Source organism: Cupressus sempervirens, chromosome 7 (assembly GCF_028749045.1).
Source record: "Cupressus sempervirens isolate cs-2001-9-10 chromosome 7, ASM2874904v1, whole genome shotgun sequence".
NCBI lineage: Eukaryota > Viridiplantae > Streptophyta > Pinopsida > Cupressales > Cupressaceae > Cupressus > Cupressus sempervirens.
Genome location: NC_143124.1, coordinates 3,390,642 through 3,462,730, shown reverse-complemented (window position 1 = coordinate 3,462,730; position 72,089 = coordinate 3,390,642). Strand labels below are relative to the sequence as shown.

The following is a 72,089-nucleotide window of genomic DNA, read 5'->3' as shown; positions in this document are numbered from 1 at the left end:
ACCAGCTACATCAAGATCCTATCCTTCCATCTCCCCTGCTCCATGCTTCCATCTTACCACCTATCCAAGCTATTCCACCATCTATAATCTACCCTCTTGGTTCACTTACATTCATCCACGGTGGCCCTCTCTCAGCAGAAGAATTAAGAACAATATCTCCCCATTGCAATACACCTAATAAATCACTTCTACCATTTTCTACAAGCAAAAAGTTTCCTCAGCTTGTTCAAATGCTCAATCGATGGCATTATCAAGGTCAAGGTTTAGGACCACAAGAGCAAGGAATCAGAGAGCCTATTATTGCACAAAAAAATCTAGGATTTCATGGTCTTGGATATGTATCCAAAGGCTCACCATCTAAAGGTGTTGGTACACCACACCCCCAAACCAAGCCTATCTCCAAGCCCATCATGCCAGCCTCCCATCACTCCTTCAAGAAATCTTATGTCATCCCCCCTCCACCATCTTTGTAACCCAAAACAACCTACCATATCCCCCCTTCATCAGCTAAATCCATTTTGGGTCCCTATGTCCCAAAATCTACCATCCTCCATCCTCCTATCAGCCATCATAAAAATCCTATTCCATCCATTTCTATGCAAGATCAACAAAGGCACATATCAGGGCACATCATCCATCATCATCCCCCTACATGCTCTTTCATAGCCTCTCCATCTCACAAAGTTTCTCCTAACCATCTTCCCAAAGCTTACCACAACAATGTGAATGCCAACTTCAAAATGCATAAAGCTAAAAATCCACATCCTAGGCAATCATATGTCTATTCTAAAAGACATACTCGAAAAATGCAAAATCCAATCAAAGAATGCAAAATAATGCAAAAGCCTATGAAAAAAAAATCCAAAACCATGTGGATCCCCAAGAAAAAAGTTGAAACCCAATGCATAATGGCATCCACCATTGCTAATCCCCCATCTAGTGACTCATATCCCAAATCTCCTAACTCCATCTTGGGTGCCTATATCCCCAAGCACGCTTCCACAAATCCTCCATCATGCCCGCATCTACCATCTATCCCCCATATGCTCTTTTCACACCCGTTCCAACATGTGCCAATGTTGCTCTTGCAAGCATCCCCATCTCATGCTCCTTTCCAGCATTTTCATCCCTCCATCGCTTACCATCAATCCCATCTAATCCGATCTACTGTATAAATCACACATCCGGTGTACCAACAACTAGCAACAAAATTGAACATTCCAACAGCCAGTGAAAAATCCCAAAAAAGCCAAAATAGCTGAAGAAAGCCAAAATCATTCCAGCTAAGTCCAAAGTCAAAAAGTCAAAAAAGAAAAGAAAAATAAAGCGTCCACTGGTGAAAACTTGGCAATTCAAGCGCCTTGGACAAGTACCATGATGAAAACTTGGCAAACAAGCGTCATGCGTAATCCCGCCATCCCCAACTTAGCCTATCACCCTCATGCTTTTGGTCATCTCTTGACATCCAACTCCATCTTCCAATCTATCCACCTAGCCTCCATCCTCCAGCTTCCATCTCACACCATCCACTAATCTTATGCAGCTTCAACCAATCATCTTAGCTATCATCCATCTCCCTAGCCCCTTCAGCTTTTTCCATCCTAGCTTCAATCCTATCACATCCATCATAAGACCTCCTTCCGCATGTTATCTTCTGATTGGGGGCACTATATTCCTTGGAGATCTTGTCTTGTCCATCCTCCCTTGTCATTGGTATCTAGCTCTAGGCTATCCTCATGCAAACCCAATGTCATCTCTTTATACCCATCATAATCCTAGCTATCTACCATCCTATACAACCATCTCATCCTGCTCCTCTAGCTATCCTTGGTCACAAAATCTCTCATCATCATTGGATGCATCTTGCCAAATCCATATCTTTTTCTATCACCCCGCCCTTAGCTTTCGCATCTTGCACAACATCGAACCATCCCGCTATCCTATCATCCTGAGCTTTTGCCTGCTTGTAACTATCATTGGTCTGTTAGCTTGTACCATATCTTGATTAGCCCGCTTGTAAATATCTTGGTCTGTCAGCTTGTACATCCTCTTTAGCTTAGTACCGTTGTATCTATCCAACTTTCGTGTTCGTTCCTCCTTGATTAGCATCTTGCACACATCGCACAACCCTTGGTTAGCTATTCCAATGCATCCTTTAGCTAGATTTCCTGTCACCAAAGTGTTATCTTTCTTAGTTCAGCTTGCCAGACGCATCACTCATCCAAATCCACCAGCTTAGGTGCTCTCCGATAGGTCCTTGCAGGATATAGCTTTCCTCATGTCTGATCTTGGTCCGTTAGTACCTCGTCCTACCCATCTCGTTGGCAAACGGTTCTCTTTTGGATTTTCACTTTCTTTTGATTTGGGATCTTCCCTTTTGGGTCTTGAAGTATCTTTTCCAAGCAATCTCCTTGTTCCCTCCTCAAGGTTGCCACGATCGTCCATATCATGGTATGCTGCGAATGGGGCAATTAGAGCGTAAGGTCTTGATCAGGTCTTTCGTTTGTTTTTCTTTTCTGCTTGTGGGTTCTCCAATGTCGTTTCCACGCTGCTTCCTCTAGGATTCATGTGTGATGTTGGGGCAATCCTTGCGTGTTTGTTTTGAGTTAGTTTGTCAATCCTCTGGACAGTTGGTGAACAGGCCTTGATGTTCTTGGTAACCTTGGCAATTAACCAATAGTCCTATAGCAAATCTAGTGCTCAACTACATAGTGGTACTTCTCTTTGAAGTATCCCCCCGCTCAAAAAGCTTCAATGGTTTTCCTTCATCTCCATTATCCCCCATCCATATCCAGCATCCGTCTCTCCTACCCCAGCTGATGCATCAGTATCTCTTTGAATCAATCATCACTCTTAGCTTTAGGGATCCACAATCCTAGTCTTAGGGATCCACCAATCCAAATCAACCCACCAAGCCTCATCTTTCGAGATCCACAATCCTAGTCCTAGGGATCTCCGAAACCCATCTTCCGCCAATCTAACTCTTTGAAATCCTGTTGCATCAGCTTTATAATCCCCTCATCCATCTCCCTATCCTGGATTCTTTTTTATAGCGCTCCGCTCCTTCATCCTCTGCAATCCCTGAGATCTTAAGCTTGCTTCCTCTTGTGCCTCTGATTCTCCCTTTATCATTCTCCCATAGTAAGAGTTTGAGCTAACTAAACCTCTTCTCTTAATCCAATTTGAGTCTCCTTGCTCATCCCAGATTCTTGTATTTTTCAAGAAGCCACCAAGCCTCGCTTTCTCTCCTCGCTACCTTCTTGAGGGGGCATCTCACAGTCCATTCTCTCCTCTTCTGCTCTAGCCTTGGGCATCTTATTTTCTTATCTTTGATGCCATGCCACTTGCGGCATCACATCAAAGAGGGGCAAAATGTAGACACCTAAAAAGCTTTAGAAAATAAAGTATTTTTATTTTCTGAAAAAGTTCTGATGACATCATCATTTATTAATTAATTAATTATTTAATTAATTAATTAATTTTTATGCCATTAAATCCCTTTATCTTAATTAAAAATATTTAATTAAGGAATCCCTCCCAAAAATGTTTAAATCTTATTTAAACATTATTTCCTTATTTATTAATTATTTAATTAATAAATTGACCAAAAATCCTAAAATAAATTAAAAAATTTATTTTTTTCCCAAAAGTTGGCCAATTTCCTTATGACCAATAACCTCTTCCAAAATCTTCTAATCCTTCTTTAATTTCGATTAAAGGCTAATCTCATCATTTCCTACCCCTAACCCCAACTCAAAATATTTAATTAAAATTAAATATTAATCCTCATGTTTATTAAATTTTTTTTAATAAATATCTCCTCAACCCAAACCCTTGAAATAAATAAAACTTTATTTATTTCCTAAAAATCTAATTTATCCTCACCCTAAGAAGTTCTAGACTCTTCTAGAAAGTCTTCATCCTCATGCTAGGAAATTCTAGACTATTCTAGAAAGTCTTTATCCTCATCCAAAATCTAGACTCTTCTAGAAGATGTCTTTAAACCTAATCCTAATCCCCTCCTAACCTTGTCACATTCCCTAAACATGGGTTACAACTTACTAACCCAAGCCAAAGTTAACAAATATCTCTTCCTTCACCCACCCTCATTAAATGCCATCCACTTGCCTATCCCTAAGCTAATCCTAAACCATCCTAATCCATCCTCTAATCATTTGCACAAGCCTAAGCAAGCTTAAAACCTTCCTAATCAAGTCCAAGTCGAATTTGCTCTCATCACCCTCAGAATATCTCAACCATAAAACTTTATGAAGTCCACTAGGTCATAAATGACTCTTACAAGCCCTTTTATTGCTCTTACAAGTCATTATGAGGGTCTTTATGAAGATTTTATCCCTTGAGCCTCCTTTGTTGACTCATCCTTCCCCTTTCCTCCATCCTCTCACCATGTGACATGTGTCACTCCTTGATTGGCTATAAAGAAGCACAATCCATGTGCTCTCCTCTCATACAATCTAAGCCCTCCATGAGCTTTTTCCCATCCTTGCATCTTAGCCCTCAATCCCTCAAGCCTCTTGCCTATAAATTGGATCCTTCCCCTTTGCAAAATAACACAATCCATGAAGTAAAGTTATAATGCTATTTTGAGAGCCAAATCCATACTAAAGCCATCTATCCACACCAAAAATCCACAATCATCCATTGAAGCCCTTTTTGAAGCATAAAGCTTGAGCATACATCCTATCTATTTAGACAAAGCTACTCAACAAGAGAGCTTCTTATTGAGAGAGCCCATTAATGGCTCATATTCTCAATTAAGAGCTCATATTAGTCTATCTTGAAGTTTATGAATTTTGTTTAGTTTGTAGAAGCTTTATTTATATTTGGTTTCTATTAGCATACTAACATTGCTCATATACACTTAGTTGTTGTGCTTATCTTATCTCCTGGTTCTTTCTAGACCCATTCTAGATGCATCTTGAGAGGCCTTTATATATAGGCACTCCTAGTGTGTTTGTACATATACATAGTGATGTATCAGGACATGCTTTGATATATTGATCATACTCTTTTTGGTCTACAGTTATTTTTCCCTAAGGAAAATTGTTACAGTTTACATTAAACCATCTTTCATGATAATAAATATAACCCTTAGTACTCATTGGTTCAGGTGATGCTCATAGAGGTGAACCACTAGAACTTCCTAGGAGGTCACCCATCCTAGTGACTTTCGAAGAATACTAGGATGGGTGACATCCTGCGAAGTCTTGGTGCTTCACCTCAATGAGCATCACCTAGATCCAATGAGTGCTATGTGTTCCATTTATTCTCATGAGCGATGGGTTCATGCGAACAACTACTCATGAAATATGGGTTAATGAGTTTGATTCAAAATCTACACAGTTGAATCCCGATAGCAATATCACAACTACTATATATTTACTAAATATTAAATACTTTGATTATTTATAATAGTTGAGTTCCAATCCAAGATGACTCATGACAACCATGTTCTTGCTCTACATCAATGGGCCATATTTCTATCACAAAAAATAAAGGGTTTTTCTTTAACACATTGGAGGAAGAGGAAAGTGACACTATAAAAACTCAGTAACCCAACCACTATTTTGTATTATAAGCCTATATTTATAACCTCTGGATTCCCTTCACATTTGTAGGGGTCTTGAAACTTGGTCCAAACTATTCATTTAGCCATGGAACTCATGTATTTACCCTGAAATCTTGCATGAAAACTAATTCAGTAAAATCATGTATGCTATTTTATTGAACACAATACACAACAATATCAAAATGTCTATTATTCATGATCAACTCATTGTTATTTGGTTGTCATGCATTACCATGTAGTGGTGTTAAAAATAGACTCTATATGGGATCTATAACCCAAAATATCCTAGAACATGGTACAAACACATGCATTACCTACACAAATAGGATTGGTTTTTTGTTTGACTCTTAAGAAATCACGAGACTCTCTATCCTTAGATTTGTCAAAAAAAATCCAGATACTTTAGGCTTTGCAAGATAAGAATAACAAAACCAACCATCCTCAAAATGAAATAGGAATTCACCTTTTCTAGTTTACAATTCTAGCGCAGGCTGGAGAGATGTTGCTAACGACTGTTGAATCAAGCTTTACATCTACGCATTGCATTTTATTGAAACTCTCAAAAACCTTTATGACAAATCTATTAATGCATTTCCCATGTGACCTCATCTTATTTAGACAAATCATAGTCAAAGGTAGGCTAGATGCTGGCCATAAATGACATAATTTGGCTTTCTAGGAAATTACATTTGCTTGAATGTCTAAAAAATGTAGGCTTAGGTTGGACACCACTTGTACCCTCAACAACACTATAATCACCTAGTTCACACAAACACACACACTCTCTCTCTCTCTCTCTCTCTCTCTCTCTCTCTCTCTCTCTCTCTCTCTCTCTCTCTCTCTCTCATGGTAACATAATAAATGACAATATTTGGAAGTATAATTTCATTTTCTACACTTCACATTCAAATAAGAGTAACACGAGTTTCAATGAACCACCAAAACATAATCCATAATAAAACTTTTTTCCAAATAAACTAACTAAAAATAGCTTTCATTTGTTTATGATATTGTCATCCATTCAACTCATGTGATGAGAAACTAGTTTGTAGAGTTGCACACAATTCAAATAGAATAATCATTAAAGAAAAGGCAACAAAAAAAAAACCCGTCTATGTCGATATCAAATGAAACATCTACCTAAACTTAAGTTGATGCTAACAAAAACTACCTTGCTTCTAACGGGACAGAGTGCTAATGATCAAGAGGAGAGACATGAATATACATAAAGAAGAGGGATGTGCAGAGGATAGGAGAGGGAGAAAAAGATAAAGGAGAATTGGAAGATATAAATATATAAATAAGAGAGATTGAGAGAAGGATAGATACAATGATAGAGATAGTGATATTTAAAGAGGCAGAGATGTATATATATATATATATATATATATATATATATATATATATATATTTGGATAGAGAGTAATAGAAATATAGCTAGAGTGAGGGAAAGATGAGGAAGAAATTATGAAGATGTGCACATTTGAAGGTACAACATAGATATATGCAAAGGGTAGGAATGGTGTACAACTTGAACCTATGTAGTAGTGGTGTCCAACCTGAACCTATGTTTTTGAGACTTTCAAGCAAATGTAATTCGCATGGAAAGCCAAATTCTATCATTTGTGGCCACCATCTAGCCTACCATTGACTCTAAATTGTCTAAATAAGATGTGGTATTATGGGAAATGTGTTAATAGATTTGTTAATAGAAATGTGACAATGGAAAGCAGTCGTTCATGCTTTGACATTGGAAAGCAGACTCCTGTGCTGATTAAATGTGTGGATGTCATATTGAAAGTGATATTCGACAGTAGCAGAGATGTGGCAAGAGAGGAGAGGTTGAAATTGCATACAACACTGTAAAAATTGTACAACATTACTCACTTGAACATCTCTTCCTTTCCTCTGAAGGCAGTGGCTATCCAGCCGCAAAATTCAATATGACATCCACACATTTAATCATCATAGGAGTCTACTTTCCATTGTTAGAGCATGAACGACTGCTTTCCACTATCACATTTCTATTGAAAAATCTATTAACACATTTCCCATGATACCACATCTTATTTAGACAATTCAGAGTCAATGGTAGGCTAGAGGTGGCCACAAATGACAAAATTTGGCTTTCCATGCCACATTTGATCACCTAGTTTTTTGTTTGACTCTTGAGAAATCACGAGACTCTCTATCCTTAGATTTGTCAACAAAATTCCATATACTTTAGGCTTTACAAGATAAGAATAACAAAACCAACCATCCTCAAAATGAAATAGGAATTTTCCTTTTCTAGTTTACAATTCTGGTGCGGGCTGGAGAGATGTTGCTAACAATTGTTGAATCAAGCTTTACATCTACACATTGCATTTTCTTGAAACTCTCAAAAACCTTTATGACAAATCTATTAACGCATTTCCCATGAGACCACATCTTATTTAGACAAATCATAGTCAAAGGTAGGTTAGATTTTGGCCATAAATGACATAATTTGGCTTTCCAGGGCAATTACATTTTCTTGAACGTCTAAAAAATGTAGACTCAGGTTGGACACTACTCGTACCCTCAACAACACTATAATCACCTGGTTCACACACACGTGCGCGCACACACACACACACACACACACACACACACACACACACACACACACACACACACACACACACACACACACACACATCATCATCATCATCATCATGGTAACATAATAAATGACAATATTTGGAAGTATAATCTCATTTTCTACACTTCATGTTCAAATAAAAGTAACACGAGTTTCAATGAACCACCAAAACATAATCCAAAATCAAACTTTCTGCCAAATAAACTAACTAAAAATAGCTTTCATTTGTTTATCATATTATCATCCATTCAACTCATGTGGTAAGAAACTAGTTTGTAGAGTTACACACAATTCAAATAGAACAATCATTAAAGAAAAGGGCAAAAAAAAAACTCTATGTCTATGTCGATATCAAATGAAACATCTACCTAAACTTAAGTTGATGCTAACAAAAACTAGCATGCTTCTAATGGGATAGAGTGCTAATGATCGGGAGGAGAGACATGAATATACATAAAGAAGAGGGATGTGAAGAGGATAGGAGAGGGAGAAAAAGATAAAGGAGAGATGGAAGATATAAATATATAAATAAGAGAGATTGAGAGAAGGATAGATACAAAGATAGAGATAGTGATATTTAAAGAGGCAAAGATGAAAATATATTTATGGATAGAGAGTAATAGAAATATAGCCAGAGTGAGGGAAAGATGAGAAAGAAATTATGAAGATGTGCACATTTGAAGGTACAACATAGATATATGCAAAGGTAAGGGAAAAATCCCATAAATAACATTTTTTAATTTAACATCTTTGATTGGCAAAAAATTATGGGAATACACACCATCCAACGGTCCAATCATTAGTACAAATAGTGACAAGAAGTACTAATGCAAAAAAGGTCAATGATGGTATGCCTTGGGGTATGGGGCATCTAGCCACAATGAATTTCTTGGCTGGATAGCCACTGCCTTCAGAGGAAAGGAAGAGATGTTCAAGTGAGTAATGTTGTACAATTTTTGCAACCTCTCCTCTCTTGTCACATCTCTTCTACTGTCGAATATCACTTTCAATATGACATCCACACATTTAATCAGCACAGAAGTCTGCTTTCCATTGTTAGAGCATGAACGATCACTTTCCATTTTCACATTTCTATTGACAAATCTATTAACACATTTCCCATGATACTACATCTTATTTAGAAAATTCAGAGTCAATGGTAGGCTAGATGGTGGCCAAAAATGATAGAATTTGGCTTTCCATGCCAATTACATTTGCTTGAAAGTCTCAAAAACATAGGTTCAGGTTGGACACCACTCCTACCCTCGGTAACACTATGATCACCTAGCTTACACCCACACATTTGACACCATTGTGGCAACATAATAAATGACAATATTTGGAATTATAATTTCATATCCAATCTCAACATATAAAGAAAGGACAATGTATGCTCAAATTTCATTTTCCACACTTAACATTCAAATAAAAGTAACACAAGTTTCAATGAACTGCCAAAACTTAATGCACAATCAAAATTTCTATTAAATAAATTTACTAAAAATAGCTTCCATTTTTTTTATCAAATGATCATCCATTCAACTCATGCGATAATAAACTGGTTTGTAGAGTTACACATAATGTTAGGATAAACCATGGACAGAAATAAAAACTACATGCAAATATAACCAATAACAGAAAATAATAGAACACACAGAAATGAACACAAGGCACCAAGATTTAACGTGGTTCACCCAATCCCTGGGCTACGTCCACCAAACAGCAAGTCCGATCTTATTACAATCCAGTGATTACAACCTGATTACAATCCGTAATCCCTTACAGCTCAATACCGCCGCAAGAACCAATTTCGTATCACCACATATCAAAAATACCCAACCCTAAGCCCTTTTTATACAAGTATTAAACCGCTCTAGGGTTATAACATGTCGGCCATAATATGTCGGCTACCATGTCGGCTACTTCCAAATTTATTTTTTTTTCGGGGCGATGCCCCGAACCCCACTATTTATGAAGTATGTACAGTACTTTCCTGATCAGTCACCACAATCTAACACATAATTCCAATGTAACAATCATTAAAGAAAATGAAACAAAAACAAAAAGCTTGTTTTTCTACGTTGATATCAAATGAAACATCTACCTTAACTTGAGTTGATGCTGACAAAAACTAGCATGCTTCTAATAGGGCAGAGAGTTGATGATCGAGAGGAGGAGAAACATGAATATACATAAAGAAGAGGGATGTGAAGAGGATAGGAGAGGGAGAAAAAGATAGAGAAAGGAGAGATGGAAGATATAAATGTACAACAAAGAGATCTTGAGAGAGGGATAGATACAAAGATAGAGATAGAAAGTGATATTTAAAGAGGTAGAGACAAACAAATATATATGGATAGAGAGCGATAGAAAAATAACAAGATTGAGGGAAAGATGAGGAAGAAATTATAAATATGTACATATTTGAAGGTACTACATAGATATATGCAAAGGTAAGGTCAAAATCCCAATTTCCACTTGGTTATATCTATATTTCAAATATTTGATAACTTGTTTGTTAAATTTTTCTAAAAAATTATTTAATATATAAATCTAATTTGAAAATTATAGAAAACTTAGAACTAAAGAAACATAAAACAACATCATTTGTTAATTTTTTTGAAAATTATAAAAAAATAGAACTAAAGATGCATAAACAATATCACTTGTTAAATAAGTTGTCAAAAATTCATTATTGATGTTCCACATCTATAGTTTACATACACATCGCATGCTAAGGTGCCATTGGTGAATACATAACCATCGCATACCTTGAAAATATTTGGCGCGATTTTCGTAACTCGGTGGTATAGATAGATAGATAGATAAAATTTTAACGTCCACAAGGCTAAAAATAGCCTATGGGACAGCAAGACAACTCAAGCAGACTTAAGTAGCAATGTTCGTTGTTTGTGCAGGATGATGATGAGTCCACCCAATTGCTCAATGTACTCTTCGTTGAATAGGTTATGCCAAGAACTGTCACATATAGTGTCCGCATATTTATCTCTACTACTCTTCTAGGCCTCACATTCTAAAATAAAGTGCTGTTCAGTTTCCACTTTCCCAAAATTGTAGAATCTGCAAATTCTCTCTTCCCAAGCCTCCAGTGGCCTCTTCCAACGTCCGGTCTCACAACAAAGTTGGTGAGAGTTGGTTCTCAGTTGAGCAATAAGAATTTTAGCCCTCCACGAAATGTTGGCTCCTATGTATGCTTTTTGGAGTTGATCACAAGTGGGGTTGAACTCATTTATATAATATAATTTCTTCCTTCCGATCTCACTTCCCCAATTTCTCTTGTAGAATTTCTCCATGACAAAGACCTTTATTTCTTTATTATTTGTGGGGCACATATTGAATTGAATATTCTATTTACTCATCCATTTGATGTTTTGTTGCATCCATGTCCTTTTTCGCTTACATAGTATGTCACTAAAGACAACTTTAGGCCATCTATCCTCTTCCATTTTTTTGATTCTTTTTAGATAGCTTAGAAGGCAAACCATAGCAAGTGCCTCAATAGGAGCAGCCCCCATTTCACTTAGCATGATATCATATGGAACATTGCTTTTGATTTTAAACTTGCTTGTGATCAAGCGCTTTTGGATTCCTTCGATTTGTTTCCATTGTGCTATAGTAGTGTTGTTGTTCCATAATTCACACCCATAAAGAACAACTGGCAGCACAAGAAGACCGAACAAAGTTTGAATAGTTTTCCAATCCCACAACTCTACTTCACGGCACCTATTCTGAAGAGCATAAAAAGCCTTCCACCCACCTAATATCCTTTTATACCTGCAGCTAGACCAACTTAGTTTTTTGTTGAAATCGATGCCAAGGTATTTATACTCCACAACTTCTTCAAGAACACTTCCATTGTAATAAAATTCATGTTGGTGTTCTTTTTTATTATCAGAGAAAATCATAACCTCAGTCTTGCTAATATTGACCTGCATCCCCACCATTCCGCAAAAGTGCTTAAGAGAAGATAGATGATCTTGCAAACCATAGGCAGATTTGGCAATTAAAATGAGATCGTCCGCATATAGGAGCAACTTTATAACAAATTCACCTAGCTGAATGCCTTCACCCTTTTGCATGTTTAACAACTCTTCCAGTTTGTCAATATATAAACCAAACAAAGTAGGAGATAAAGGGCAGCCCTGTTTGACCCCGATATCGCTCCTAAAACATTCTGAAATGCCATTTGGAGTTCTGATTTTAACTTTCACCTCTTCGTACATTCTATGAACAACAGCTCTGAGATGCATAGGAATCCCCAATTCTTCCATCCTAAACCAAAGCTTGTCTCTCGGGACGGTGTCAAAAGCCTTTTTAAAGTCGACAAAGCAACAAAATACCTCTTCCTTTTTCTCCCACTCTTTTTCAATAATGTGTCTCAAAGTGACACAGTGATCCACTGTCGAGTGCTTTGGCCTAAAACCAGCTTGCCCTTTAGTACGTTTATCATTTTCTTCTACCCATTTGCTGATCCTAGTTTCTATCATGCTGCCAAAAAAGTTTAGCAAAGAGGGGATTGATCATTATAGTCTTGTAGTTGGAGGGATTGTTAACATCACCACTCTTAAAAAGTGGTATTGCAAGGTTGATTGTCCAATCTTTCGGAAACCCTTCTTGGCAAATTTTGTTGAAAATTTCAGTGATGTGCAGTGCAAGAGTTTTCATACCCCACTTCAGATATTCTGCTTGGAGCGCAACAAGATCTCCACCTAACTTCTTAATCCCTGCCTCTATCTCTTGCACAGTGAAAAGATTTGTATCATCATTGACCAAAGGTGGCTGTCCCACTCCACCCTCTTGTTCATAAAGTTTCTTAGCATATTCAAACCATTGGGTGGCAGTAATATTATTATTTTCAATTTGTTTTCTCCTTGGTTGGAGTTCTTTCCAAAAACGTTTGGGGTTATTTCTGCCCAAGAAAATTAGCTCCTCTCTCCTTGTGAACATAAAATCAGTTTTTCTTCTTCTTTAGGATCTGTTTGTAGGCCTTAATGTCAAGGTTAGTTTTATATGAAAAAGGTTCGACAATGAGCAAGAGACGTTGAGGTGAGTTTTAAGTGTGAAACATTTTTCAATTTTGTACGTTTTTTGCAGTGTTGTACGCAATTTCATCTTCTCCTCTCTTGCTATCGAATATCGCTTTCAAAACGGCATCCACTTAGTGGGCACAGGAAACTGCTTTCCATTGTTAGAGCATGAACCTGAACTAATTTTCCTTGTTCAAAACCCTAAACTGCGTTCCTTGAAACCCTAAAATGAGCTTGTGATTATGTTCTGGATTCCTTAACATTTCAAGATGAAGAAAATATCCCAAAATGCAGGAACTAGGTTGGAAATTTCTTTTATAATCTATAGAACTTCGTTTTCTTACGTTTTTCATTATTTTTGGGGATAAGCCTTGTGTCTTGTAAGTGTATTTATATCATTTTTGTGGCATCAAAATTAACTTGATGTAATTGTTGGAGTAGAATGCTTGATAAGTTTATCTGGACGCTATTGTTTCATAGAATGGATGGAATTGGAAAGAGAACACCAGTCTTTGCAGAGGTATCTTCATAATGAACAACAATTTTCAGTCAGTTATATTATTTTTTTGGATATATGAACTATAATTATTATGTAGGATAGTTTCATTGTTACGGAAACTAAATTTTTTTACTGTTCTTAATTTTTTTAAATTATAATATTCTTTTCTTGGCTTCCCTACACGTGCCATAAGATCTGTTAATTGAACGCTAGAAAAACAGAGCAGTCTCCTTTATGAGAATGGTTAACCTACTGCATGAAATAATCAAATCATATGTGCAACATGTTTCTAGACCCACTCCTGACATCAAATTTAGGATGTATGAGAATGATCTTTTATTTTGTTTATACAATCAGAAAAATACTGTCCCAAGCATTTTGTTTCTGCGAACATGAACTAAAACAAGAGCAGTAAGAGAGCTGAAACAAAGTCGAAATGTACATGTCAATGTTAACAAATTCTATTTTTTTTTTGCTTCACCAGTACTCATTTCTTCCCTTGGTTAATTGTACTTTATATGTTGCCAAAATAATTGATTTGACTCAGTGGTATAGCATCAATGACTCCTCTGATCCAATCATTTCGTTAGTTGCAATTCTAGACTAGTTTGGACCTATTTTACCCGGAGGGGAAATGGATTTGCAGGGGTTTTGTTTTTTCACGCAATAGGAGATGTTATATATATATATATAGCGAGGTGCTGTCATGGCCTTTGAAGTGGAGAAAATTGCTACGAAGGACTCATCAAAGAAGCTGAAGGGATTAAGGTCAAGCCTGTAGACCATATTCTCTATTTTAATACAGAGTTTAGAAAACACAAGTTTATCTCCTGTTTATTTTAGACCTTTGCATATATTTAAATGTTGAAGTGTTATTTCATTTTCTGAAATGTAACAAAAGTATTTCTAGTACTTATTAATTTACAATTGGAAATCTCTACACAGACTTAAATATGAAAATTTGAAACTATCCGTGCAAACATACATATGTCTTGTGTGTTATAAGTTTCAGTAGTCTATAATCTACCATATGTTTCCATAGTCTAGAATTTAAGAAAATCTATTCTCAAGTTGATGCTACTGATGTTATTTTGTCTTTAAAAGTTTTTAAAAAAATACAAATATATTTTAAAAAATTCATGAAATAAAGCTACAGATGCCATAATCAGGGAATGGCTCTCCCCAATTGTCTTGTGGACGGTCAATAGTTTCTAAAATAGCCATTGTCCAATTCTGAGATTTTAGAACAATTTCTGAAACTTTTACTTCATTGGGAACGACTTGGAAACATTCCAACTGACTCCATGTCCCCCTATCCCCAAAATCGGGTCATTTCTTTGAAATGAGTGCATCTATGATGGAAACACATTTTCAAGTAACACTGGTTTGGACTAATTCTTCAAGTTGTTGGTGTGTTTGGTGTTACCATGTTTATTTCTCACACATCAAAGGTACATATGGCACTCTTTGTTTCTCTTAGTTGGATGTTTAAATGAACAGGAGATAAACTTGTATTTTCTGAACTGCGTATTAAAATACAGAGAATATGGTCTATGGGCTTCACCTTAATCCCTTCGACATCTTTGATGAGTACTTAATAGCAACTTTTTACCCTCCAAAGGCCATGTTCATACACATACACACATATACATACACTTGTCTCCTATTGTGGGAAAAAATTACCTTGCAAATCTATTTCCCCTCTGTCCATCCTGCAGAACTTTAGAAACATGTTTTAGTACACATATTTGTCATACACTGTCCTTGAGGAGTAATTTGATTGTGTAAGGACACAAATTTACATTTTTTTTCACAGACCAAACTTTGGATTTCTAGAGCATGACAGGTTCATTGGTTGATACTCTCAGAAGACATCCACATTTTAGAAATTAGAATAATTGATACTCTCTCATTAGTGCTGGCCTTTCAGGCAGACAATATTGTGTTCAAAGCATAGAAAACATGAATCAGGAAAGATTTGTAAATGCTGGAATTAACTTTGGAGTAACAAAATTTGTGATTTTCCTTCTACAAAATGTTATTCAAATTAAAATGTTGATAACTGCTTTTGATCCATGTCCCCAAATTCTGTAGATTTTTGTGAATGTAAGAGTGATTGTGTAGTGATTGTGAAATGTTACAAATTTCACCTACACACTTTTGGTTGGGTTTATGCAAGTGATTTTCATATTACTCTTTAGTTTTACTTAATAAGTCAATGTAACTGCTGAAGATGGGATAATATTTCGTGTTTCTTGTACAGAATTTGAAACTACTCTTTGCATAGATATTTAATTAGCTTGATAGAAGAAGGGAGGGCATTTATGGAATGAGGCAGGATATTGAATTAGCTTTATATGAAATTGACTGCTATTTAACAGAAAATATAATAACAAACGACAAATATAATATAATTAAACAGTTATTTTTTAATTTTCCTTCTTGATGGATTAGTGACTAGTGTGTATGAGGCGTAAGCCCAAGTGCTACATGTGTCTGATCGGGTCAAACCTACTCTGTTGATTATCAATTTCAAGGCCAGCCATATACAAATCTTATTTATGATAAAAAGGGAAGGACTGATAACAAGTCTGGTTGCATATAACAACCACATTTAATATTAACTGCCTCAATTCCCATGGGCTGATAATAAGTGTCACTCTTGAGTAAATTTGCTACACATTTGTGGTTAGTATCATAACATTAATGGAAAATGAACATTACAGAAGAATAAGTAAAGAGGAAACATTTATGTACAGTTGTATAAATATAATGGATGCTACAAACTTGTGATTGGTATATTAAAGAAAATGGCACACAAGTTATATTTTAAAATGCTGAACCTTAAAGTATAGTACTATCTTATATTACTATTACTTTTCTGAAAATGGTAATACAAATATTTATTGGATACTCTTAACAAGTGGAAACTAAACCTTCATTTCTAATCTATTTAAGAACCTTCACATTCAAAATCATTTTTAGATACTTTTTGTCAACAAATCAAGAACATGGCTTTGGTGTGTACAAGAAAACGTTTGTGCCTTACTGAGTTAATGGAGACGAAAGTAAACCTTTACCTCCAAAATATTTCTTATCTAGTTTTTGTCTCAAAATTGAAAGGAATTCATTTAGATTCCTTTACCTTATCTTTGCCTTCTTTTTCTTTACACTTCTCAATATACTAACTCTCACTGCAAGATTTTCATCACCTATTAATGTATTATTGATTCTTAGCAGCAATAGCTCTTTCTTTCTGAGGAGGCTGGTTTCCGGGTTGGCTATCAGACCATGTATGGAAGTTGTCACTACTATAGTTTTAGACTGGGTTGAATATTAAGGTTTGCCAGCTTATTCAAGTTATTGACTCAAGTATCTCTATGCTATTTTATTATTATATAATATTAGTATGTGTTATGTAAGGAAAATTATATTCCTTCCCAAGATTTAGTACATTTCATCTTTCTTGTATCTATTGTCCAACTAGGCTCGTCATGACTCTAATAATGAAATATATAAAATAACAATGCATACAGGATTTAGCTACTTTAACCTGATGACATGAAAACAACTATGCTTTTTTTGTGCACATTACATTTACTTGTATACATTGTTTCTCATAACACAAACTTGGTTTTCTACTATAGTTTCTCTTATACCTGTTGTGCTTGTATTAACAAATGCAACATTTTCTAATGTTTTCAAATCTATTCAAATGCTATTCTTTATTTTTTAGAGGTTCTGCCTTCAAAATATATAATTCACCAAGACTGTAATGTTGATTCATTCAAAGTGGATAATGCTAAGTACAAGACTTCCTTCTACAATGAAACATTTTTTTTTGAATAGTTCTCTCATACCAAAGACCTATAGGCATATCTGCATACCCTTGCACCTTCTTTCGGTGCAACTTCTAGTTATATTAATTGGCAAATACTACCACTACGCTGCATTTGGAAGGATATGAATTGATACAAGGTAATGCTACATGGCTTTCAGGCTTCTGGGGGATCGCTCTATATGATGTCTGTCCAAATTTATGCTTTTCAAGACATGTTATTGTTTCTTCTACTGCTTTTTGGAGCTCCCGTTAGAGAAATGAAAATTTGAAACACCATTTTTATAAGCTACAATCATACGAGTATAAGTCACTTGATAAATGAAACCATTATAAATGACAATTGTAGATAATGATATAAGCGACAAATTAATAACCATTTTTGTAATGACAATGTAATGTAATAAGCGACATTTTAGAGAAATGAAAGACATGTTGCAGTTTAGAGAAATGAATTTTTGAAATACCATTTTTATAAGCTACAAACATACGAGTATAAGTCACTTGATAAATGAAACTATTATAAACGACAATTGTAGATAATGATATAAGCGACAAATTAGACACCATTTCTATAAGTGACATTTTATAAGTGAGCGATTTTAGGGCTTGAAGGAGACAGATAATTCTACGAGGCATTTTACAAATCTTTTTGCACATATTGATTGTTGATGTAGGTATGCCATTTTTTATGAACTCAAACTCCATTCTTTCTATTATACTTGTAGAATTGGTACTCTAATGATGCTTTTCCAATTTTGCCAATCTTTATGCATTTTGTTATTATGCATTCACCGTTAATTAAGTTGTGTTTTTGTTTACCCATATTTCATGGCTTCAAGGTGCAATCTAATCATTCCTTGGTTTGTGTATTATTGTCTAAATTGTATTTTATTCAATTTAATCTAGATATTGATTTGTCTCCTATAGGCTAGGCTTCCGCATCCGATGTGGACAGATCCCGGATGTCTCCGGAAGCCCTGCGGATGCTGGCAAGAAGCCAACCATTGGCTTCCAGACGGATCCAAGAGCCTGTGGCTGGCTTCTTGCCAGCATCCACAGGGCTTTCAGACGCATCCGGGAGCATCTGTTGGCCCAGCGGCAACTAGATAGGATGATGCACTTGATAAAATGGATATACTGTTCAAGCTGAAACTCACACTTATTTATTAATCAGAAACTACAACCTCATTGGATGTATCTATTTAATGTGTGTGAAAGGAGGTCTTCCCATAATTTTCATAATACATTTCTATCACATCCTTCACATTGTAATTAGAAACATGGGCCATCCATTGGTCAACACAAGCCACAACCCAGATTGCATGTACGCATCCCACTCTATTGTCCATTCTTTGCATGATCTCCTACTGTTTGGAATCTTTGGATAATCTTGCCATTGATGGTATGAATAGCATCAAAAGTAAGCAAAACAAGATCTACTAATGACTTGATTTATCCTCCTTGCAACATTAAATCCAGAACTGTTTTCCCTACATATATTATATATTATATATATACGTTTTCTCCCGCATTTGCATCCAAAAAAAAAAATTGCCCACATCCCATATCCGTATTTGCATCTGAATCGATAACGTAGAATTTAATAATTTATTACAATGGATAGATTTGATAATGATTTAATTTGTATGATCTTTGTGCTCTGTAATATGAGCAAACTTTGGAGGATTCCAAAGCAAGTGAAGCAAATGGTCCTGGGCCCCTTGGTAGGACCAAGGGTAAGAATGGAGAGTAAGAAAGAATTACTAATTGAGAAGTGTTGGTAAACAAGTTTGTCACTTGAAAATGGCCCAACGGAGTGTATGTGGCAAACTGTTCACAATAGTTGGATAGGCCCTTGATATGCAACCTTCCTCTGCGTTTAGAGGGGCAACTCCCTCGTATGATATAATTTTGAAGTTTCTCAAATAAAAATGAAATTAAACTTTAAAAGATGAATAGAAAGCCATTGATGATGAATGCACCATCCGACTTCAAAGCTTTCCTGTACTAACTTAAACAGCTAATAACAACAATCAAGATCTACGCTTGAGAATTACCACTAGCACAATGTTGACCCAAAGATTCATAAACACCTGCACAATACCATGAAAATGCCCACTGCAAAGAGAATCAACATTTTTAGCAATTTGAAAGAAGAGAACTCAAATAACATTTTCCTTTATTTTCTTGTACCAAGAACCTAAGAGGAATTTTCGATTACAAAGATAAAATTTGTACACACTTTACATATACTATCTTCTGATCAAAATTTTATCACAGTGTTCCCTTTTTCTCAAGCCCCAAAAGGTCCCTTACAAAGCCAAGAATAATTCCTTATATAGACATGGAGGTTAAGAACTACCTTTTTGTGGTTAAGAAGTACTTCCCAAATACGTGATTTGGGTGAGGTTAATTAACCTCTACGAAATTAACCCAATATGACTTGAAACATAGACCTTACTCCTGTCCATCGAATAGTGAATATACATTCATCATGTCTCCAATTTGTGTCTATATCTACCAAATGCGATTTCCTTCTACGATAACATTTGTTAAGAGGTCGGTCCATGCATAGAAACACATATAATTACTTCAGTAGTGATTGTGGTCTTCCACATTATCATCTATTTCTTAAGGAATGCCAATTGGTTTTCATGGTGTGCTAAGACTTCTAAGAGACACTAAATATAGTGGAAATGTTTGGCAGCAAGACATAAGCTCTAGGGTCCTATGGTTTTATCTTCCAAATACAATCTGTAACATGCTTTCCTAGCTGAATATTACCATGGTTTCTGCAGGCACCAAGCAATGTCCACCAAGCCACAAAATCAGGTTCAAATGGCATGTGGTTAATAAGCTCTTCTGCCTTATCTAGATGCTCAGTACGTCCAAGTAGCCCAATCATACAGGTGTATTGCTCCATATGAGGTGCAATACCATGATTAATCATGTAAGTGAAGTAGAAGTGTCCTTCACTGACAAGGCCTTCACAACAGCAAGCAGATAGGACAACAATGAAGGTTATGTGATTGGGTACCACATTTGCCTGTTGCATTTGCTCAAAGAGTTGGATAGCTTCTTTGCCATAGCCATGGTGGGCATATCTAGAATGTGAGACAGAAATCGAGTAGTCAAGCTGTGGCTATGGAGTTGTTTCCCTTTCTCGAGAGTTGCAAGTGTTCCACATACACTAAGAACAATCAAAAAGGTGTATTCATGAGGTTTCGTCCCTACTGAAAGCATTTCGGGGAAGAGTTTCAGAGTTTTCTCAGCATTGCCATGTTGAGCATACTCTGCAATCATCATTGTCCACGACACAAAATTTCGCTCTAACATTCCATCAAACACTGTATGTCTACCCTTTATACTCCCACACTTGACATACATATCAACAAGGGTAGTTCCCACAGCAACGTTGGAATCAAATTGAGATTTTAGGGAGTGGCAGTGGAGTTGCGTACCTAGTTCCATGGCTTCAAGATTTGCACATAATCCCACAACTGTGGCCAAATTGGTTCAATCCCAATCTAGATCTTTTTTTTTTAATATACCCAAAGAGTTCTAGAGCTTCTTCATATAACCCTGCTCAGGCATATCTTGTAATAATAGAATTCCATGAAACTAAATTTTGGTTAACCATTTTGTCAAATAGATGTTGTGCATTTTTAAAGCTTCCACATTTTGAATGCAAATCAAGAAGTGCATTCTCCATAGCAACATCAATATCAATCTCCGTCTTCCTAATCTGATCCTGAATCTCTTTACCCCGTTCCAAATCTGTCAACCCCACACAAGCTTTTAAAATGCTGGTGAAAGTAAACTTATTGGGTGATACACCTTTGTTCAAAAGGCTGCAGAACTTTTTCATAACGTCCATTGTGAACATGTATGGTTGGGTCTGGTAGCTGTCCATTCATAGTTATTCTCTCATGCTTGTTTCCTAGTTTTGTAATAGTGGTACTTTTTATCAAGGCTCTAAATCTTCTCCATTGAGTGCTTTGGAAGTATCAAAGATGAGCAGGTTGGAATTAAGCTACAGGCTGCTTCGCATTCTCTTTTCAAGACTCTCAACTCCCCGGTGATTCCTTTATACATTATCTTGCTTTTAGAATTTTGAAGTCTCCATTGAATACCTTGAAGAAATATCTTCATTCTTTCATGACTAAGATCTATTTTCTATCATAGAGAGGCCTTTGAGATGACTCCTCATTCAAATCTTATATTCCAACATTCAGAAAAAATAGAAGAGGTTAATAACTGTTTTAGAAATACATGTTTTGCCTCTAACCTTAACCTTTTTGAATGAGAGGTTAAGGTTAAGGTTAATGGTTAAGAATACTTGTTTTGAAAATTTATCTTAACCTGTTTTTTTTTTGTTTAAAAGTGGAGAGGTTAAGATTTCAAATTGAAATATGTGTTTTGGACCCCAAACCTTAACCTTTTCAAAGGTTAATTGTTAAGGTTAATGGTTCGGAATACACATTTTGACCCTCGAACCTGAACCTTTTTAAAAGGTTAATGGTTAATAATTTGGATGAAAATACATATTTCAGTGTCTTTCATTAACCATTGATAATTTGAGACTTAGGAAACAAAATTTAAAAATTCGTAGTGCAGGACGGAGCTGGTGATTAGCCTGAGGATTTAAAATCATGAGACTACCAAGAATTGGGTAAGTATTCGAACACTTTAAAGATTGAATTTTTATGTCCTCTTGCACATTTTGATTGAAAACTTTGAAATTTGGGTATGATAAATACTAGGGCAACAACTGGTTTTAATTGGGGACAAGGACTAACAACGATGAAGCTTGAATCTAGAGAAACTAGAACAATGCCTTATTCATTGGGCTATAGAGTCACCAGGAACCACTTTGCAAAAGGGGGAGCAAACACCAAAAACAAGAGAGCTAAAAGGAAGACTAGGCGCAACAAAACAACACAACAAAAACTCCTATCTAGACTATATACAAGGTAGGTTTCCCTACCTCTAGTAACTCAAGGTATAATCATGCAAATCCATTCATTGGTTGGGGAAAATAAATACCATGGCGTGCTAACATATGGCAACTTTTAGGTCCTTGTGGACTCAAGTATAAGTTCGCTCTTTGAATTCTGTTGTGAGGTTTTCACACCATTGCCGCAAATTTTGGGGACCCCCTTTTTTTCAATCGCTTCGGCAATAGTTTTTTAAAGTTTTCCAAAAGTTTTTTTTGAGTTTTAAAAATTTTGAGCCTTGGACACCTTCAAGCGAGTGGGAGAGACTTAGCTTATTTTCAACCTTTTTTTAAAACTTGATTTTCCAGAGCCACCAATTCTATCCCTAGGCCGAACAAATTTCAAAGTTAATTCCAACTTGGCAGGATAAAATTGTAAATTTTGTATTTAGATGTTTTCTTTTGAAAATTTGGATATAATTGTGTAAATTTGAAATAATTTTCAAAAATGAAATTTTTTGTTAAATCTGGTCTTTTGGAAAATCTTCAATTTTTGGTGAAGAAAGATTAGGCTCTAGAGAATGATTTATTTGTGTTAAAATGCTAAAATGTCTTAGCTAAATTGATTGGAATTAAAACTGCAAATTTTGTCTTTAAATGGATTAAATTGCCTTGAAAACTTTGTAGTCTTTAATGAAATTAGTAATTTAATATTAAAAAATGGCTTTTGACTAGCCAAAATCCAATTTTAATAACGTATTAATTACTAAATCTTCATTAAATGGAAATATTTAACACCTCTAAGGCATTATTTATTTTCTTTTTACAATTTTGGTCCAAATGGCAATTTAAAAAGTTAATTTTTATCATGGCAAAATTAATTTTGGTTAAGTATTTAATTGTGGGCCATAATTTTGCATTGATTATTTATTTCTCTTTCTCCTAGGGTCCAAGTTGGCCAGCTTGGGAAGGCTTGTGGAGTTGGGTATAAGAGGAACCTCCTTCCTCTTCTTTCCTCACTTCTCATTTGGCGATTTTTTGGCAAGGGCAGATTTCTCCATTGTTGGGCGATTTTCCTTGCAAGGTAGTTTTTTCTCCATTTTTGGCAATTTTGTCTTGAGGGCAGATTTCTCTTCCATTGGCGATTTCTTCCTTGGGCAGATTTGGCCCTTGCTTTTGGGCGATTTTTGGTTGAAAGGAAGATTTTTCATGGTATTGGCAATTTTTTGCAAATTTTGATTTTTTGCAAAGAGCTGTGATTTTTGCCCTAGGTTGGGCAAATTTATTTGAAGGTGAATTACATGATAAATTTCTGATTTGCAAGTGGATTTGAAGTTTTTGAGGTCTGATCCTAAATTCTGAAAAGTCACTGTCCAGCTATTGGTTAAGGTGAATTTTAATCATTTAGAGTTGCAAAGGGTCCTTAAGCTGACATCCTTCCCTTGGTTCTAGTCTAAGGATTGCTTCCCTTGGTTCTGCTAGCCTTCTGGTCCACCACTCTACCATCTCGTAATAGGGCAACGAGATGGAGGATGTTAGTACAAGTAAGAATCCCAAGCAAACAAACACTAAGAAAGACAAAGGGGATATGATGCCCAAAACACCTTTCTTCTCGAAAATGAAGCAAATAACTGACACCAATATCAGTACAGTAGACGTGATACGGATGAGGGACAGACTGAAAGAAGGACAACTCCCCTTGGCAAAGAAGATATAGAAGGTGGTAGCACATCATAGCCCAAGCGTCAACACTTCCATATCAACCATGATGAGCGATGTTGGGGTAGCACTTGATTTTGAGGATATCAGAGAAGAGGATCAATGAGACAGATTTTGGATTTAGGTTGGATGAGTTAGGAAAGGTTGCTATCAAGAAGAAGCATTTGGGCACCCTTTCCTCTCTCAATGCTTTTATTGAATTTGTGAAAGAATATGAGTAGGATCATGAAAAAATACTACAAGCAGCAAGCAACGTGGTGAAGTCAGTGGAACTCAGAGCGAAGCACACACCTTGTCCTCCTATAGAAGAAGTTAATGGAAGGTAAGCTAAGTTCATTGCCTTGGCTAAGAAAATGAAAGAAAAGGGAAGATTTATATTAGAAGACCACTTGATGTAAGCCCAAGTGATAATTTCTCTTTCATTTAGAATAGGACAAGTGTCTATTTATGATCGACCACTATTTTGGTGCCTTCTCATTGGTTGCCACTCTTTGCACTTTTTTCATTGGTCCATTGATGAGGTGGCAGCTTCTTATTGGCCGATGGGGTGGCAACCCTAATTAGGGTTTTGAGGATCCAATCTGGATCGTTGATCTTGTTTTGATCTCCATCGTCCATTGTATTTTTGGCCCCTATATAAGGCCATTTTCTCTCATTTGTAAAGGGTTGGAGAAATTGTTGCTAAGATAATACCAAAATCGCTCTCTTTTTCATTTTTGTGACTTGCATGGTGATTAAGAACATTGGGTGTTATTGCATGTTTTCTACTTCCACATAGTTAGATTTCTTTTCAAGTTGTTAAAGTTGGTTGCATTTCAAGTTGTTTAAGCAAGAGTAAAGTAGATGGATAGTTGCATTGTAGCATTAGTAAATCTTTGATAGGGATCAATACTAGACCACTAGCATCCTAACGGCTGGTTGGGAAGCCTTGTGTGGTAAACTAGTTTATTATTCCTTTGAATCATTGCACCTGTAGAAGTGAGGCCGCTGATCAGCTTTCATTAGGTTCGATCCCCGTCCATTTGCTAACCTTTCATTCGTAGGAGTAGGAGTAGAATAGTGAGTAGTTGAGTAGTCAAAGTTTAGAGGGGAAAGTTAGAGAAGTAAGTCAAGTATTAGAACATACCCATTCACCCTCCACCACCATCGCTTTTCCATCAGCATCATCTTTGGCAGGCACATCCTCCATCATCATCACCATCAATATTATCCGCCACCCGCATATTTCACAAACCGAACCACCATCTCCATCATCCCACCAAAGTCCAAGTCATCCTCAATAATTTGCGTAAGGCCGCCTACGTGATTACCAACAAATCAGATTGATAAAACTGAGTGAGTATCCACAAGAGTAAGGAACATTGGAGTTACTCTCATATCTCATGAGCAATAACTTTTCAAGAGAGGAATTGTATGTTTGATATTCTGTATCAAATATTCAATTACTAATATGTTATGTAAGTGATACAAAACTCGCATCAACAAATTCCTATTCTGAGATTCCTAGTATGCTTCACATCACTTGATAAAGGAATGTATCCAAATAACCGTGTCTCATAAAAAATCTCTGACTTTGAAATCAACTCTGCTTCATGTTGCATGCCATTCGCAACTTCATTTTGAAAGAGTTGAAGGATAAGGCTCTCAAATTTTTGAACACATTTATGATAATTTTCTCCACTTGACAAGCCTTCTACTTGAAATTCTAGTGATTGGTCATCATGAATTCCTGGACTTATTTCTGACACCAGAAAATCTTTCTTTTCCATTCTATGAAATTATTCCAATATGAATGCACATCCTTGTCACATTGAATCTTCCCATGATGTATTTCTTCCTCTTCTTCCATCAGATCATTTAAAGAAGAAACAATCATCTTTTCCATTTTGCTGCACACGTTCTCTAATGACTCTAGCTGATCAGGAGAATTGATCATCAGTTGATATCGATGTAAGGGAAATTCTTTTAAAAGAGCATCATCATCTATGCCTTCATCTTTGCATTTTTCAATCATTAGATAACACATTTCATCAAGGCCAAGTACTTCTCTAGTGCGAGACACCATCACAATGTTTTCTTGATTGTAGTCTCCATTTGTGAACTTGAATGCTTCAAATTCAGGTTTCATGCACGAGGAAGAGTGAGAGCTTGATGTGTCATCTTCTCTTACTTAATGCCTATCCTTAATTCCCATTTCCATCATACCTATTATTAAATTTTCATCAGTGTTTTCACAAACTTGGTTCATTGATTCTTCTTGATGACCATCTTCACAAAATGGGAAAGCTTCATATTCCACTTGCATGTAACCTTGAAAAGGATTTCTTGACAACTCATCGTCTTTCTCTTGAAAATGATCTTCTACTCTTGTGATGATCATACCACTTTCTGAAAACTCTTCAACATGCAATTTCCTTCCATGATAACATTTGTTGAGAGGTCGGTCCATGCATAGAAACACATACAATTACTTCAATAGTGATTGTGGTCTTCCACATTATCATCTATTTCTTAAGGAACACCAATTGGTTGTCATGGTGTGCTAAGACTTCTAAGAGACACTAAATATAGTGGAAATGTTTGGCAGCAACACATAAGTTCCAGGGTCTTGTGGTTTTATCTTCCAAATACAATTTGCAACATGCTTTCCTAGCTGAATATTACCATGGTTTCTGCAAGCACTGAGCAATGTCCACCAAGCCACAAAATTGAGTTCAAATGGCATGTGGTTAATAAGCTCTTCTGCCTTATCTAGATGCCCAGTACGTCCAAGTAGCCCAATCATACAAGTGTAGTGCTCCATATGAGGTGCAAGACCGTGGTTAATCATGTAATTGAAGTAGAAGTGTCCTTCACTAACAAGGCCTTCACGACAGCAAGCAGATAGGATAGCAACGAAGGTTACGTGATTGGGTACCACATTTTCCTGTTGCATTTGCTCAAAGAGTTGGATAGCTTCTTTGCCATAGCCATGGTGGGCATATCTAGAATTTGAAACAGAAATCCAGTAGTCAAGCTGTGGCTATGGAATTGTTTCCCTTTCTCGAGAGTTGCAAGTGTTCCACATACACTAAGAACAATGGAAAAGGTGTATTCATGAGCTTTCGTCCCTGCTGAAAGCATTTTGGGGAAGATTTTTAGAGTTTTCTCAGCATTTCCATGTTGAGCATACTCTGCAATCATCACTGTCCATAACACAACATTCTGCTCTGACATTCCATCAAACACTGTATGTCTACCCTCTATACTCCCACACTTGACATACATATCAACAAGGGCAGTTCCCACAGCAACATTGGAATCAAATTGAGATTTTAGAGAGTGGCATACCCAGTTCCATGGCTTCAAGATTTGCACGTGCTCCCACAACTGTGGTCAAAGTGGTTCAATCCCAATCTAGATCTTATTTTTTATATACCCAAAGAGTTCTATAGCTTCTTCATATAAACCTGCTCGGGCATATCCTGTAATAATAGAATTCCATGAAACTAAATTTTGGTTAACCATTTTGTCAAACAGATGTTGTGCATTCTTAAACCTTCCACATTTTGAATGCAAATCAAGAAGCACATTCTCCACAGCAACATCAATATCGATCTCTGTCTTCCCAATCTAATCCTGAATCTCTTTACCCCATTCCAAATACGTCAACGCCCCACAAGCTTTTAAAATGCTGGTGAAAGCAAACTTATTGGGTGATACACCTTTGTTTTGCATTTGTTCAAAAAGCTACAGAGCTTTTTGATAACATCCATTGTGAACATGTATGGTTGGGCTCAGTAGCTGTCCATTCATAGTTATTCTCTCATGCTTGTTGCCTAGTTTTTTAATAGTGGTACTTTTTATCAAGGCTCTAAATGTTCTCCATTAAGTGCTTTGGAAGTATCAAAGATGAGTAGGTTGGAATTAAGGTACGGGCTACTTCGCATTCTCTTTTCAAGACTCTCAACTCCCCGATGATTCCTATGTACATTATCTTGCTTTTAGAATTTCAAAGCCTCCATTGAATACCTTGAAGAAATATCTTCATTCTTTCATGACTGAGATGTATTTTCTATCATAGAGAGGCCTTTGAGATGACTTCTCATTCAAATCTTATCTTCAAGTATTCAGAAAAAGAAGAAGAGGTTAATAACTTTTTTAGAAATAGCCTCTAACCTTAACTTTTCGGATGAGAGGTTAAGGTTAATGGTTAAGAATACTTGTTTTGAAAATTTATCTTAACCTCTTTTTTTTAATTTTATTTTTAAAATGGAGAAGTTAACATTTCAAATTGAAATATGTGTTTTGGACCCCGAACCTTAACCTTTTCAAAGGTTAATGGTTAAGGTTAATGCTTTGAAATATGTGTTTTGACCCCCGAACCTTAACCTTTTTAAAAGGTTAATGGTTAATGATTTGGTTGAAAATATGTATTCTGGTGTCTTTCATTAACCATTGATAATTTGAGACTTAGGAGACCAAATTTAAAAATTTGTAGTGCAGGGTGGAGCCGGTGATTAGTTGGAGGATTTAAAATCATTAGACTACCAAGAATGGGGTAAGTATTCGAACACTTTAAAGATTGAATTTTTATGTCCTATTGGACATTTTGATTGAAAATTTTGAAATTTGGGTATGATAAATACTAGGGCAACAACTGGCTCTAATTGGGGACAAGGACTGATAAGGACGAAGCTCGAATCCAGAGAAACTAGAACAGTGTCTTATTCATTGGGCTATGGAGTCACACGAGGAATCACTTTGAAAAAAGGGGAACAAACACCAAAAATAGGAGAACTAAAAGGAAGACTAGGTGCAACAAAACAACACAACAAAAACTCCTATCTAGACTATATACAAGATAGGTTTCCCTACCTCTAGTAACTCAAGGTAGAATCATGCAAATCCATTCACTGGTGGAGGAAAATAAATACCATGGCGTGCTAACATGTGGCAACTTTCAGGCCCCTGTGGACTCAAGTATAAGTTTGCTCTTTGAATTCCTATTCTGAGATTCCTAGTATACTTCACATCACTTGATAAAGGAATGTATCCAAATAACTGTGTCTCAAAAAATCTTTGACTTCGAAATCAACTCTGCTTCATGTTGCATGCCATTCACAACTTCATTTTGAAAGAGTTGAAGGATAAGGCTCTCAAAATTTTGAATGCATTTATGATACTTATCTCCACTTGACAAGCCTTCTACTTGAAATTCTAGTGATTGGTCATCATGAATTCTTGAACTTATTTTTGACACTAGACCATCTTTCTTTTCCATGGGGATGATTGTGTTTGTATTTTCTACGAAATTATTCCAATATGAATGCACATCCTTGTCACATTGAATCATCCCATGATGTATTTCTTCCTCTTCTCCCATTAGATCACTCAAAGAAGAAACAATCATGTTTTCCAGTGCGCACATTCTCTAATGAGTCTAGCTGATCAGGAGAATTGATCATCAGTTGATATTGATGTAAGGGAAATTCTTTTAAAAGAGCATCATCATTTATGCCTTCATCTTCACATTTTTCAATCATTAGATGACAACACATTTCTTCAAGGCCAAGTACTTCTCTAGTGTGAGATACCATCACAATGTTTTCTTGATTGTAGTCTCCACTTGTGAACTTGAATGCTTCAAATTTAGGTTTCATGCATGAGGAAGAGTGAGAGCTTGATGTGTCATCTTCTCTTACTTGAGGCCTATCCTTAATTCCCATTTCCATCGTACCTATTATTAAATTTTCATCAATGTTTTCACAAACTTGCTTCATTGATTCTTCTTGATGACCATCTTCACAAAATGGGAAAGCTTCATATTTCACTTGCATGCAACCTTGAAAAGGATTTCTTGACAACTCATCATCTTTCTCTTGAAAATGATCTTCTACTCTTGTGATGATCTCAGGAGTTAATGGTGATGTCTGCAAGATTTCACTTGAGGTTATTTCTTCATCAGTGGCAATAATAGAAGATTGTGAAAAATATTCTAAAGAATTGACTTCAGCAATATAGTCCTTTAATGATTAGGGGTGAATGAATAGGAATGTCTTCTCCACAGAGGAAGTCATCATCTGAAGCATCAAGGCACCAAGTAGGAATAAAAGTATTATGAAATTCACCTTGATCCATATTTCCCTCATCTTTAATCATATGTTGTGTAGTTCCTCGAGAAACGTTTGATATTTCTTTTTCTTTCTCATTAGGATTGAGATGATTGAATACTTTCTCCTAGATCTTGAAATTTTCACAGTCATGCCTTGATACATCAGCTGACCCTTCTCCTATAGACTCCATTTATCGACCATCTCCTTCATTAGACATAGGATCCCCGTCTTCTTTCATGCGTGAAGATTTAGATGAGTCCTTTCTAACATTTGGATCAAGAGATGTTCTGCTACCAAGAAAATAATTCTTTCATGGGTTTTCTTTCTCAAGTTCCTGCAGTGTTTGAAGTAAAGAAGGATGTACTTTGGTAGGATCCAAACGTGCATTGCCATAGAAGCTTTTTAAAAATTCAACTTGATTAGGATCAATGGAAGCATGATTTTGATGAGTAATGGGCCCAGGTATTGGGGCACCTTTTTGACCACCATTATCCATCCTTGATTCACATGAATCATTTTTTCTGATCAAGTTCTTCCTTATGCTTGCATGTGGAACTTCTTTCTGAAATTGTTTTTGGTCTGTGAGAGAAAAACTGATTATCTTTACCATCTTCTTCATCTATCTTTTGCAAAGTTTGGAGCAAAGATGGATGGATCTTTTTCGGATCTAGTTTTCGCCCACCATAGAAACTCTTCAAGAAGCTACCTTGTTTGGGATCAATGAAAATTTGATTTTGTTGAGAGACAGCTGAATGAGAGACATTCCCATTATTCTTCATTGTTGATTTAGATGAAAGGCATTTTTCAACAAGGCCATCTTTATCTTTATATGTTGAATCTTTTGCTAAAAAGTATTCTTGATCATGAGAAATAAATCCATAATCTTTTCCATCATCTTTTTTGATCTTTTGAAAAATTTGTAGCAAGTATGGATGAACCATTCTACGATCTAGCCTCTTGCCACCATAGAAGTTCTTCAAGAACAACTTGTACAGGCTCATTAGGAATTTGTTTCTTTTAATATGAAAAATATTCCTCATCAGTGTCACTATCACTATCACTTTCCACTTTCCCTTTGTACCAAACCATGTTTTGAATTCAAGCCTCAGATAGAATTGCCAATATTCAAACTTCAAAATAGAGTGGCCAACCTTCATTCAAGGGAAGGTACCTTTATTAGCCAGCTTACTGATTATTATTTACTTGACCTTGGATGTGACCAAGATTTTGCCTGTTCCTTCTTGGAATAGCAACTATTCTTTCAATGTCTATAACATTTTGACCAATAGGAGCTATTCACAAGATTTCCCCAAATTCTTCTTCTAGAACTCGATTTACTTGATGATATTGTTGAGCACTTCATCTACACCTCCAAGCTAGAGTGTTCAAATCTGAAATAGTATCTTCTTACATGTCTTGGAAACCAAGATTTGGCTGTAGAATTGGAAGCACATTAATACCATCTCACTTCATCATAGGTGACTGATTAATCTTTCTTGTTTCGATCCCCAACAGAGTTGCCAAAAATTTGTTGGTAAATAGATTTGTTGCTTGAAAATGGTCCAATGGAGTGTATGTGGCAAACTGTTTACAACAGTTGGATAGGCCCTTGATATGCAGCCTTCCTCTGCGTTTAGAGGGGCAGCTCCCTCGTATGATATACTTTTGAAGTTTTTCAAATAAAAATGAAATTAAACTTTAAAAGATGAATAGAAAGCCATTGATAATGAATGCACCATATGACTTCAAAGCTTTCTTGGACTAACTTAAACCGCTAATAACAACGATCAAGATCTACGCTTGAGAATTACCACTAGCACAATGTTGAGCCAAAGATTCATAAACACCTGCACAATACCATGAAAATGCCCATTGCAAAGAGAATCAATGATTTTAGCAATTTAGATTTTGAAAGAAGAGAACTCAAATAACATTTTCCTTTATTTTCTTGCACCAAGAACCTAAGAGGAATTTTCGATTACAAAGATAAAATTTATACACACTTTACAAATACTATCTTTTGATCAAAATATTAGCATAGTGTTCCCTTTTCTCAAGTCCCAAAAAGTCCCTTACAAAGCCAAGAATAATTCCTTATATAGAATGGAGGTTAAGAATTACTTTTTCGTGGTTAATAACTACTTCCCAGATATGTGATTTGGGTGAGGTTAATTAACCTCTACAAAATTAACCCAGTATGACCTGAAACATAGACCTTACACCTGTTCATCGAATAGTGACTATATATTCATCATGTCTCCAATTTTTGTCTATATCTACCAAATCTAATTTCCTTCCATGATAACATTTGTTGAGAGGTTGGTCCATGCATAGAAATACATACAATTACTTCAATAGTGATTGTGGTCTTCCACATTATCATCTATTTCTTAAGGAACGTCAATTGGTTGTCATGGTGTGTTGAGACTTCTAAGAGATACTAAATATAGTGGCAACGTTTGATAGCAACACATAAGTTCCAGGGTCCTGTGGTTTCATCTTCCAAATACAATCTGCAACATGCTTTCCTAGTCGAATATTACCATGGTTTCTGCAGGCACCGAGCAATGTCCACCAAGCCACAAAATTGGGTTCAAATGGCATGTGGTTAATAAGCTCTTTTGCCTTATCTAGATGCCCAGTACATCCAAGTAGCCCAATCATACAGGTGTAGTGCTCCATATGAGGTGCAATATCATGATTAATCATGTGATTGAAGTAGAAGTGTCCTTTACTGACAAGGTCTTCATGGCAGCAAGCAGATAGGACATCAATGAAGGTTATGTGATTGGGTAACACATTTTTCCATTGCATTTGCTCAAAGAGTTGGATAACTTCTTTGCCATAGCCATTGTGGGCATATCCGGAATGTGAGACAGAAATCCAGTTTTCAAGCTGTGGCTATGGAGTTGTTTCCCATTCTCAAGAGCTGCAAGTGTTCCACATACACTAAGAACAATAAAAAAGGTGTATTCATCAGATTTTGTCTCTACTGAAAGCATTTCGGGGAAGAGTTTCAAAGTTTTCTCAGCATTTCCATTTTGAGCATACCCTGCAATCATCGCTGTCCACGACACAACATTCTGCTCTGATATTCAATCAAACACTATATGTATATCCTCTATCCTCCCACACTTGACATACATATTAACAAGGGCATTTCCCACAACAATGTTGGAATCAAATTGAGATTTTAGGGAGTGGCAGTGGAGTTGCTTATCTAGTTCCAAGGCTTCAAGATTTGCACATACTCCCACAACTGTGGCCAAAGTGGTACAATCCCAATCCAGATCTTATTTTTTATATACCCAAAGAGTTCTAGAGCTTCTTCATATAACCTAGCTCGGGCATATCCTCTAATAATAGAATTCCATGAAACTATTTTTCAGTTAACCATTTTTTCAAATAGATGTCGTGCGTTCTTAAAGCTTCCACATTTTGAATGCAAATCAAGAAGCGCATTCTCCACAGCAACATCAATATCAATCTTCGTCTTCCTAATCTGATCCTGAATCTCTTTACCCTGTTCCAAATCCCTCAACCCCGCACAAGCTTTTAAAACACTGATGAAAGTAAACTTATTGTGTGATACACCTCCATTCTGCATTTGTTCAAAAAGTTGCAAAGCTTTTTCATAACGTCCATTGTGAAGATGTATAGTTGGGCCCGGTGGCTACCCATTCATAGTTATTCTCTCATGCTTGTTGCCTAGTTTTGTAACAGTGGTACTTTTTATCAAGGCTCTAAATCTTCTCCATTGAGTGCTTTGGAAGTATCAAAGATGAGTGGGTTGGAATTAAGGTACAGGCTGCTTCGCATTCTCTTTTCAAGACTCTCGACTCCCCGGTGATTCCTTTGTACATTATCTTGCTTTTAGAATTTCGAAGCCTCCATTGAATACTTTGAAGAAATATCTTTGTTCTTTCATGATTGAGACATATTTTCTATCATAGAGAGGCCTTTGAGATGACTCATTCAAATCTAATCTTCTAGCATTCAGAGAAAAAAGAGAGAGTTTATTAATTGTTTTAGAAATATGTTTTTTGAGCCTCTAATCTTAACCTTTTCAGATGAGAGGTTAAGGTTAATGGTTAAGAATACATGTTTTGAAAATTTATCTTAACCTCTTTTTTTTTTTTAAAGTGGAGAGGTTAAGATTTCAAATTGAAATACGTGTTTTGGACCCCGAACCTTAACCTTTTTAAAGGTTAATGGTTAAGGTTAGTGGTTTGGAATACGTGTTTTGACCCCCGAACCTTAACCTTTTTAAAAGGTTAATGGTTAATGATTTGGTTGAAAATATGTATTCCCATGTCTTTCATTAACCATTAATAATTTGAGACTTGGGAAACAAAATTTAAAAATTCAAAGTGCAGGGCGGAGCTGGTGATTAGCCAGAGGATTTAAAATCATGAGACTACCAAGAATTGGGTAAGTATTAGAACACTTTAAAGATTGAATTTTTGTTTCCTCTTGCACATTTTGATTGAAAATTTTGAAATTTGGGTATGATAAATACCAAGGAAACAAGAAGCAATGCAAGAAAGGAAGGAAATTAAAAAAAATTGTAAATGTTTATTTTTTGTTATTAAACTTATTTAAAAAAAATTAAAACTTAGCTCTCCCCGTTAGAAGGGTTTGAAGTGTTAATTTTTATGCCATAGGCATTCCTATATGAGAGAGACAAAACTAAATTTATCAGTCTATAATAAGTTCTATTCACAGCCTTTGGATGACTAGGAAACAAATTTTTGGTTTAAGACTTTGTTGTCTTCAATACAGAAAACATGATGCCTACAATGGCGATATATAGCTTGAGGCCAACAAAAATGTTGTAAATCTTTGAAAGTTACACAAAAGGTGTGTTTTCTTGGATGTTTTGTTACTATCCATGGAAAATGGTTTTCTTCTTTCACTATGATGGGATCGATTTGTGTGGTTTCCATGTATTTCTGATAAATGAGTGTATAATATAACAAGTTTCTGACTAGGCCATTTTACTCTTTCTGTAAGGAATTAACATATAATCTCAATGGTGGATTCGATTGAATGCCAATTTTTCCGTAGATTTTCTCATGACATCTGCCCTGAATGTATTAGAAGTTTCTTTCAGACCCACTTATTTTACTTGTTAGTCATGTTCATGGATTTGTATGGTTAAGGATGCTTGAATTTAAATGGTAGATCATGAAATTGTGCACTGTCATTGCCGACTTGCCATTCTAGTCAAATAAAGAGTGAAAAGACAAAGTTGGGTTGTAGCTTTTTGTCTATGGCATTGTAGCTCTCCTTGTTTTAAGGAATTTAAGTGTTACTTGTTTATGATATCCTGTGCTGTCTAACCTTTGCATTTCAATCATTTTTATGCCATAGGTGTTCCCTATCTGAAAGACACGAAACTAAATTTATCAATCTATGCCATAGTTTAGTTCACAACCTTTGGATGACTAGGAAACTAATCATCACCACTGGTTTTCTACGGACCTTTTTCACCACCAATTGTGGGCTGTGAATTTGAGCAAATATCTCCCATATGGTCATTAGGCTTGCAAATATGAAAGTGTCATTTGAAAGAATTCAAAACAAAGCCTAACAATTCACTCTTTTAGCTAAAATTAGAAAATGGGATTTCTTGTTTGTATTTTCTTTTAAACGAATTAAAAATAATGATAGTATATTAGAAACAAATGAATATCATTTAATGTAGTTAAATACAACAACTCTATTTGAATTGAACTCTAGTGAAAATTAAGTAGCGGGTATATTGGCAACGCTTGTGGAGCAAATCTTTGCACTTGATTAGAATTGTCTAATCAGATGCAATCTTCAACACATAGTCATTTTGATGGTGGACTTAATGTATGCACTAGACCATCAAAGTAATTATGGGTCAAAGCCTTGCCTAGACTTATAAGCTTATATAGGGTAAATTTTGTAGGTGCACTCTATTGGTTCCCAAAATTGCAAATTGGAATCCTACAAGCCTTGCCTGCTCGATGCTAGGATATCCAATTAGTTAAGGCCAACTTGACGGGATTGATCGATGCGTTCCAAATCTCCTGCACTTCTGGCTTTGCAAAACCAAGGCGGGTGTACCTAATCTTGGACAACAACCTCAAATCCAATATGCTTAAAGCATATCAATTTAGAATATGAATATGATGAAAGTTTTCCTAACGACAAGAATTATAGAAAACTTTAAATTTTCAAATTATGAATTGAGAACAAAATTAAATGATTGTATAAATGTGATAATGTTTTAAATAAAAAATAATTATAAATTAATGCAACAAATGAATATATTAATTCCTCAAAGGAAAGAAATGAAACAATTGCCAGCATATGGATTATGAATCAAGAGTAAAAGACCAGTGCTTAATTAAATGGGTAATCAGAGTCAATATTATAAATTGAAGCGTACAACTTTACAAAGTTTAATATATTTTTTAAACTATAAATAATTTTAACAATTTAGATGCAACAGATCAATCATATGAACACTATCTTAAACTAGTCTAGGATGCACTTGAACACCTGCGGAGACAAACTAGACATAAATACAGAAACAATTAAATATTTCACAATATTTATGTTTATCAAATTTAAAATACAATAATGAACCAGTCCACTTATTCAAATATTAAAATATTTATAGAAATTAATAAAAAACATTTATAAAGGACACAACTTAATAATAATTTAAAACTCTAATGAAAATAAATTAAAATAAATATTTTTTATATTACAATAATAGATAAGTCCTCTATTATTAGTTAATGGTTATCTTGTAAATATCTTAAGCTTTAGTTTGCTTTCATTTTTTGCTTTCTCTAGAATAGAATGTTTCTATTCTTTACGATCATTTCCTAAGAAAACATCATCTCATTCTTTTGTATAAATTGACCTTTCGGTCTCTGTTAATAACAAGCAAGTATTTACCAATTATCTCGTAATATGGTATCAGAGCGAATACTTAAATTTTTTTTTGGGAAAAATTTATAATTTCTTCTGGAAATTATTTATTTAAATTTTTTCAAAAAAATTTCAGTCAAATTTCTCAAAAACCTGCCTAGGGTTTTCTGCCTGGAGAAATTCAAATCAAACTAATACTCGAGCTAGGGTTTGAACCCTCTGTGCAAATCACGTGTTCTCACAAATCGAGTCTTTCGCATATTGTGCGGGTTGTCTTGTCTTCAGCAAATTTGCAAAATGCGAGTTGCAAACCGCATCTAAAACCCGCGATTTTTTGTTGGATAAACTTGTGATTTGAGGAAGAAAACACTGTTTTTGCCATGCTTCTTAGCTCGTGACCAGATCCTCGCTTCAGAGGTTGTGTTTTTCCTGACGTTTTTTTTAAAAAATGGCTCTGTGATTTCCTTAATCACATCTCTGCGATTTCCTAAAGCTGCCACTGTTTTTGGAGGTCAAACACATTTTTTTTAGCATGGTCTCAGTCTATAATCGTACTTGGGAAGCAGAATCGACCATTTTTTCAAAAAAATTGTCTTTTTAAAAAAAATTTGATTCTCCAATCTAACAGCTGGGTTTTGCTCGAAACCCTAATTTTTGGGGTCATTTTTTTTTTGTTTGTAAATTCTTGGTGGGTTTTTCGAGAGCTGAACTAGGTTGTCGTCCATTTTTTCTGGGTGCCTCAATTTTTGTGCTTCAATTTTTGAGCCAGCAGATCCAGGGACAATAGATTCTTTCTGGGTTTTTCGAGCTCTCTTCTAGGTCACTCTTTGATTCTTTTGGGTCTTTTGTATTTTTGCCTCAAAGAACATGCCTTCATAGATTTTCATAGTTTTTCATTGAAAAACATGCTATGGCATCTCTAACAAATATTCTGCTTAAGCATAATTCTAAATTCAATGGTCACAATTATAAAACCTAGAAGGAGCGCATCATCGCAATCTTTGAATATCGAAACATTGATCAACTTGTTTTGGGTGTTACGCAGCGTCAGACTTCTCCAAGTCCTGATCAAGATACATGGGATTTGAATAATCGAGAGGTAGTGATACTTCTCAAATTATCCGTTGTTGATGATCAGCTTTCCATATTCCATCTGGCAAGATAGCTACCAAAATCTGGACACACCTCAAAGGTCTTGATGAGACTTTCAACAAGAGCAGAGCCTTCTTTCTGAAAAACACTCTATTTTCTATTGTCATGGATGAGCCAACCACGCTCCAAGTACTCCTGAATCAGATTCACGAAATTCGTGATCAGTTACTTGCCATCGGTCGCAAGATGGAGGAAGAGGATATTGTGGTAATCACTCTTCGGAGTTTACCAAAATCCTATGAGCATTTTATTGAGACTCTCAACATCACATCTACTGGTGTTGATATGAAATTCACTGATCTTTGCGCCTTGCTGCTTCAACAAGATCGGTGGAAACAACAGTTCAGTAGCAGCTCCAGTTCCACCTCCATTGAGCAAGCCTTTGCTACGAAATCCTTTTAGAAGGATAAGGGCAAGTTTCAGCAACCATCTCAGCATAAGTCTTCTGCTTTAGCATTTGATGGTAATATAAAGAAGAACATTCAATGCAACTACTGCCACAAGTTTGGTCACATGAAGGTTGAATGTCAGAAATTCTTAGCTGCCTAGTCTAAGCAATCAAATTTGCAACTCAAAACGAACAATGCAGAGCACACTGAGCAGGCAAAATCTGCCTTTTACGCCTTCATGGCTAAAAGACTTGCAGATCATGTGAAGTCATCTGCCTAGTACATTGATTCAGGTGCCTCTCGACATTTCACTCACCATAGAGACTGGTTTACTGACTACCAACCTTATTTAGATTCTATTATTTTTGGTAGCGAAGAAGAGTACACAGTTGTCAGTAAAGGCAACATTCAGATATAGTTTGTGGGGAGGAATCTCATATTTCTTGATGTGTACTATGTTCTAGGGATGGAACTAAATCTACTCTCTGTCAGTTAGTTGCTGCAATATTCTCCACACTCCCTAGTCACCTTCAGTTCATATCAGTGCACCATCATTGATCGGGCGACTAAGTCTACTGTTGTAGTAGGTCTTGAGGATCATGGTCTTTTTAGACTTACTGATTCTGGTGATTCTCAGGACTTAGCTATGGCTGCTCAGTGATCTTCTGTCAGCACACTTTGGCATCAGTAATATGGGCACTTAAATGTGTATTATCTCTCACAACTTGCTCGGTATGAGCTTGTTCTTGGTTTGCTAGAGATTCAGACTCAACACCTTGGAGTTTGTGATGCATGTCAAGCTGGGAAGCAACATCGCACACCTTTCCCCAGTGGCGATTCTTGGTGAGCTTCTCAGGTACTTCAACTTATTCATGTTGATATCTACAGCCCTATGGCCACTCCTTCTGTTCTTGGGTCCAGGTATTTTCTAATGTTTGTAGATGATTTCAGTAGAAAAATGCAGGTGTATTTCTTTAAAAAGAAATTAGATGCATTTATTGTATTTCAGAAGTTTAAACCCTTAGTTGAAAAAGAGTCTGGGAAATCAATTATTACTCTTAGATTAGACAATGGGGGGAATTTAGTTCTAATGCTTTCTCCAGCTTCTTGGATACACATGGCATCAAACGCTAGTTAACCACACCCCACATGCCACAACAAAACAATGTAGTTTAACGTCAGAACAGGACAATCACCGAGATGGCTTGTTCCATGCTCAAACACAGACATGTTCTGAAGTAGTTTTGGGTAGAAGCAGTTAACATTGCAGTTTATTTGTTGAACTGGTCACCCACAGTGGCGGTCAAAGGTAAAACTCTGGAAGAGACCTGGTCAGGTCACAAGCCTAGAATCAGTCACTTGAAGGTTTTTGGCTCTCTTTTTTTTGTTTGGATCCATGATGCTTCATGCACCAAGTTAGATGCCAAGAGTCAAAAACTCATGCTTGCTGGATATAGCAGTCTTCACAAAGCCTACTGCTTGATTGATGTTGAGACATATCGTCTCATATATAACCGTGATGTAGTTTTTGATGAGCAGCGAGGACCATTCATGCATATTTCTTCTGTTCCTGATCTAGCAGACCAGCCTATGCAGGCTCATGATTTGGGAGTTCGGCTTCCATTAGGTCCACCTAATGGGAGGGCTCCAGTAGCTCCTGCAACTCTAGTTCTTCCAGTGATACCTGTATAGACTCCTCTAGCTTCTCTTGAAGGATCACCTCACTTTGTAGATGCTTCACCTGAGTTTGATCCAGCTGCTTCTCATGAGGATCCTGTTGATTAGGCATCTCATAGTACTAATGTTGGTCATTCTCCTATCCAGCCTCAGTGGCAGGCTAAGACACTTGTTGATCTTCGTGATGATGAGCTCATTGATGAGAGAACTTCTCAGAAAAAGAGCAAAACTACAGATTCTGTTAACTTTGCTCTTATGGCCAACATTCATAGTGTGTTTGAACCTCAAATATATTTCGAGGCTAAAGGAATTCCAGAGTGGGAACAGGCCATGACATCTGAACATCAGAGCCTGCTAAAGAACAACACCTATGTCCTTTCTAATCGTCCACTAGGGAAGAAACCCATTGGTTACAAATGGGTCTACAAAATTAAATACAAATCATATGGTACTTTGGATAAGTACAAAAGCTCATTTAGTGGCAAAGGGCTTTTCTTAGCATCAAGGCATTGATTATGAGGAGACGTTTGCTCCTACTACAAAGATGAGCACCATCAGATTAGTCTTAGCCATGGTAGCACAGTTTGGCTGGAAGGTCCATCAGATGGACGTAAAGAGTGTTTTCCTAAATGGTGATCTCCATGAAGAGGTCTACATGACACAGCCTCCTGATTTCAAGGTTGTTGGTAAAGACCATTAGGTTTTCAGATTGGTAAAAGCTCTCTATGGCTTGAAGCAGGCCCCTCGGGCATGGTACATCAAGATTGATAAGTACCTCAGTGATCAAGGCTTCAAGAGGAGTTCTTCAGACTCAAATCTGTACATCAAGACTACCGATAGTGACATCATCCTTCTAGTTATCTATGTGGGTGATCTGATCATCACTGACAGTTCGACATCTTTGATTTAGAGAATCAAATAGAACTTATGCCAGTCTTTTGATATGGCTGACCTTGGGCTTATGCATTATTGCTTAGGTGTTGAAGTTTGGCAACGATCTTTTGGTATATTCATCTCTTAGTCCAATATGCCAGGGCCCTGTTAGACAAATTCCGAATGCAGGATTGCAAACCTACATCTACACCTATGGAGAAAGGTTTCAAGTTATCAGCAAAGTTTGATTCTCCTTCCATTGATAATACTACATATAGGCAACTAGTAGTCAACCTCATCTACCTCTCTACTACTAGGTTTGATATTAGCTTCACAGTCAGCTATATTTTATGCTTTATGACAGCTCCTAAGGCTGATCATTGGATGGCAGCAAAGCATGTGCTTCGTTATGTGAAGGGCACTTCAAATTATGGACTTCTGTACTCTCGGAGTTCTAATCCTAAATTCAGTGGATTCATATATTTAGATTGGGCAGGTTCTGTTGATGATAAAAAGTCAACATCTAGATATGTGTTTAGTTTGGGATTCGGTGCAGTCACATGGACCAGCAAGAAGCAACAGGCAGTTTCTCTCTCTTCTACAGAGGCTGAATACAGAGGGAATGTTAAGGCAAGATGTAAAGTTGTTTGGCTTCGTCAGATGCTTGGGGATATGTAGATGTAACCAACATGACCGACTACTCTATTTGTTGATAACGAAGGTGTTATAAAGTTAGCACGGAATCTAGTCTTCCATGAATGAACCAAGCATGTGGATGTTAATTGTCATTACATACGACAGCTGGTTGAAGATGGGACTATAGATCTATAGTATATTCCTACCACGGATCAGACTGCAGACATTCTCACTAAGCCTCTTGGCCCTGATAAGTTTGTCAAATTTAGAGGACAGCTTGGTGTGTTCGATAGATAAACCATTAAGGGAGGGTATTACAATAATAGATAAGTCATCTATTATTAGTTAATGGTTATCTTGTGAATATCTTAAGCTTTAGTTTGCTTTCATTTTTTCCTTTCTCTAGAATAGAATGTTTTTATTCTTTACGATCGTTTCCTAAGGAAACATTGTCTCATTCTTTTATATAACTTGACCTTTCGGTCTCTGTTAATAACAAGCAAGTATTTACCAATTACCTTGTAATATCTTACTGATCCAAAAATAAAATTGTACTGGAGACACTCCTTACAGATGATCCATCTAATACAGTTTGACTCCAGAATCGCACAAGAATTCATTTGATAATCCACCATCCATAGGCTTAATTCAAAAAATCATTTCTTCACCAATGGGAGAATAAAATATATCATAGAACATGTATATATAAAATTTTATAATATGAATATGAATTGTCTATCTCCATTTTTTTTGGGTACAAAAATCATATCACCTATTTATAAAACACTAAAAGGTGTGTGAGGAATGGACATATCCTTTCACCGCACCTTTTCTCAATTACTAACATAAATGAGTAAGTGAATATAATTTTTAATAACTTCCTATTAATTATATAACTGTATAACTAAGCATACGTAATGGGTTGCTCAAGCGGTGAATCATCCATGTGATAATAATCCTGATGTCTACGGCTCTACATATCGATCAATTTATTTTTGAATCTTTAAACTTCATGATCGCCCATGCTAACATCATCCTAAACAATATTCAGGTATATGCGTTGTGGCACTGATACTCCTGCTCATGAATTTGTTGATTATCGACTTTGAAAAATGACAATGGTGATTCCCGCTCGCGGACATGAAGGATGCATGGCTTTTGGCTTGTCATCTCATATGCTCCATATCACATAAGCACCTTCTCCTTCAAACAAGTGTACACCTGCCCCAAAAACACAGAGTTAGATATGCATACATTATCAAATAGTGACCAAAAATATATTCCTCATTTGATATCCAAAATAAAAAGACCCCCGTGCTTTCTTCAGCAGCTGTCTGTGGTTGTAGATGGAGTACTGAATAAAATTATGGCTTAAATTCCTTGTTCCCTTACTGGTGTACCTCGCTCAGAGACCATAGCCATAGATGTTTGGCTTCCATTTCTCCATATGGCAGTTAACCTTGTCTTTGCTGTTAATAACTATTAGCCTCAAAAAACATCAGGTATATTCAAAGGTTTGAAGTTTAAATGAATGCATTCACCCTTTTTCAGGGACAAATTAAGAAGTTAAAGATTTACATTTAACATTTGATTATGTCATATATACCCCATGTGTGACGTGGAGAGTCAAATTACTGGTTACCAACAATGGTATTGTATTTAGGCTACTTAATACTGTCTCCGGTAATCACTGCTCGTACTAATATTTTCTCTCCATCAAAATTTGGAAACCATGCTTTGCACTGCAAGCTATTATCAATACTTTTGTCCTGATGACCTTTATAGCATAAGGTAAGATCTGATGCCATCACCTTTTATGTAAACATTAGTGCCTTGCTTTGTATTCCTGTACTTCTAATATTATATGACCAATATTTATATCTGATCTCTATATCTGAATAACAAACTTTAGGAACTTCAACAATTACTTGCCGGAAGAATCTTAAACAAGGCCCATTCGTTACTTCATTGACTGGTATTACTAAAATTTCCTTTGACTAATGAACATGCTGGCTGCATCAGATATATATTCGCACTTACCCTTTTTGACTTCAATATTTGATCAAGGAACTCTCCTTCTTGTTGAGGCCTAGATTCTATCACGTCATTGTACACGTATGAACCGTTAGTTTATGTAAATTACATATTCATCAGTGTCCTTATCCCTTACCAAGTCACGAGTGCTTTATTCATTCATGACTGCATATATACTATTGCTGGGAATATAGTAGCACTATATAGTAGATGACTTGGCAATGTGAATCCGTAGAGATTATATAAATCATCTTAGTTTATCAAGAATCATTGTGAATGCCATGAGAGAACGGACTGTCATTTTGACTTGAATACTTTGTTCAGCATAGGTTTTCAAACCTGCTTATCTGCCTTAATCTACTATCAAGCCCTTTAATTTCCTCATGAAGCTATGCTTGTCTTAAAGACAGTTAGGAATTGGCATCATCAATGACAGGTGTCAGCATCTGAACAGACTAAAATTTTCTTTCTTTCGAATCTGTTCATCATCCATTCTGGTGTAACCCACATGTCAGGTCTCTCATAAATAGCTTTAGCACATATTTACTTACAGAGATTACTGATGAAATCCCAATAGGTGGATGACAGATCTGAACTGCTTTTCTATCTTCCTTCATTTGGCATTTTGGCTTGGTTCCAGTAGGATTTTTCTCAGTATCAGCTATTTTCCATGACCATACTTCTTTCAAGTATTCAACATCATAAATAGAGGCTGAAAATTTGGGGTCCATCACACTCTCTAAGGTTGGCTGAATCTACTACTTACCTTTTCAAATGTCAGACAAAGAGCAAGTCACAGTCATCAGCCTTACTGATGACGATTTATATGAGGTAAGTTATAGAAGATTTATATTTACGAGTACAATTTTCATTTTATCATAGTAATGTCCAACTAGGGATTTTTTTTAATGCAGAATAGGTGTTTATGTGCATGGACCGTCGAAGCTTATGCAATGCTGGTAAGGTATGCAGACGATGGCATAATCTTATTATACATCAAGACTTTTGGAAGTCTCGGAGGTCTTTGAGCTTTGAAAGTTCGAGCATGACCTTAGAGTTAGGTCCTCACATATTATGTAAAGTTTCGACATTCTCCATGTTGTCTGTAACTGAGGCAGATTGCATGTTTCTCCATTGTTGTTAGGAACCTGTGTGTTCCTTCTGTTTATTTTGTCAGAGTAGTGTTGTTGGACGCATATGCTTTGTAAGTCATCCCGTGAGTATATTTTATTATCCCACATGCATAGGTAGTATTACTTTTCTAGATCGTACTCAGTATATAAGAATAGGTTGAGGCCCTTGATGGGCACGGACGAATTTATTGTATTGAGCTTGCTCAAAGGAGGTTACCCCCTCGAAGTGGTCTGCGATCAGTAGATTCATTCTGAGTTCTGCTATCACTTTGTATTCTGTTATTTCGAGCATTCTCACGATATTGCTATAAGGAGGTTCTTCACATCTGGTATCAGAGCACTCTCTTGGGCTCGCTGGGTGGAAATTACATCAAATTTTTTTTTCTGTCGTGGCCTTCAGGTTCCTCTCACTTCCAATATCTCTTGTTATTGCAATAACTCTTTTCAATTGTTCTGTCTGTACGTGAATTTTTCTAAGTCGACTGTTAAAAAAAAAAAAAAAAAAGAGTAAAAATTTTTCTGTTTTTTAGTCGTAGCTTCCTTGTTTGCTTTCTGTTTCTGCTCATACTTCCGCAGAACGTCTGCAATATCATTTCGCATACTTCCTTCCTTGGCGACCCAACCCCAAATTTTACATATCAAAGCCCTAAATCCCTCATTTATCTAATTTTAGGGTTTGCCCTATCTTTTTCACCTCTCATCCAATCGCCACCAAACTGAGCCACAAGATTCAATTCCTCATTTTGCTCCCTTATCCCTCTTGGACTGTTCGCCTCATTTCGCCTCCCTACCCTTGAAACCCTCATTTTTCTGTTTCCCTTGTCCCTAGATAGTCTCCCACCACCCGTCGAACACCCATTTCCTATCTGAGTTTTACCCAAATCCAAGTTTGCCGTAACTAAAAAAGTTTTTGTTTCTCATCTTCTACCCATTCCACAAAAAAAAAAAAAAAAAAAAAACCTTGCTTTATGGTTGTTACGCGTACAGGAGCAAAAATCATGGAAGAAGAAATGGCATCAATCAAAACCAAACTTCAAGATCTGGATGACAAAATTCTGGGTCTTAACTTTCAGCAGTCAGCCATGAGCCGAAACCATTCAGGAGATACTGGGTCCTCTTCTGGCAATTTCCGTGGACCAAAGCTTGATTTTCCACGCTTCGATGGTTCTGATCCGACTGGATGGATCTATAGGGCAGAGCAGTATTTCAGCTTGCATAATACTTTGGATAACCACAAAGTCCCCCTTGCATCTTTTCATTTGGAACATGAAGCTCTTCAATGGTTCCGTTGGTACATCAAGGCTAATGTAGGCCCAACATGGAGAGAATTGTGCACCCTCATTTTGGAGCGCTTTGGCCGTAGTTCCTTTGATGATTTCACAGGAGCACTTACTAAACTGCGTCAAACAGGCACTGTAAGAGAATACCAGACAGAGTTTGAAAAATTAGCTAATCACACAGAGGGCTTGTCTGATGAATTCTTCCGTAGTTGTTTTGTCAGTGGTCTGAAGGATGCACTTCGCTCAGAAGTCAAAATGTTTCGACCTACTACAATGATGGAAGCCCTTGGGTTGGCTAAGTTAGCGGAAGACAAGATTAGTGCTCTACAACGCTCCAGATCTAATTTTGTTCCATTCAGAAATACAGGTTCTCACAACCCTCCAGTCATACCAGCTCCCAGAACTACTCCGATCAAGCACTTGTCTGAAACAGAGATGCGAGTCAGGCGAGACAAAGGGCTTTGTTATAATTGTGATGAGAAATGGTCTCGGGGCCATAGATGTGTTCAGCAAAAGCTCTATCTCTTGGATGTGGATTCTCCACCGGAACTGGAAGAATATGTAGATGCTCAGGAAACAGTGGATGATGCGGTTGAGCCTCACCAGCCTGAACCTCCTTCACCAGAAGCTCCACCAGAGATATCTGTCCATGCTTTGGCAGGAGTCACTACTCCACAAACCATGCGGGTCCAGGGTTTCTTCAAGAAGATCCCTCTTACTATACTCATTGATTCTGGTAGCACTCATAACTTCATTGATCCACGAATAGCCAAACAGGCTGATTGCTTTATCCATCCTTGCTCTAGCTTTGAAGTCATGATTGCCAATGGGGGCACTTTACCTTGTAAAGGGAAATGTCGCAATGTGCGTCTCTCTATTGGAGATTATAACATGCGCTCTGACATGTTTGCCTTACCCTTAGGTGGCTGTGATGTGGTTTTGGGTGCCCAATGGTTACGCACTCTTGGCCCCATTCTCTGGGATTTTGCTGAACTTTGGATGCAGTTTTCAGCCGAGGGGCACCAACACACTTTGAAAGGCTTACAACCAGGGTCTCTCAGCATCATCAGTTCACACCGTATGGAAAAACTTCTTAAGAAGAATTCACATGGTGTCATCGCTCAGCTCCATTCCATTCAGATGCAGCCATCAGCAGTCTCTAGCACTCCTGCCGATCTCCAACACATTTTGGACAAGTATTCTGGTGTATTTGCTGAACCTGTGGGATTACCTCCTTCTCGTCCAGAGGACCACCGTATTCAGCTCCTTCCTGGCAGTGTTCCGCCCAACATCAGGCCCTACCGCTACCCATTTCATCAGAAGACCGAAATCGAGATACTTGTCCGTGACTTACTGAAGCAAGGTATTATTCGCCCTAGTACCAGTTCCTTTTCTTCTCCAGTTCTGCTTGTTCGCAAAAAAGATGGGTCATGGCGACTTTGCATTGATTTCCGAGCACTTAATCATCTCACTATAAAGGACAAGTTCCCCATTCCAGTTGTTGATGAACTTCTTGATGAACTTCATGGGGCTCATTTTTTCTCCAAGTTAGATCTTCGTTCTGGGTATCATCAAATTCGGGTTAATGAGGAGGATATACCTAAAACTGCCTTCCGCACACATGATGGTCACTATGAATTTTTAGTCATGCCCTTTGGCCTCACGAATGCTCCTTCAACATTTCAGGCAGTGATGAATAACATATTTCGACCATACCTCCGGAAATTCATTCTGGTCTTCTTTGATGATATCCTCATATATAGCAAAACTTGGGCTGAGCATCTCCATCATCTGGAGCTTGTCTTGCAACTTCTCTCTGATCATCAACTCTGTGCAAAACTATCTAAATGTGTGTTTGGCCAGGAGGAAGTGGAGTATCTCGGGCATATTGTTGCACACCATGGAGTGCGGGTGGATCCTACAAAAATAGATGCCATGAAAACTTGGCCGCATCCTAAAACTCTCAAGAGCCTTCGGGGTTTTTTGGGGTTGACTGGCTACTACCGCAAGTTTGTCAAAGATTACGGGAAAATTGCAGCACCATTGACAGCTCTGTTAAAAAAGGATGCCTTCTCCTGGACCCCTGTTGCTGAGACTGCATTTGAACAACTGAAACAGGCTATGTGCAGTACACCTGTTCTCGCGATGCCAGATTTTTCCAAACCCTTCACTATTGAGAGTGATGCTTGCGGCAATGGATTGGGTGCTGTTCTCCTGCAAGATGACCATCCTATTGCGTTCACTAGCAAAGCCCTCTCTGGTAAGAATCTAGCCCTCTCTACTTATGAAAAAGAAATGATGGCTATTTTGCATGCTGTACAGAAGTGGCGGCCATACCTCTTAGGGAGTCATTTTTGCATCAGAACCGATCACCAAAGTCTGAAATACTTCCTGGAACAACGGGTATCCTCTCCTACACAACAGAAATGGGTCAGCAAACTCATGGGGTATGATTATGAGATCACCTACAAGAAGGGTAAGGAGAATATTGTGGCAGATGCTCTTTCTCGCACATTTGATAATCAAGCTTCCCTTTCCGCTATTTCTATGCCCATTCCCAATTGGTTAGCGTCTGTTCAGCAGGGCTATGACAGTGACTCTTCTTTATCTCAAATCATTCGCCAGCTAGCCAATAATCCTTCTGCTATACCACATTACTCTTGGGATGGTGCTTCTCTTCGATACAAGGGTCGGCTAGTGCTTCCTCAGAACCCAGCTCTACATCAGGCTATTTTTTATGAACTCCATGCTTCTCCTTCAGCAGGGCACTCAGGCTTCCTCAAAACTTATGAGCGCGCAAGGAGAAACTTCTTTTGGAAAGGGATGAAACAGACGATTCAACAGATGGTGGCTGAATGTGATACTTGCCAACGCCACAAGGGTGAAACGACCCTCCTTCCTGGCTTGCTCGAACCATTGCCCATCCCTACACGGATTTGGACTGATATTTCTATGGATTTCATTGAAGGGCTTCCTAAATCCGGTGGCAAGACAGTGATCTTGGTTGTGGTTGATCGTCTCTCGAAATATAGTCATTTTTGTGCCCTCAGCCACCCCTATACTGCCTCCTCTGTTGCACAAATCTTCATGGACCATATATTTCGTCTTCATGGACTCCCTTCTTCCATTGTCTCTGATCGTGATGCAACTTTTACCAGTCATTTTTGGACTGAACTGTTTCAGAAAACTGGCACCAAACTGAAGATGAGTTCGGGCTATCACCCACAAACTGATGGTCAAACTGAAATTGTCAATAAATGCTTGGAAACTTATCTTCGTTGCTTCACTTCCGAAAAGCAACATCAGTGGGCCAAGTGGCTCCCTTTAGCTGAATGGTGGTACAATACCTCTTACCACACTGCCTCTAAAATGACTCCATATGAAGCAGTCTATGGTCAGGCACCTCCAGTGCTCCTTCCCTACACTCCCAACAGCTCACCAGTCCAGGCAGTTGACATAGTTCTCCGCAGTAGGGATCAGATTCTTCGTACCTTACAGGATAATCTTCACATGGCCCGTAATCGGATGAAACAGCAAGCAGATCAACACCGTTCTGAGCGCTCATTTCAAGTTGGGGATATGGTTTTTCTTCGTCTACAGCCATACAAACAATCCTCCCTAAAGCTGAAAGGGCGTCATAAGCTGGCCCCAAAATTTTATGGGCCTTATAAGGTTCTACAGAAGATTGGTTCAGTTGCTTATAAACTGGAACTTCCTCCTTCTTCCCGCATTCATCCAGTCTTTCATGTTTCTTGTCTAAAGAAAGTTCTGGGTACCACTGTCAGAGCACAAACTACTCTCCCTGAAATGGATACGGAAGGATCCATTATCCTGGAGCCGGTGGCAATCATTGACCAGCGCACTCGCCAGCTTCGCTCTCGCTCCATCTCTGAGGTCTTGATTCAGTGGCATGGCATGCAACCAGAGGATGCTACCTGGGAACCCCTTCTTCAGATTCAACAACAATTTCCACACCTTAAGCTTTGAGGACAAAGCTTTTTTCTAAGGGAGAGGGGATGTTAGGAACCTGTGTGTTCCTTCTGTTTATTTTGTCAGAGTAGTGTTGTTGGACGCATATGCTTTGTAAGTCGTCCTGTGAGTATATTTTATTATCCCACATGCATAGGTAGTATTACTTTTCTAGATCGTACTCAGTATATAAGAATAGGTTGAGGCCCTTGATGGGCACGGACGAATTTATTGTATTGAGCTTGCTCAAAGGAGGTTACCCCCTCGAAGTGGTCTGCGATCAGTAGATTCATTCTGAGTTCTGCTATCACTTTGTATTCTGTTATTTCGAGCATTCTCACGATATTGCTATAAGGAGGTTCTTCACAATTGTGTTATGATTAGTAGATAATGTGTTTTTTCTCTCTGTTGTTGGATAGTTGCACGAAAGTGCCACAAGCATAGAAGGCTTGGTGAATTAAATATACCAGGTTCTCAATTGAAAACTCCTGTGCACGTGATATCAGATTTGAAGTAAGATTGTTCATTCTGGATTTAATTTGGTTATTTTTAATATTGTTGAAGTGTAATTGAAGATTTAATTCCATGATAATTTCTCTCACTCAATATTTGTGATATACAGGAACCTTGAGGTGTTAAGAATACATGGTGAGAATTTAGGTGGTGCTTTTTTCCAACTATTAGTGGAATGTCCCATGTTGAGCTGTTTAAGTGTCACTCATGCCACCTTAGAAAGTGATGGTTCTGAATGTTGAGAACATGTGTCTCAACCTTGCAATCTTTTTCAGAATTTGTTTGTGGTAGTTTTCCACATGTTTATACATTGGAAATTGGTTAATGAGTTGTAAAAAATGAGTCTTGTCCATAGGAGAATATAGGTAGGACATTTTTAAAGCCTTGATGGCTCATTTTGTGACTTTTATGGGAGCCTAGACTAATAGACAAAATTGTGGATGGGATTACTCTTTTAACCTGATTGTTTTTCCATATTGGAAATGTAAATGTCAAAAATGGGTAACATGTGGCATGGTAGTTTTGCCCATGGTTTTGTAAAACCACAAGTGGTTTTCAGGTTGTAAAATCACTATAAAAGGAGGGCTTGGGGAGGTGTTTGTGTAATTGAGTTCAGTTTGCAAGACTGGTGCTAGAAGGAGTCTCTCCGAGTTCAAGTTGTGGTGATGCACTTCTGTAAAAACTTGCATTGCAAGTGTATTGTAATCATCTTGGTTTGATAATATATTGTGTAGGTTTTGGAGGGTGGGGTTTTTCTCTCGGAAGGGTTTCCCCACGGTAATCACTGTGTTATGTGTTCTTTGTTATTTTGATTATGTTATTATGCATTTCTTGAGATCTCTGCAATAGCTAATTGAATTTGCATAATCGTCCTCTCAAAGATTAGTGTAGGGCACGCCCACCCAGGTGCAAGCGTATTCCTTCCTTTGCACGCACCCAGATCATTTGTTAGAAAGCAATTCCACACACCTTTGCTTCCTTACAAGTGGTATTAGAGCCTGGCCAGTTTTGGTTCTATTTGTTGGGTATAGGGTTTTTTGAGCTAATCAAGGTTTGAGTGGGAGCTTGTGCAGAGCATTTCATTTCTATGTTGCAGGATTGAAAATATGGCAAGCATGTCAGGGAGAATTAATGTTGAAAAGTTTTCTAGCACAAACTTTGAGATGTGGAAGCTGAAGATGGAAGATCTATTGACTGATCGAGATCTATGGGATGCGATTGATGATAAAAAGTTGAGGCCCACAGATTCGACTTTAGCCACACAATATGATGTGACTGACAGAAAAGATAAAGGAGGTCTCTCTGAAAGAGGCAAGAATGAAAAACAACATGGCCATTCTAAGTCTGAAAATAAAGGGAGATCGAAATCTTCTAGTAAGTCCAAGGCAATTTGTTGGAATTGTGGCAAACCTGGACACTTTCAAAAGGACTGTAAAGAGGAGAAGAAAAAGAAGAAGCAAGATTCTAATTTTGAGTTCGAGAAGGAACATGGAGATGCTTTCATCATAGCCTTGGCCACTCATGCAGGTGAAAATGCATGGTTAATAGACTTAGTTTCATCTTTCCACATGACTCATAATAGAAACTGGTTTAGTAAGTACGAAAATTTTGATGGTGGTAAGGTGTATTTGGGTGATAATTCAGTACTTGATATTGTTGGTCGTGGAAGTATTCGTGTGAAATTTTCTGATGGTAGAATTAGAAGATTTGATGGTGTCTTGCATATCCCTGGACTAGTAAGGAATTTGTTATTTGTTAGTAAGCTAATAGATAGGGGTGTGCCTGTACAGTTTTCTGAAGCAGGTGTAAAAATGGTGAGAGGTGCTATGGTAATAGCAAGAGGAAGTAGATTGGGTACATTGTACCATCTTGATGCATGCACAGTCGAGTGCAATAGTACTTCTAATAAGATTGTGAAAAAGACTACTCAGTTGGAGAAGGAGAAGATTTCTCTTTCAATTGATGGTCGTGGTTTTTGGGTACCCAAGGGTGCTTTGTCTACCGAATCAAAGTTGCTTGTAGAGAAGACCATGTTGTGGCACCAGAGACTCAGCCACATAGGTGAGAAGGGTCTACGGACCTTGAAAAATAAGAACCTTGTTGATGGTTTAAATGACTACAATCTTGAATTTGATTTTTGTGAGCATTGTATCTATGGTAAACAAAACCGCATTTAGTTTTACTCGAGTTCTCATAAGTCTTCATATATTTTGGATCTAATCCATTTGGATGTATTTGGTCCAGTTGATGTTCCTTCTATTAGTAGATCAGTTTATTATGTTTCTTTCATTGATGATTTCAGTAGAAGAACACGAGTTTATTTCCTTAGGAGTAAAGTTGAAGTTTTCAGTCGTTTCAAAGAATTTAAAGCAATGGTTGAATTGCAGACTAGAAAGAAAATAAAATGTTTGAGAACTGATAATGGTGGTGAATTTTGCTCCAATGATTTTGACACATTTTGTAAAGATTGTGGTATTAAATGAGAGAAGACAACTCTGTATTCTCCACAGTAGAATGGAGTTGCAGAAAGAATGAACAAGACCCTGATGGAGAAGGCTAGGAGTATGCTGAGTGGTGCTGCACTAGAACAAAAGTTTTGGGCTGAAGCTATAGCCACTGCCTGCTACCTGATAAATAGGTCTCCTACATCAGCGCTTGTTGATAAGACACCAATAGAAGCGTGGTCGGGCCACAAGCCTTCACTTAGACATCTAAGAGTGTTTGGTTGTGAGGCATATGCTCATGTGCCAAAGGAGAAGTGGACAAAATTGGACAACAAAGTTGTCAAATTTATCTTCATCGGATATAGTTATGGTGTGAAAGGATACAAGCTTTGGGATCTTGTTGCACAAAAGGTATTTTATTCCAGAAGTGTTATTTTTAGAGAAACTAAGCCTTCTTCTGTTACAGTGCAGCCAAAACAGATGGAAGAAAAGAAAGATGTGATTCAACTTTCTGCTACACCTGAGAAAGTTGAATCGAGGCCCTTAGAAAGATGAGATGTTGAAGAGAGCTCTACAAGTTTTGAATCATCAGAGGAAGAGGTAGAACCTAATCATGAACTTGAACCTCCTGAACCTGAACCAGATCTTGTTCAAAGATCTACTAGAGAAAGGAAACCACCTGAAAGGTATGGGTATTCTCTTGATGATTGGAGATGCATATTTGCATTGAATGCTAATATTGATGAACCGAGATCTGTACAAGAGGCTCTTGGTATGACTGATTCAGAGTCCTAGAAAATAGCCATGGATGAAGAAATGGTAGCTCTTAAGAGGAATCAAACATGGGACCTTGTACCATTTCTCGAAGGACGGAAGCCTGTTGGTTGTAAATGGGTGTTCAAAAGGAAGATGGGTACAGATGGAAGCATTGAGAAGTATAAAGCACGTTTGGTTGCAAAAGGTTACTCTCAGGTTGAGGGAGTAGATTAGGGTGAGATTTTTTCTCCAGTAGCCAAAATGACATCCATTAGATTTTTGCTTTCTATTGCAGTAGCTTATGCTCTAGAGATCGAGCAAATGGATGTGAAAACTACTTTCCTTCATGGAGATTTGGAGGAAGAAATTTACATGTCACAGCCAAAGCACTATGTGATGAAAGGTAAAAGTCATTTGGTTTGTAAATTGAAGAAATCCTTGTATGGTTTAAAATAGAGTCTTAGGATGTGGTACTAGAAGTTTGATACATATGTGTTGAGTTTGGGATTTGTGCAATCTAAATCTGATCATTGTATATATTTCAAATCTGATGGTGATGGTTTTCTGGTTATTGCCTTATATGTTGATGACATGTTATTTTTTGGCAAAGGAAAAGGTTTGACTGTAGAGTTAAAATCTCAACTCTTGATAAAGTTTGAAATGAAAGATCTTGGTGCAGCTAGGCACATTCTGAGAATGCAGATTATACGAGATAGATAGAACAGAAAGCTTTGGCTAGGCCAGAGTAAGTATGTTGGTACTATTTTGAAAAGGTTTAATATGCAGGATTCAAGACCATTAAGTGTTCTTGTTACTATGGGAACAAAGCTTTCTAGCTCACAGTGTCCCACATCCCCATTAGAGATGGAAGAGATGAGTCGAGTACCATATCAGAGTACTATTGGAAGTTTGATGTATGCTATGGTTTGTACAAGACTAGGCATTGCCCAAGTAGTGGGAGTACTTTCTCGTTATATGTCTAATCTAGGAAGAGCACATTGGGATGTAGTAAAAAGAGTTTTCAGATACTTGCGGGGTACCTCAGAGTACTCAATATATTTTCATGGAATAGGAAACGAGCATTCCTTGGATATTTGAGGCTATGTGGATTCAAACTGGGCCGGTGATGTTGATAGAAGAAGATCCACCAGTGCATATGTGTTTACATTATTTGGTGGTGTAATTAGTTGGATGAGTAAGCGACATGCTGTGGTCACTTTGTCCACTACTGAGGCAGAGTATATGGTAGCTACTCATGCCTGCAAAGAAGCCATTTGGCTAAAGAGATTGTGTTCAGATATAGAGTTCAAACAGGGTGCAGTGACAATTTATAGCGACAGCCAGAGTGCAATTTGCCTAGCGAAGAACTTGACTTTTCATGCGAGGACCAAGCACATTGATGTACAATATCATTTTGTGAGAGATATGGTTGAGGACGGCAAGGTGAAGCTGGAAAAGGTAGACTTTGGTGAATGTTGCCGATGTATTAACTAAGCTCGTGAGCATAGAGAAATTCAGATGGTGTTCAGAGTCTATGGGCCTCTTGGCCCCTAGCAATTAAGTCCATGATATTTTTGGATCCCCTGACTCATGCAAGGTGTTTGACAATTGGGAGAATGTTGAGAACATGTGTCTCAACCTTGCAATCTTTTTCTAGAAAATTTCAGAATTTGTTTGTGGTAGTTTTTCACATGTTTATACATTGGAAATTGGTTAATGAGTTGTCAAAAATGAGTCTTGTCCATAGTAGAATATAGGTAGGACATTTTTAGAGCCTTGATGACTCATTTTGTGACTTTTATTGGGGTCTAGACTAAGAGACAAAATTGTGGATGAGATTACTATTTTAACTTGGTTATTTTTCCATATTGGAAATGTAAATGTCAAAAATGGGTAACATGTGGCATGGTAGTTTTGCCCATGGTTTTGTAAAACCACAAGTGGTTTCCAGGTTGTAAAATCACTATAAAAGGAGGGCTTGGGGAGGTGTTTGTGTAATTGAGTTTAGTTTGCAAGACCGGTGCTAGAAGGAGTCTCTCCGAGTTCGAGTTGTGGTGATGCACTCCTGTAAAAACTTGCATTGCAAGTGTATTCTAATCATCTTGGTTTGATAATACATTGTGTAAGTTTTGGAGGGTGGGGTTTTTCTCCCGGAAGGGTTTCCCCACGGTAATCACTGTGTTATGTGTTCTTTGTTATTTTGATTATGTTGTTATGCATTTCTTGAGATCTCTGCAATAGCTAATTGAATTTGCATAATCGTCCTCTCAAAGATTAGTGTAGGAAGCGATTCTGCGCACCTTTGCTTCCTTACACTGAAGGGATACATATCCAACATGAATCGTTGCAACATCTTCAGGTTGTTGGATGCCTTATAGACAAACTTTTTGTAAGGTATATATTGTGCTTTTAAATCAACCTTTATCTACTAACTTTAAGAACTATCAAGAGGAGTAAATATTTTTCATGTTGTTCAGATGCCATCAATTGAAAACCCTATGCCTTAAGCACTCAAATGTGACATCTGTGAATTTGAATTGCCCTATACTACAAGAACTTGATATGGCTCCACGCTGTATTACAAGCTATACAATTTATGTTGCAGTTAAGTCATGTCCACTATTGAAGTCTTTGCATGTTTCTGAGTGCTCGAGTTTCAGTGATCGAACACTTAGAGGTATTGCAGCAGTTTGTCCATATCTTCAGATTTTGGATGCATCTTACTGCTTCAACCTATCAATGAAGGTTAATGTAGTTTTCGTTTTCCTTTATATATTGTGAAACTAATTTAGGTAAAGACTCTTTATGGTAAAAAAGGGACATCTTGATATCTCAAGGATGTGAGGTTTGCCAAAGCTGACGCATCTGAAGCTACATAATTCTGGAATTACCATAACATCTAATTTATCTAAGTGTTGTTTTGTCGAGGTAAATCATTTCGATTTGATCTATTATGTTGACTAATCAATTTATAGTTCCTAGTATTTGTGTTGATTTTCAATAAGTTTACAGACACTCGAACTTGACTTCTGTTCGTCGTTAAAGTCTGTTACTTTAAATCTTCCAAGGCTTTGTCAGATAAGTCTTGCCAATTGCAGCAAGTAAGCTGGTTTCTTTAGGAGGTAATGTATTTTGTTGGAGATATTTAGTTCTGTATTTTATTTCTTATGTTTCTTTGTTTTGCTGGCAGCATTGATGTCCTCCATTTGTCTTGACCGGTTCTAGAGCATATAGATGTCGCAAATTGTCCGATCCTTAATGACGTAGACATTACATCAACCACCCTTTAGGTTCTCTTAACAATGTTGATTAATATTACAAGTTTGTTGTAAATTTTTACTTTGAAATGAACAAGTGGTTTATTTGTGTCTTTTTGCCAGAAATTAGTCCTACAGAAATACCAGAACTTGAGGACAATAAAATTACAATGTCTTTGTTTCACCGAGGTTGACTTGAGAGAGTGTGAATCATTGAGTGATGAAATATTTAAAGCTTTGAGTGTGGGTGGTGGCTGTCTGATGCTTAGCACACTTATTCTTGATGGCTGTGAGGTATGTGTTTTGAGAGGCATATTTGCTTGGAAATGGAATCATTTTTTTACTAGGCAAATATATATTTTTATCAATAAAAATCTGAAAGTACAAAGCTGGCATAAGCACACAGCCATTATCCACAAAACTATTGTTGGGTGATGCGATGCGCTCCCCTACCCACAGGTGGTTAATTATGTGGTGTTCCATGTTCATTAACAGTCATGGCTTTTGGTGCAACGGCAAATGGGCCCAACAAGTGGTATCAGAGCCTAGTTGTTTCTCAGTTATCCTCTGCAGGAAAGTCTCACGGTTAAGTGGGAGTCTCACGGTTGAGTGGGAGCAATGGCAGATGAGGGTAAGTTGAGGGTTGATAGGTTTAATGGGCAGAACTTCCAGTTATGGAAGATGCAAATGGAAGACTATTTATATCAGAAGGATTTATGGAAGCCGTTGGAAGGAAAAGCCAAGAATCAGGGAACTATGTCAGAGGCTGAATGGGATCTTTTGGACAGAAAGGCACTCGGAAGCATTCGGTTATGCTTGGCACCATCGGTGGCATTTAATATTACAAAAGCAAAGATGACAGAAGATTTGATGAAAACCCTAGCGACACTGTATGAAAAGCCCTCCGCTTCAAATAAGGTATTTCTCATGAAGCGTTTATTTAATATGAAAATGGCAGAAGGTGGATCTGTTGCAGATCATTTAAATGAGTTTAATACTATTACTAGTCAATTATCTTCTGTGGGTATCAATTTTGATGAAGAAATTAGGGCTCTCTTGATTTTGTGTTCTTTGCCTGAAAGCTGGAATGGCTTGGTAATGGCGGTGAGTAATTCTGTTCCTGGATCAAGTACCCTAAAATATGATGATGTGATCGGTGTTATTTTAAGTGAGGGAACTCGTAGAAAATCCTCAGGTGGATCTACATCAGGAAGTGCTTTAAATGCACAAAGCAGGGGCAGAACGACTGAAAGAGGAAGTAACTCCAGAAATCGTGGGAAATCAAGAGGAAAGTCAAAGGGGAGGAGGTCTCAATCGAGAGGACCAAATGATTGCTGGTACTGTGGGAAACCAGGGCACAAAAAGAAAGATTGCTGGACTCGAAAGAAAAATGAAGGAGATAAATCAGATGGAGACAAAGAGGCAAATGTGGTAAGTAACAAATCCGAAGAGGATGCTTTGCTTCTGTCTTTAGAGAGTGTTGATGATTCATGGGTTTTAGATTCTGGTGCTTCTTTTCATGCTACACCTCATAGAGGTTATTTCATCGATTATGTCCAAGGGGATTTTGGGCTTGTTTATTTGGGGGATAATGAACCCTGTCAGATTGTTGGAAAGGGAAAAATTAAGATTAAGTTGCAGAATGGGAATCATTGGCTACTACATGAGGTAAGACATGTTCCAAAGCTGAGCAGGAATTTAATTTCAGCAGGGCAACTCGGTGATGAGGGTTGTGTAATTACTTTTAATGATAAAAATTGGAAGGTTTCAAAAGGTTCCCTTGTAGTAGCAAAAGGTGTGAAAGTAGGCACCTTATATCTTTGTACAGGTCATATTGTTCCTTCTACTTTGATTGTTTCAGAGAAAAATGAATATTCAGGAACAATTACTGCAGTTGAGCAGGGAGAACAAATAGCTGCTGTAGATTCTGATACAGCGCTGTGGCACAATAGACTTGGGCACATGAGTGAGAAAGGTATGAAAGTACTTCATTCAAGGAAAGTTTTACCAGGTCTAAAATGTGTGAATATGGATTTCTGTGAAAGTTGTGTGTATGGAAAACAAAAGAGAGTGAGTTTTGTAAAGACAGGGAAGGAAAACAAAAAGGAGAAATTAGAGCTTGTGCATACAGATGTATGGGGACCGGCTCAGGTATCTTCCCTTGGTGGCTCTCATTATTATGTTACATTTATTGATGACACAACTAGAAAAGTATGGGTTTATTTCCTTAGACAGAAATCTGATGTATTTCAAACTTTTAAGAAATGGAAATGCTTGGTTGAAAATGAGACTGGTAAGAAATTAAAATGTCTCAGATCTGATAATGGTGGTGAGTATTGCAGTCATGAATTTGAAGATTATTGCTCCACTAATGGTATTCGTAGACAAAAAACTGTTCCAAGGACTCCACAGGAAAATGGAGTGGCTGAACGCATGAACAGGACTATAATGGAGCGCGCAAGGAGCATGAGGTTGCATGCTGGGTTGCCCTTACACATGTGGGCGGAGGCTGTCAATACTGCAGTATATTTGATTAATAGAGGTCCCTCTACTCCTTTGGGCTGTGGTATTCCAGAGGAAGCATGGACTGGTAAGAAGGTGAGTTATTCTTTTCTCAAGACCTTCGGTTGTGAAGCTTTTGCTCATATAGACTCTGAAAATAGAACCAAGCTAGAAGCTAAATCAAAGAAATGTGTCTTTGTTGGATATGGCATTAATGAATTTGGCTATAGGCTTTGGGATTTTGAAAATCATAAAATTATAAGAAGCCGGGATGTCATATTCAATGAAAAAGTGTTGTACAAAGATCTGTTGCAGCAACATGAGAAGAAAGAAGATGATTATGTAGTGCTGGATGATACTCCAAAAGCTGATGTTCCAGCCATTCCTCATGATGTGCAACAAGTGCAACAACAAATACCACACACACCAGTGAATGTTAGACGGTCAACAAGGCCAATTAGACCTCCACAAAGGTTTTCTCCCTCTTTGTATTCTATTTTACTTACTGATGCTAGTGAACTTGAAAGTTATGATGAAGCTGTGCAGGTGGATACTAAGATTCAGTGGGAGTCTGCAATGAAAGATGAAATGGACTCTTTGCTGAAAAATAAGACATGGGATTTGTGCAAGTTGCCTGCAGGTAAAAAGGCTTTACAGAATAAATGGGTTTACAGGTTGAAAGAAGAGGAAGGAGGTAAGAAAAGATTTAAGGCCAGGTTAGTTGTAAAAGGATTTGCACAGAAAAAGGGAATTGATTTTGATGAGATATTTTCTGCTGTTGTTAAAATGACTTCTATTCGTACTGTTTTAAGTCTTGTGGCTACTGAAGATTTGCATTTAGAGCAGATGGATGTTAAAACAACCTTTCTTCATGGTGATTTGGATGAAGAAATATATATGGCTCAGCCACAGGGTTTTGAGGTCAAAGGTAAGGAGAACTTAGTGTGCAAATTGAAGAAAAGTTTATATGGCCTGAAGCAAGCACCTCGGCAATGGTATCTGAAATTTGACAGTTTTATGCATGAGCATGGATATAACAGGTGTCATTCAGATTACTGTGTTTATTTTAAGAGGTTGGATGATGATAGCTACATTATTTTGTCTATATGTTGATGATATGCTTATAGCTGGGTCTAACATGCATCATATTAAGGGGCTAAAATGCCAGTTAGCACAAGCATTTTCTATGAAGGATTTGGGGGCAGCAAAACAAATCCTTGGTATGAAGATTTGCAGAGATAGGAAGAACAGAACATTGACGCTATCTCAAGCTGATTATGTTGAGAAGGTGTTGCAATGTTTCTCTATGGAGAATGCTAAAGCTGTCAGCACACCTTTACCTGGTCATTTGAAATTGACTAAGGAGATGTGTCCCAAGACACAGGAAGAGGAGGATAAGATGTCCAAGGTACCCTATGCTTCAGATGTAGGAAGTTTGATGTATGCTATGGTATGCACTAGGCCAGATATTGCACATGCAGTGGGAGTCGTTAGCAGGTATATGAGTCATCCAGGTCTTGAGCATTGGAATGCTGTCAAGTGGATTCTCAGATATTTGAGAGGAACATCCAATAAGTGTTTACACTTTGGGGGCTCTACTACTGATTTACAGGGCTATGTTGACTCAGATTTGGCTGGGGATATTGATACCAGGCGGAGTACTACAGGTTATGTCTTTACTGTTGGTGGGGCAGCCGTGAGCTGGGTTTCTAGGCTACAGAAGATTAATGCTCTCTCCACTACAGAGGCAGAGTATGTTGCTGCTACAGAGGCAGCCAAAGAGATGATATGGCTTCAGTTCTTCTTGGAAGAATTGGGACATCCTCAGAAGGATAATTATTTGTTCACAGATAGTCAGAGTGCCATTCATCTTGCTAAGAATTCAGCTCTGCATTCTAAGACCAAACACATACAGTTGCGGTACCATTTCATTCGGTCAGTTTTGGAGGATGGACAGTTAAAAGCTGGAGAAGATACATACCAATGAAAATCCAGCAGATATGTTGACAAAGGTTGTCACAAGGGAGAAGCTGAACTCCTCTTCAGCTTCAATTGGTCTTTTAGACTAAATGTGAATAAAAGAACAGCAGAGTCTAGGGTGGTTTGATCCAGTGGGAGCCCCATGCGGTAGTTGTATTGCTACAGGATCAGTCTCCAAGTGGGAGATTGTTGTTTAGTGTGGAGCCTGATCAGTCCCCAAGTGGGAGATTGTTAGATTGTGGTGACTGATCAGGAAAGTACTGTACATACTTCATAAATAGTGGGGTTCGGGGCATCGCCCTGAAATTTTTTTTTTGGAAGTAGCCGACATGGTAGCCGACATATTATGGCCGACATATGGCCGACATGTTATAACCCTAAAGCGGTTTAATACTTGTATAAAAAGGGCTTAGGGTTGGGTATTTTTTATGGGTGGTGATACGAAATTGATTCTTGCGGCGGTATTGAGCTGTAAGGGATTACGGATTGTAATCAGGTTGTAATCACTGGATTATAATAAGATCGGACTTGCTGTTTGGTGGACGTAGCCCAGGGATTGGGTGAACCACGTTAAATCTTGGTGCCTTATGTTCATTTCTGTGTGTTCTATTATTTTCTGTTATTGGTTATATTTGCATGTAGTTTTTATTTCTGTCCGTGGTTTATCCTAACAATTGGTATCAGAGCCTGGTTTTGGCTTGGTCATGGGTTCAAATCTCCCCGGTGCCTTCCCGACCCGTGTAAGCACCTGGTATGCGCGTCGAGGGGGAGATTGTTGGGTGATGCGATGCGCTCCCCTACCCACAGGTGGTTAATTATGTGGTGTTCCATGTTCATTAACAGTCATGGCTTTTGGTGCAACGGCAAATGGGCCCAACAACTATTACCACCACCAAACGAGAACTTTAATATTGAAACCCTAGCTTTAAGTTGAGTTTTGTATAGTCACTGTGTTGAGATTTTGAACCAGAATAATATAAATGCAAACATCAGATCAAAATTCTCAAGGAACATAGTCACAAAACTTTATCCTGGGAAAACCATCCACTTGAGGGTGGAAAACCCAGCCCCACAAAAAGATGATTCATTTTTTGTATTCTCAAAACATATGCAATAGTCTCAAGCTTATAACTGTTAACTCATGACAGTTAAGCAATAGCCAGTAATACTGTTCTAAGATCATAAACTGACTGCATAATAACAGCATATATTAACTGTGGTACAGCCACAATGTTTAGATAAGAAATATAAAGATACTGAACATTAGTCAAGGAATTCTCTGTCTTTGCTCATGCATTGAGCAACATTTCAACAAACTGCAATACGAAAACCCAGATAGTCTGCAAACTCGTGACAAGGTGTTAAAGTATCAGACTATAAGACTTGTATTTCTGAGAACAACTTCTTAAAATACAGTTAGAATATACTGTCGAACAAATTTTCTGGATGGTGAATAAGGTTACTGAAATAGTTTCTGAGCTGATCTACCAAAGCATCCACTTGAAGACTTGTTTAATTCTGTGTTCACTGTGTGTTTGGAGATCCGCGAAGGTAAAGTAATATATATCCGGTGAGACAAAACAGAGAGTCATGACCGATAGCCGTGACTCATGTTTGAGTCACGTCTATCGGGCGTGACTTTCTATTACCGATATGCCATGTTAAACCCGACGTATTATATTGGTGGATTATATCATATGTTTGAACCATTATAAACCTGATATGTTAATCCGACATGTTAAACCGCTAATACAAGTTAGCAAGGTCAACAATGTCATTTACTTTGATTATCATAGATTATTCTGTTTTACTTTATTAAAATATATATGTAAGTTGAATCAGCATATATATATATATATATATATATATATATCTAAACATAAATAATAATAACATAAGTATACACAGGATTCATAATTAAAATCTTTATAACTAATCTATACATTAACACAAGGCTTAACCACCCATGATATGACATTGTTGATAATAAAGACAAAATATCTCAATAGAAAGAGAGAGTGAAGAGAGAATGGTGAGCATTACTGACCTAAAAAACAAGAGATGCCAAATAATAAATGGCATCCAGCAGTAAGAAATGTATGAATTCGATAGATTAAACACCTAGTATCGATAATGCCAAGCTGTAGGGATATCAAATATGTGTCACTACTTGTAATATGTTTCATTGCTTGTACTATACATCATTACCACCTTATTTGTACTATACTTCATTATCACCTTATGGAAAAGTAATTTGCGTCTTCCAATATATCTAATTAGGATTCTATACGGCCCTCCAATTAGGTTTTTAAATATGTTTCATTTTTTGTAGTCTCTTTCAGATGCGAGTCTAAGTAGCACATCCTTGCAAACACTTTCCCTCTCTGGTTGTCGTGGAGTGATTAGCCTTCAACTAGCATGCTCAATACTTCAGAGAGTATGTCTAAATCGTTGTGATCATCTAGCAAGAGTATCACTCTTTTCTGTAAGTTAATATCTTTTCCTTCGCAATGGATGGGCAATACTGTGCGCTGCATGCATTTAATTGTTTCTCGTCAATTAATTTTCAATATTCGGGATGATGAATAGCTAAACAAAATTCATGACTTTGTGTCTGTATGATGAAAAAATAAATTTAGAAATTATACCTCACATGTTTTGTCCAGTATACTAGCCTCATCTTAACTTAATGTTTGTTGAGTTGATGCTGCATATATCATTATTTATGAAATCATGGTCCATTAAATCTAATGACGAAGTTCAAAAATTTGTGAATCCTTCCATCCATTTAATTATTTGTCATGCTAAACACTTAAATATTATCCTTTCAGGATGTTCTTCTGTCTCTTGATTTTTCGAGATTGTGTTGTTTGAAAGAACTTACGGTCAGAGCCCCTCAACTGACAAAATTGAAGCTGGAAGGATGTGGTGCTCTTTTGAAAGCAGAAATTTGTAGTTTTCGTCTGGAGTTCCTTGATGCTTCTTTATGCAGGTAGTTTTTATTTGTTTACTGTTCGTGAACTTAATTTTCTTGGTACTTTATTTGAGATATAAGCTTTTGTGATGTAAATCCATGACAAGGAGGCAAGATTTTAGGCTTATCCCTACAAATTGCAAGGAAATTGATTCAACAACAACCACACAAGTTAGCCGACCTTCTTAGGGTCTTCCAACACTCGAGAACATTAGACAAACTATTTGATCAATTCACACATTTTGTGTGACAAGGTCCATAAGGTCTCCATGCTCACCTTATGATCACCCACCTTCCAAAACTTAGGCAAGAACAAGTATCAGGTCTCCTAAACCATGGTAGTGGACCAAGACATCCTCAACATGTTCACCATAACTCAATCCATCCATTAAACCTGGCCCAAAAGGTTTTCTGGACTGATTAGCTGATTATAACAGGGTTGCTTAGCAGGGAAACCCAATTGAATTAGGTCGGCCTAATCAATGTTTTTGGCTTATTCCACAAGACTCCTGAATAACCTACCAAACTAAGGGTAGATTCAAATACTCATTTGGGAGTTTCACAGGACTACAAATGTTCAGGTTCAGATTCCTTCAACAGATGTTAAAGCCCTAAATTGCTCCTAATAGGTCAATTAGACCTAATTGGATGCAATTGAACTACGAGCACTTGCAAATGGACGTGTCCAAACTAGGCAACCATTGAAAAATTGCTGTCACAACATTTCTGCACCGAATCAATCGTTACTTGGCCTTGATCAACTGCATTTTCATCTGTTCTGACCAATTTTACGCTTGAAACTGAGCCGGTCACGAGGATGCCAGCTAGGGCTATCTGGTAAAAATAGCATTTGGATGACTCCTGCAAATTGCTTTTGAATTCCTAATATACATCACCCCTACTTGGGTTGCACCAATGGCCATCGAGCTTCAACGGTATCAAATGAAGTTGGAACCATTTTTTTATGAAACCCTTGTTCAGGGAAGGTTTTAGACCAGGTCTTAGTAATCTGCCAATATCTTGAACAAGCTTCATTAAGTAACACCAAACCAGTTCTAATGTCTCCTTAATTCATTTCAGATCATTATTCACTAAGACCAATGCACAAGTGTAAATGGTTTAGTCAAGAACACAAAAGTTGCTGGAAAATTCAGTGTGTTTTTATTGTTTTCTTCAACCAATCTCCTCTTGATGCAAAGGATAATGGTTCAACACATTTGTCCCATGTGCAAGGACTGATTCTTCAATTTCTCTCATCAAAAATATCCTCTAAGCCACTAAACTAATTCACTACCTTTGACCAACACCAAGTGCCTCAACTGATCAGCCAATCGCATAATGACTCTCTCAAGATCTACTTACTGTCAGAGCCTGTCACAAACAATTCCCTCCAAGCACCATGCTCCTCATATTGGTTTTCCATCAATTTCTGATCACACCTAAGTACTGATCACGTGTCAATTTACTGGTTGTCATCTGGGCTATCTTCTATCACAACTTGATCCTTCAACCCTATCCTAACTTGCCACCGAGGCCTCTGCAACCCTTGACAACTGGTTCTCCATACCCTTGAACACCCAAGACTCATATACTCTCTCAAGCCATTCCATGACCTTACAATGCCTTATCCTTGTCGGTTAGTAACCTCCATCTCTACTGACAAAACACCAAATACTATGTTGGTATCTACCCTCATGAGTCTGCCACTGTCGTATCAGAATTTCCTACCAACCCTTATGTTTCTCGCCTGACCCCCCTGCACCAACCCTTCATATATATATGTCCTTGAGTTTGACCCATTGGATCATAAATATATCAATACCCTCTCAATCAATCAAAATTTGAACCATCTAGCCAATGAGAGGTATTTGATGGGATTTTTAAGGAGATCGCATTAAGATGGTGACAATGTTGTCAAGCAACATTCAAAATGTTTTGCATTTTGCAACGAATTGCACCCAAACCATTTCAGACCCCGTACAATAGGTGCAATATGACTTGAAAATGTTCACAACACCTAAGAACAGCAAACTCTACCCTTACCCCCTTCACCAGTTTGACCATGAGGGCTTATATATGCAACTCAGGCCAATGGTTTTACAATTTGGGTCATTATTACATATCACTTGTTCTGTAAGTCCCTAGACCTCGTAGTGACAACTGATTACACTTTTTAGGCTCATGGCATCCCATGGGTGTGGTATATCATGAAAGTGCTTCTGCACCACTTCAGTTCTTTTTGGATGACAATATAATTATTTAGTGTCTGATGATATGGCAGAGCATTTAATGATAGCTGTTTGGAGTCTGTATCTGGTGCATGTCCTCAATTGAAGTCATTGGTTTTAATGTTATGCACATCAATTGGACCAGACGGTCTCTCCACTTTGAAGAAATTCTCCTCATTAACAACTTTAGATTTGTCTTTTACTTACTCGACAAGTCTGGAGCATATTATAGTTTCTTGCCCACTGTTAGAGGTATTATGTTAAAATAGCAAGTTCTATTGTGCATTATTTAGATAAATCTTTATGGTCGAAGGCTCTAACATTTTTTTTTGTTTGATTATGCAAATTAGGTTTTGAACCTCCAGGCATGTAAAAGACTTGATGATAATGCACTCGTGCCTCTTTATGGAGGAAGGGCTCTTCCAAAGCTTCGTGTTAAGACTTATCAAATTGCTGTTTTTCCCGGTCCATGGTTGAAGAGCTCTTGGCGTGTTGCTTGCACCTCACCGATGTAAAATTAAGTGGATATAGAAATATGGATGGCCTTAACTTGAGTTTGGAGGCTAGGGAAGAAATCTATGATTGGAAAGATTATGTAGTCACTAACAGAGGAAATTCAGCGCACACACTTAAGACTCTTTGTTGCACTTTTTGTTTTGACATCAAGCAATTTGTTATTCCCTAATCTGCTCAATACACTAGTCTTTCTATTTTGAACTTGTACCAATGTGTAAACTTACAGGATGTAAGTTTGGTCTGTGAGAATCTGACTGTGTTGGATTTTAGGTGGGTTTTAATTTTTTTTCCTATTGTCAAAGTCACACTTTGGTTTTGAAACAATTCTCATTCGGCAACAATTTTGTGTTAAATGTTTATTTTGGTGATGAATGATTTCACTCCAGCCATTGTCTTGTTCTTGAGAAACTTAAGCTGGAATGCCCAAGTTTGATAATATTGATACTTGAGGTTTGTTACTGCACTAACAATCCCTTTCTCAAATTTATGATCTGGTTAAAACATTAGTGGTTTTAATTTCCCTGTTAAAAGCAGTTTAGTTATAACTTATTTCTGTATCATGTCATTATTGTCTCTCACAGGCATGTGGGATAGAAGGATGTGACTTAGAGCATGCTATATGCTGTTGCCAGAAACTGGAAACCCTCTATGTTCAGTCATGTCCAAAGGTGAGCATTTGATAAGATTAAGATTTTTAATATTTGTTAACATTTGATCTTTTTTCGAATATGACAGACAGTCTGAAGATTGTATGTAATAAGCATTGCATTAAATCAGTAAGTTTTCTATGGTGATGATTCTTCCACAATCTGTTTTGGGCAAAAGATATCATCGAGTAGCAACTCCAAGTTCAGTTGGAAAAGATCTGTTTTGGGCAAAAGATATCTTCGAGTGGCAACTCCAAGTGTAGTTGGAGAAGTCCTGCTTTGAAAGTTTGTCATTGAGTTTTTTACCATGGTTGAATGCCATCTTCTCAATGTATGAAGCTCTTCAGCAAGTTGGATGCGGTTTATTTAATTCATGGAGTTGTGTGTTTTATGGTTTTGACATAGATTGGATACATCCATTGATGTGATCTTTGACATTTTTGTGACTGGTGTAGAAGAACCTAAACGTCGGGAGGAAAATGTGCAATGTAACTTATTTCTGAGTCAATCAAGTCATTTGATGTGTTTGAGGTCATGTAAGATAATATCTAACTTATTTTTGAGCCAATCAAAGTCATTTGATGTGTTCGAGCTCATTTAAGATAATATTAAATACAGAAGTAATGTATCTACAATAAAATTGTAATAATAGGTCCTGGGGACATTGTCTATAATATTCATGCGGATCAACTATTTATTATCTATATCATATTTAAAGTTTAAGGCACTATTTTTTTTTTTTTTTTTTTCGTTTTTCAATAAAAGGTCATAAATTTGAAGATTTGTATTTATTCATGAAAATTTACATCGTGAATTTCAAATAAGCAAATGAATTTACGTAGTTCATAATATCTATGAATATTGACCTAACCTCCTTGGATCAAAGTAATATGATAAGGAGACTAATATCTTGAATTTGGTGTACAAAATATTTTCCAAAAAGCATTTAACTTGTCCATTTGAGGCGTAGAAATAAGGACTAATGACTACATGTAATTGATAATAATGAATAAGCAACAAAATTGAAGTGTAATTAGAGACCATAAACATTCAATATAATAGAGATTTATAGAAGACAAGGCATTTTTTTAATCGAGGAACTTGAAATTCACACCATAAGATATACAACAACCTCTGTTAAGAGAGACGAGGACAAAACATGACATATGAAGAAAATAGAGCTAAATACACTCTTCCTCACAATCAATCATCATTTCACCCCTCAAAGGAAAAAACAAGATTTCAAATTTTCCTTTAGGGCCCGTTTGGTGAGCGGAATAGGAATACATATTATGGAATACGTATTCTGGAATAGAACGTATTCCTATTTTTCGTTTGGTTCAGCCAATATTTGATGGGAATTCGTGGACCCGAAAATTTATGTTTTCTAAAAAAAATAAAAATGGAATAGGAATATGTATTCCAATACCAACTATTTTGGTGGAATTGCAAAACCTTATTTTTGGGCCAAAAATGGAATATGTATTCCATTTTTACTTCGTATTCCAATTTTGTTTTGGTGCATCCAAACAAGGAATTCAAAATTTTTGGAATACGTGTTCCAGAATACGTATTCCTATTTCGCTCACCAAACAGGCCCTTAGATACTAGCTTATGGGATCGAAGGGTCATGTCAAAAGAGTGAGGGGTTCTTTGAAAGGTAATCCATCTTTTTTCATATTTGGCTGCCTCAACTTGCCAAGTTGAAGTCCAAAGATCTATCTAAACCAACAAAGACTTAGGCAAGAAGTTCGCCAAGTGTGAGGATAGGAAAACCAACATCTATAGAAACCACAACACTTCCAACAACAACAATGACAATGAACTCCTTAGGGGCAGGAGAAGTAGAGACAACAACCACACTTAAGTCAACAAGGTTACTTATAGCATTAATAGCAAGTATGCCCTCATTTTCATCATTTGAAGGAATGTAATACATAGGGGAGGACCCAGTAGTGGGAATAAGAAGTAACATCTCATTAAGGGCTATCTTTAGATCATTGGCATGCCCATCCAGTTGAGGAGAGCCATTAAGATGTGTACTGATGAGTAGAAGCACCCTTTCATCTCAAAGAAGACTTCTTTTGGTTTAGCTTTCATAATGTGGTACTTTGTTACAACTTAATTGAATATGCTTAAAAATCTTAATGTTCTTGTTGAGCTAATGCCTGATAGCACATAAGACAATGTTTTGTCAGCTGTTTCATCATAGCCTCTTCGATGCACCTTGAATTGTAGCTCATGTTTGATATCTTTGGCTGGATCAACATGTCTAATGTTAAGCAAGAACTCTAAATCAAAATTAGAGTTAGGACTTATACAGATGTCAAAACATTCGTATAAGTAACTTTTGTATAAGTGACATTGTAATGCATTACGTCTTGATAGGACAATGAATTAAATAACTTGATAGGACAATGAATTGGACTAGACTCAATAGAAGTAAGGGTACCCATTTTAAATAGAAGGGGTCCATGAACATCTTGCACAAATGTGTTTAAAACTTTAGGGTAACTAGGAGGAATAATGAGATCCTACAATGGAATGGGAACATTGATAGGACTAGCCAATAGGATAGGGTATTGAAGAGGATATAAAGGGATGGTGGAATCTTGTGGTGGACATGAAGGAATAGGGGGAACTTTTGGAGGATCTAGGGGTGAAGGGATACTTTGATCTTGACTTGGAATTGGATCATTAGGGAATATGGAATGGTGATCTTGTTCTTTCTTAGAAATTGAAAGATCAAGGAGAAATGGATCAGCTTGGATAATGGGGTTACGACAAGGATCAAGGGAAATGAGGTCGTGGTCAAAGAATAGATTGGCTTGGACATTATTAGGATCTTGATCTTGATTTACTTACTCATTTTTGTGCTCTTTAAATCATCCTCTTGGCATAGGGTATAAAAGTTTGAAAAGGAACTAATGTTTGGATGTGAAGGAAATGGACTTTGAATAAGACTCTCTTGAATACAGAGTACATAATGGTATTGGCTCTAGCACTTGGGAATCATGAAATGGACTTGGATCAATAATAGGATTAGGTGGGAGTTCTTCTATAGATAGCCCTTGAGAAGTTTCAACATTGGAAATTAAACTTGAGGGTGATGAAGGAAAATGTGTTGGAATATTCAAATATGGAAAGAGTACTTATGAGAGGGGGGGTGAATCATAAGTATCAAAACTTTAGCCAATAAAATTTTAACTGAAAGTAAATTGCATGCATATCAAATAAACATGTAACAAAACACATGCATCAATAACTCACAACACAGGAATTTTGGTAACCTAGAAACCCTCTAGGAATAAGAAGGTAAAACTGGGGTGGGGATGATACCCACAAAAATTACTGCAGCAATATTGTTCAACCACTTCTGATGGTTTGCCCTGTTAAGGCCTGCCCTGTTAAAGGCTTTACACTGTGTCAATAGTGACCTGATTAGAGGATTTCAAACACTTAACATGAAGTGTTACCCTATTAAAGGATTTCATCACCTAGTTGAAGGATTTATCGAAATAGCTGTTAAGCTAACCTATCACCATAGGATTTTCATTCTAATACAATTGCTAGAGAGTATTAGGTACAATAAACCTGACTGATTACAATCCTTGATTGCTGATTGCAGGCACTTGTTATGCTTTCTCTGATCTGGATCCTTTTTGCGATCTGAATAATCCTCACTTCTGAAAATATAACTCCTTGTGAACCCTTGTGTGTCTTCTCACACCTCTTATCTTATTCCTCATTGCACTTTACAATGAAGTTTCGTCTTCCTTATAAAGACATTTGAAAGTTTAGGGTTAGGTATGGATCTACGATCCACATTCAATGTTCATTTTCCGTTCAATACTTATCTTTTGCTA

General features: G+C 37.2%; 1 pseudogene across 1 annotated transcript; it reads left to right on the top strand.

Annotated features, from left to right (window-relative positions):
* The first annotated feature begins 13,283 nt into the window (after nt 1-13,283).
* On the top strand, nt 13,284-68,897 carry LOC149545121 (F-box/LRR-repeat protein 15-like; annotated as a pseudogene). The gene is made up of 9 exons (XR_016353528.1): nt 13,284-13,562; nt 13,703-13,781; nt 64,191-64,343; nt 64,690-64,850; nt 67,114-67,312; nt 67,411-67,846; nt 67,963-68,026; nt 68,158-68,244; nt 68,402-68,897. The product of XR_016353528.1 is annotated as an F-box/LRR-repeat protein 15-like (transcript).
* Nucleotides 68,898-72,089: the final 3,192 nt, after the last annotated feature.